This window comes from Octopus sinensis, linkage group LG8 (genome assembly GCF_006345805.1).
Source record: "Octopus sinensis linkage group LG8, ASM634580v1, whole genome shotgun sequence".
In the NCBI taxonomy this organism is placed as follows: Eukaryota; Metazoa; Mollusca; class Cephalopoda; order Octopoda; family Octopodidae; genus Octopus; species Octopus sinensis.
The window spans coordinates 53138800-53206299 of NC_043004.1; the positions used below are offsets into that span (position 1 = coordinate 53138800).

General features: G+C 36.2%; 1 long non-coding RNA gene across 1 annotated transcript; it reads right to left on the bottom strand.

Moving 5' to 3' along the window:
- Positions 1-25639: 25639 nt before the first annotated feature.
- On the bottom strand, positions 25640-34035 carry LOC118764551. Its single transcript, XR_005000369.1, has 3 exons — positions 34019-34035; positions 33825-33829; positions 25640-25778 (listed from the first exon to the last, which is right to left on the bottom strand). It is a non-coding gene; the product is annotated as an uncharacterized LOC118764551 (long non-coding RNA).
- Positions 34036-67500: the final 33465 nt, after the last annotated feature.

Sequence of the window (67500 nt, forward strand, 5' to 3'; positions counted from 1 at the left end):
AATCAGCAAGATGTTCGAAACCATCCTTAAGAAAAGTATGATGCTCCACCTCCTAAACACAGCCTCTATCTCTGATTCCCAACACGGCTTCGTGCCGAAGAGATCATGCTTGACCAACTTACTAGTAATGGAAGAATTGGTGACGCGCATCCTCGATGATAGTGATGCTGTTGACATCGTTTTATTGGACTTTGCCAAAGCTTTTGACTCGGTAAACCACCGCCTATTACTTGTCAAGCTTCGAGCATATAGTTTCCATCCGGATATTGTACGATGGGTTGGTGCCTTCCTCTCAGATCGCTCCTTCCAAGTCCAAGTTAATGGTTCGCGGTCCGACGTCTCCAGTGCGAGCAGTGGCGTGCCTCAAGGTTCAGTGTTTGGGCCCTTATTGTTCTTAGTCTTCATAAATGACTTGCCCGACGACCTCACGCAACACACCCTTCTATTTGCCGACGATATCAAACTGGTCGCTCCTCGCGGTGATATAGAGGATCTTCGTCGATGCCTCCACCAAATTTAGAAGTGGTCTAACGAATGGGACCTGTGTCTGAACGTGTCAGAGTGCTGTCATCTGCCTGTTGGCTCTCCTCCTGCAACTCAACTTGCTGGAGAGGACCGATCAGGTATCTTGGTATCTTGGTGGATTCCTCCTTTTCGCCTTCGGCCCAGTGCGTCCATGCTGCCAACAAAGCACGCGGAATTCTGTTCTTTATTCGACGGTCATTCGGAATGCTCACAGCAGCCATATTCCTACCACTCTATGTCACGCTGGTGAGACCCATATTGGAGTACGGGATTCAAGCCTCTTCTCCTTATCTCCTCAAAGACATACAGCATCTCGAAAGAGTCCAGAAGCTGGCTACCCGCATGGTTCATGGTCTCAAAAATTTGTCCTACGAAGAAAGGCTGAGGACGCTCGATCTTTATTCTCTTGAAAAACGCCGCCGCCGTGGTGATCTCATTCTCGCCCACAACATCATAAGCGGAAAGTGTAACCTCTCGAAAGGGCTGTTCTTCACTCCTGCTCCAGAGCGTCGGCTGCGGGGTCATTCCGAAAAGCTCTACCTGCGACGATTTCATCTCAATCGAAGGAGAGGAGCTTTCTCCGTCCGGGTTGCGGATCCGTGGAACAAGCTGCCAAACGAAATGGTGAAGATGCCGACGACCGCTTTGTTCAAAGCCTCCCTTGACCTCAAGTGGCCTGAACTCTTTACATGAACACCACCCTGTACTTAACTCCATGTCCCCCTACATGGCCTTGCTATTTGCTTTTGAGCCAAATTAACTAACTAACTAACTACCAATACTACGATAAATACACACACGAGCAATGCAATAAATATTTTTAAAAATAGGCCTACCTCCAGGATGGAATTAGCGTCTTAAAAACCGAATCTGCTGTCATGGGTTTATATGTGAAATCTGGCATTTGGTCATGTTGAAATGGATTACGATATTGAAAATATTGTCACATGGGTTGTGGCCTCTGACGTCCTCATATACATTGCTAGTCGTTTAGATACTAATATATATATATACGTCAAGTAACATATATACTTCAACAGAATTTGCTACGCGTGTATTTATATGTGAATAGGTGTGTACACATTCATATATTGATACATAATCATAGATATGTTGCTGTTTGAGTTATATTCATATACATGCATATAAATGCACACATATACGTGTGTGCTTATATGTACACACACACACACACACACACACACACACACACACACACACACACACATATATATATATATATATATATATAAGGATTTTAAGTATAACCAATCTAAGGTTCTTTTAATGATACCAGCATTTTCCTTTTTTTAAATAGAGAAATAGTTAACTGATCGCAGTTGGTCATCATGTTTGTCTGCATTAATTTTAGCAAGAAAATCTAATGGATTCAAAAAGTAAAGTTTATTGCTAAAATGTACTGGGATATCAACAGTTTATATTTATTGGTTGAGAGAAACAAGGAGTGTGCGGTATTGTCCTTAGAAATAGTGATTATTTTTTCAATCATGTGGACATATAATCATCCAGTATTTTAGATATCACTTGTCAAAATGACTACATTTGGCGAACTGATATTGAGATACTTTCCAGCGACGACAACTAGCGTATTTCAGTTAGGTGTGTGATGGCAGCATTGGTACGTTCACAAGGGTGACAGTGATCGTACAGCATTAACCTTAGTTTGCACTCCATTTTCAATTGACATAAAATAGCTTTAACACCGATTCCAAAATATAAGCATCAAACGCTCAAACTGATCACTTTATCACAGCACTGCCAATACAACCAATATGCTTCACAATAAAACTCCTGAGATCATGCTTCCCTTAGGTGTTCGAAAAAATTGTAGGGTTCTGTCGCTTCTAAATTCTTCTTGTAACTCACTTCTTAGCTATCCCAAGCATCTCACTATGACTTCTTCAGCATTTTGTTGTTTTTTTTATATCTATTGAAACTAAACTAGTGTCATTGTTGTTTCCGACAAACTTTAGTTTCAAACGGCTAGATCTTTGACTGGTCTTATATTTATTCTGATATCCCTGCATAGCAAAAACGTGTTTGTGTGTGTGTGTGGTGTGTGTGTGTGTGTTTCAGTGGGTGACCGTGTCTGTGTTTTCGGTGTATACCGAGGATATTAACACTTGTATTATCTGATTCGTTAAGCCTATGTGTGTATAAAATGCGAATACATGATAGTCATAAGTTCATTTCAATTTTCATAAATAACTTTCATGCGAAAACTATTGAGAATGTAATTACACGAATACGATATATGAGATATTACTTTATTGAAATATTACTATGAGTGTATCTGTATGTGTGTCTCTTTTCGTTTCGTGTGCGTAAATGCTTCTAATACATACCTATGTATAGCAATCCCCTATATACGTAGAACACAGAAACGTTTTTCACTCTCTTTCTGTTGAACAAAACCATTATTCGCGTAAAATAATCAGCTGAATGATTCATATTGATGATATTGATAATTGTAAAGTAGTATTTATAAAATATATAAGTGCCATCTGAAAATGGAAAAAAGTGCTATTTAGAAAAAAAATATTGAATTTAATAAAACGAAGCAAAAAATTGATAAATAGGACAAATAAGAATTTCAAGAATATTGAAGAAAAATAATTGAAGAGAAATTTATGAAAAATGAAATATAAAATTATTTCAATCAATTCTAATTCAGAATTGTGTGTCCCTAGATGATAAGTTAATAAAATAACATTTTTATATTTTTAATTATCTCAGAATGATTTCCATCTTAAAATCATTCATGCTCTACAACTAGCATGGTAACACCACTAACATCACAGCCACCACCGACGTCTTCTCTTCCTTCATTGCCGCTACATTTTGCAAGGACTACCTCCACCATCACTAAATATACTAACACCAGCAACCGTCATTATTATCACACGCATTTGTAATTTCCCTTCTAATACAACTACATTTCTGCCTCCGCCTACCTCCACCACCATTTCCATCACATGTCAACAACATTCAATCCATCATGGATTTTGTAAGTGTTCCTTCATTATCATGGTCATAATTATGCTTTTACTTAATGATCGGATCACCATTATCTTTTGCACCACCAACAACCCAGCAATCTCAACCATCAAAATTATCAGAATCATCACTATCGTCTCACCTCCGCCAATACAACCTGCACTGACACCACAGCAATAACACCGACACCAACATTTTCAACGCCATTATTATCATCCCCGCCAACGTCTCCATCCCGACCAGCATTATCATGTTTATCACAAGCGCCTTCAACTCAATCAGAACACACGCCACCACCATCACAACTACCACCACCACTACCACCACCACTACCACCACCTCCACCACCACCACCACCACCACTGTCATCTTCAGCATTACCATCGCCATCACTCATTCCATAAATTTACTATTAAATTCTGCTACGTCTCCAGCATTCATTATAGTGTACACACACAAACCGGAAACGTTTTTCCTCCTTACATAAGATGACCGCCATTTACTAATGTCAACACATTTCCATACTTCATATTTGTTATAACTATATTCCATTTATTCATCATATTTTTAATTGATCCTCCCTTGGAAACGTACTCAAGTTTTATACGAATTTTACGACAATCTATGCTAAGGTTTTTTCATGATGTATTTCTGTTTATGAAAACAACAACACAGTAAAATAGAGAACATACTAAAATATAATCTGAAAGAATATTTTCTTTCTTATTCTTTATACAAATAGCTTTTCTACAACTTCAATTCAATCTTCCCCTTTGAGGATTTTCTCATGTAAAAAAAAACTCATAAAACGTTAGCATTTCTTTTGTAGATGTACTTAGGTATGAATAACCAAACTGTACATAAATGCATTAAGCCACGTAGAACAAAAATTACTTTCTACTCCCGCACGTTCTCATTTCTATACACTAACATACGTGTATGCATGAAACTTGCAGAAAATATACGTAGATGAGTGTTTACGTATGTGTGTGTGAGTGTGTGTTTCTTTGTGTGTATGTGTAGGCACGCGTGCGCGCACGCCAGTGTATGTGTACATACGAGTGTGTGTATGTGTACGTCTGAATGTGCGAGGTGTGTTTCTGCGAGTGGAGGGTAAAAGAGAGGGAAATAGAGGAAAGCGTGTATGTAAGTCCTGGATATATATGAACGGGTGTATGAGATTCAAGCGCATTATAGAACCATTCACAGACTAGCGATTCAGCTCACGAATGGTTCGGTTTAGGTACGTGCTGTTGATAAGCCACAAAAGTGGAGAAATATCGGTGTCTATCACTGTTGGACGGTACTGGTGGCGAATTTCCAGGTCTATTAACATCCAGTGGTGCGATGAGTCGATCCTGTAAATCCATGATTTGAGTATGACCAGTCGATGGTATGTGTGTATGTATGTATGTGTGTATGTATATATACATATGTACAGACATACCTACATATATACATACATATATATATATATATATATATACATTATATACATATATATATATATATATATATATATATATATATATACACACATATATATATATATATATATACAATAAAGAGCCATTTTTTCCTTTATAAATTAGATGATTTTCGCTGATTTCAAATCATAGCATGTTAATTGATTTTGCTCAGCCTAACATTTTTACGATATTTTGCATCTATATATATATATCCACGTTTTTCTCTCTGTCTTTGAGACGAGAAATTAGCTAATATATATTGTTGATTGTAAACTATTTAACCCTTCACGTCTTGCTCATTTCAGCTTAGATCAGGTGAACTGTTAGAAACATCTGCATTGAATGAATGGTCTCGTTATAAATAGATATGTTGATATGTATTTACATAAATATGACATATTATTTACACCTAAAATTATCTATATACAACAATATCTGTTTGCAACTAACTGCTGTTTCGCACACAATCTATTAGCAACAAATTGACATCGATAGCTAATTTGCAGAGCCGTTAGAATATGTATTTCGTGATTTATTCCGTATCTCTGAATTCTGGCTTCAAGTTCCGCAGAGATCAACTTTACACTTCACCCTCTAGGTTCCATTGAAGTGTATCAATCCAGGTAGTGCATTGGCTGTAATTTAAAGATCGATGGATAGGCTGACTTGCACTATATGATCCAGATCGTTACGGTTGGGGTTCAAGTTGCAGTATGGTCGGATTGTGTAAAAGTTTTAATCTATCTCCCATTTTTAACTCCATCTTCAGGTACCTCGGTTGTTATTAGTGGATTCCCTTCTGATATATTCCTTCCGGTTAGGTTTGAGGAAACCTTCTTCATTCTAATCATACATGTGGTTGTATCACTAATGGTTGATACACATTATCTTCCTTACAAAAAGAGCGAAACAAACGTTAGAACTAACGACTACCGTTTCTACTCGACTTTTGTCTTACAACAGGCTAACTATTTATCAGAAGCAAACAATATCAATTTGCATGTGACTGACAGTCTTTCTACAACAAACCCTTTATCATTAGAACATTAGTCCCCAGGAGTTCTTCCTGCTCTTCCTTCCCCCGTTATTTGATATGAACTATCACAATAGCAAACCGTGCATTCACAGATTCACCGCGACATGGTATTTAAACACTCCCGTATCTAGTTTAAAATTATTGACATGAACTAAAGGAACCTTCTTTTAACAGCGATGCCTTTCACCATTGCATCGTTATTAGATTATCAGATTAACGCTAGATCTAGGCAAGGAATAACATTTCTAAGAAATCCCGTGTTTACACGAAATATTCTAATTTATGACGTAATAAAACTTATATAAGTATTCACATCCCATTATTGATATAGTCTTTGATGACCTGATGCATTATGGATCACCAGCTTATCAGAGATTAATATAAAGGATAATGAAATATTAATGAACTGATGTGTTTGACTTTGTGGTTCGGAAGTTATTGAAAGATGATGGAGTGAGTAAAGATTGAAATTATAATATTCGGGAAATTCGCCTACTGTAAGAAGGTGAAATGTTAAGTGATTGCTTTTGGTGTTTGAGGCCTAAGCCGAGAAGAGGATATATTTATATGATATGTATGGGTGAAATAGTAAATAGAATCTTTTGAAGATAACAGCTCAATATTCTCCGAATTGGTCCCTTTCTCTCCCTCCTCTCAGTATTTGTCACAATCTCTATCACTGTATTTGGATTTGCCTGTATTTGTGTGTGCGTGTGTGTATGCGTCTGATAAACGGCTGTCAACATACATAGTAAGGATCTTTTCAGTTTCGAAGCCTGAGGGCAGATTTTTCTAGTTAACTGAATAATTTGAAACTCCGTATACTGGTAGAGTGTCTGAAAAGAAAACACTAGTTCCAACTTGTTTATTTGAGAAAAAATCTATTTTATGAGTTTAAACGTAGATTAAATCTGCGAATTTTAACCAATCATGTTGTTTGTTTTCATTTGAAATAATTTACTGCATTATCTTAGTGTGACGTAGAAAGCTATTTTGTGACGTACTAACGTTCGTTTGAAAACTGTAAACAATGTGGGTAACGAACGTATATGCAACACGAAATAACTAAACTGATGTGAATATTGTTTTATTTTCTTCGCATGTATCCACATGTTCTTAATATTTTATACACGTGGACTCGAATCATTTACTTTGATAAAATTTTATTCGTGCACATCCGAATCATTTGCTTTGTAAACTAACAGGATAACTGAGTGCACAGCACTAGCACCGTAATTATATTAACATTGGTTCATTATTCTTCTGGCATAGGCCAATTCCTGTTGCTGTAGATTTCCAGCTCATAACTTGTACTCGTTTTATCGACCCATCTGTAACTGGCATATTTTGAACTTGATAAACATATATATGTAAACCTGAAAACATCTCGAGTATGTTATATATTTGTAGGGAACGGACGTGAAACCCAAGGCAATCCCATAAATCGGCCTTATCTAACTTTAATATATACTGTTCTATAACTTAGAGTGGGCTTCTTTTTTCGGATTTATGTTTACGGACGATATATATATATATATAAAGGTGAAGGTAAAGAATACGCACACCTGGTGTTTGGGGTTAGGGTTTAGGATTAGGATTTTTGTTACGCTGAAAACAGGTGGTGGGATACACACCTGTTGCATAATTCTTGTGTACTTTGCATTTGCATGCAAATTGTAATATCCTGCATTAAAATTAATTTACTCTTTATTTGGTTTTGTTTCTGTTTTTATTGTGTGCATGCCTTTTTATGGTTTATATTAGGGTTAGAGCTATGGTCTAGAATTGACAACATATAGCATACTAAATTGTAAACGGCCACGTTTACTGTATGCTAAACTGGCACTAGAGATTTAATGAAACAGTTTACCTATCAGAATTTAAGTCATGAAAGGGTTAGTTAGCATTGTCAACACACTTCACATTTCTCTATTTCTGTGGGCAATGAAATAAAACACTAGATAAGGAGTGGGTCAATATACCTGACATTATTTCCTCCTATAAAATATTTGGCTATGTACCTTTCTAAGAAATTCTTATTTGTATTAATATAAAGTGCGAGCAAGAGAACATCTGCAGGCTTTCCTAAACTGTTAATGTGAATGTAGATGATGTCTTTTTTCAACTTGTGTAAATTAATGTCTGATGAGAATGTGATTCCATGTAGAAGCTGCCATTCTGGAGATAAATGATTGGCTAAAATATTTAGTAAAGGGTTCTAGCTGTGAGACATGTTAAAGATGATGATGTGGGCTCAGTTTGATATAGTTTACAGCTTACTAATTCACAGGAATAGTAGTGGGTGTTAGGGTTTTTTTCCCATGTTTTATTTGAACAATTTGGCTGGATAAAGGGGGCTGTATCCTTGCCTTTTGCATTCCTTCTGAGACAAGAGGTGTGCCTTCAAAACTGGTAAGATTGACGTAGTTGATCTTGAATAAAATGTGTGGATGGCTGCAGAGGAAATAACATGGACAAGGGAATTTCAGAAGACTGACATTCTGGTAAGAAAGAATTTAATGCTTAGTTTGCAGGTGAATTACATGCTACGTGATCTTCGAGCCTTTTGTCGCCAGATGCTGTAACATGGTTTGTATCCAATATAGTAGTACCACCACTATTGCGATAATGGCCTGAAATATGTGGTACCAATGTGATAAAATAAGATAATGCAGCAGCAATAACAACATAACTATCTCTCAAGAACCAACACATATTCCAAATGAACAAACCAACCTACACTCTAGAACTTCACTATGAAATAACACAAACTATATACACTCTCGGTTCAGTCCATTCCTCACAAGAGGGTACCTTGGCTCTCATCACAACACTGAGAGTGTAAGGGGTTACTAACTTTGTTCTGCCGACAAATTTCCATTTATTTATTCTTAAGCTTCTCTTACTGCTAGAAACCACCTCTGCCTGGTACTGGCATTTATGTGAACAATGTAGACAATTGACAAGTATCAAATGCCACAATACATAAATTCATTATTTATTAAAATTATCTTCATTTGTAGAAGTATCATAATTACTAAATGGTAATCGATTAGCATATTCAGGGCCATTTAGTCACCTACCAATCTGGTAGACACACTAGTCAAATTGACTACATCCTCACTAGGAAACAGGAAAGACGACTACTTGTAAATGCCCAAACCTTCCCAGGTGAATAATGTACCCCACAATATAGATTAGTAGTTAGCGACTTCAGGATCAGGGCTAAATGGATGCCCAGAAGACGACCAGAATGGCGGAGAAGGGTCTGGAAGCTTAAGGATCCTGCAAAAAGAGATTGAGAGACATATTACTCAAAGCTGTGTAAGACAACTGGAGTTTTCTACAGGACAACCTTTTGAGGGCTAGTGACCAGATCTGTGGATGGTGCAAAGTCTCCTCTCAACCCAAGGTAACGTGGTGGTGGAACAATGTTGTTGACAGGGCTAGTAAAGAAAAGAAACAGGCTTTGAAGGACTGGAAGACCGGTGATAGCAGGGAATTGTATCAGACTGCCAAAAGGCAAGCTAGGAGATAGGTTTATTTGGCCAGAGGGGAAGCAGATAAGGAAAAATTTGCCAATGTTCTGTGCCGTGATGACCAAAGACTTGAAGTATTTTCCTGTTGCCAGACAGTGTGTGAGAGAGAATCACGATGTCCTAGGAGAGAAATGTGTCCTCATGGGTGACGGTTCACTTGTTTCAAACGAAGCTGCAAAGAGACAGGTTTGGAGACGCCATTATGAAAGTTTGCTAAATAAAGTGAATGAATGTGAGAAAGAGAGTCTGCCGAATGCCGGCCCAACAGAGGGACCAGCTATCTATCTAAATTGACAGTGCCTTGGTAGGTAAAGCAATTAAGGGTATGAAGACAGGGAAAGCACCCGGACAATCAGGAATCACCACAGAGATGCTCAAACTATCTAGCGGTGTCGGCTATAGCCTAGTCAACCAGGTGATACATGAAGGAGTCATACCCAATGACTGGTGTAGCAGCACCATAGTCAACTGCTAACAAAGGTAAAGGTGACGCATTAGATACAAATAATTACAGAGGTATCAAGTTGTTGGATCAGGTAATGAAGGTCACGGAGAGGGTCATAGCCCAAGTAATTAAGGAGAGAGGTAGTCTAGATGAGATGCAGTTTCGGTTCGTGCCAGGGGAAAGCACCACTGATGCTATATTTCTGATAAGACAGATGCAGGAGAAATAGCTAGTCCAAGATAAAACTCTGTACCTGGCTTTCATTGACAGGGTCCTCCGATCCCCTATCTGGTGGTCAATGAGGAGACTAGGGATGGATGAATGTTTGAGAGCTGTACTAGCCATGTACAGTAAGGTGACGGTTGGCAACGAGTACAGTGAAGAATATCGGGTAGGGGTAAGGGTCAACCTAAGATCAGTCCTCAGCCCCCTCATTCATTATAGTCCTCCAGGCAATAACAGAGGAATTCAAGACAGGCTGCTCCTCTATGCTGATGACCTTGCACTAATAGCAGAGTCACTGCCGGAACTGGAGCCAAAGTTAGGGCGTGGAAGCAAAGTCTAGAATTGAATGGCCTTAGGGCTAACCTAGCCAAAACCAAAATTTTAGTTAGTGTGCAGGCTGTCAAATCACAAACTCCTCTGTAGAAAAGGCATTGGTAGAAACTCCATACGACGCACCCGATGTAAGCTATGGACACATAAAAAGGTGCAGCAATATCAAAGGAAGGTTAACTGGGAAAATTATTTCTTGTGTGTGGCAGATGCAGTGGGGCAATAAACACTGAAGGTGTTCAGAAAACAGCTTCCATTACATGCCTGGGGAAGAAACTAGAAATAGTAAATACTTTCTACTACCTAGACGACCAAGTATGTAGTGGGAGTGATTGCTCTGTGAGTGTAGCAACTAGAGTAATAATAGCCTGGGCAAATTCAGGGAGCTCCTACCTCTGCTGGCAGCTAAATGCCCCTCACTCAGGGGAAAAGGTGGACTTTATGATGCATGTGTGTGAACTGCCATGCTATACGGTAATGAAACATGGGCCATGAATGCCGAGGACATGCGTAAGCTTGCAGTATGCTTGAGTCAAGTAAAACCAATACCGTAGCTGGGGGCCGGTGACCCGCTAGCTGGCTTTTGTGCTGATGAGACATAAAGAGCACCCACTACACTCTCAGAATAGTTGGCGTTAGGAAGGGCATTTAGATGTAGAAATTGGAGCCTGTTGCAGCAGCTGGCTCTCCAAGACTTCAGTCAAACTGTCCAACCCATGCCATCATGGAAAACGGACGTTAGTCGATGATGATGATGATGACAACAACGACGATGATTATATTAGTAATAAAGTTGGGTGCAGACAAGCGATTTGTAGTAGAGAGCAATAGCGTTTGGAGCGAGCAAAGAGTTGGCAGCCGGCGACGCGATCGATCGAAAAGCTGTCATCTCGACGGCGATATCGCCCGTGAGTGTGTGTCCGGTAGTGTACGTAACACACGGACGCATCGCGTTTATGCACGCAGCTAAGGCGGCTATTGCTCTCTAATAATCGCTTGCTTTTTATTTACTTAATGCATTCTTCACTTCGGCATACTGGGCAGAGATCGCATCGCATTCATGCACGCATTAGCTGTCTATCACCGCCTTAGCTATAATAAACAAACACAAGTTCATGTATGATATTAATCTTTCTTCTACTTCAATTATTACATGGTTTTCTCTTATAAAGATACACACATAAAGGAGAAGTAAATTATACATATAATACTTTAAATGTGGCTCTCGATAAACAATCAAAGTAATTACCTGATCAACAATGGGTTTTACTGCTAGTATATATGTATACTAGCAGTATACAGGTGACCAAATCTGATTTTCTACCTTGCAGTTAAACAGATTCACTGTTTTAAAAATATCACTCAAGTATATATTTTTTTTAAAACTCAGAAAGTCTTTCCAAAATGTTCTTAGCTGTATCAGTTTGTCTTGGAGTTGTAATGAGTCATCTGACTCTTGCACATGAAAAAGTGGATTAATGGCTCCCACAAATTCACTAGTCTTTCAAGGCTCATGCCTTTTGACCCATCTTACTTCTGTGTGAAGCAATAGGGTTTTAAAATCTTCATCTTCACAGAATTGCATAACAAATCTATTATTCACAGAGTTTGATTTGACAATGTTATTTGTATGTATGGAAGTGTTGAGTGCATTTTCCATGTGTCCTCAAATATTCTTAGCAACCATATGCTGTCTGTGGATAATGCAACGTATATTTAAAATGTGAGGAGCAACTGATTTCTATCAGCAACTGATAGAAACAAAGCCTTTCACTTGCAGCTCCATTTGATGCAGTGTGGACCAAATTAGTCGATGGAATATTTTTATCATTAAAATACTGCATTAATTCATTGAATATATCTTCTCCATTAGTTGTTTAAAAAAAAAACTTGGTTATGAATTGTGCTATCATCAACCTGGATAGAAAAATTGGTCGTTTGGAGAATTTCCACAATCTTCTTTCTCCTCAACAAAATTAGACATTTCATCCTGTCTTCTTGTAATTGTATTATTTGAAAGTGGAATTGTACTCAGAGTAGGCTCAGCATCTTTTCCCAGAACCTCATTTGCACAAGCTATCATTGCAGGCCTGACAAGATTCTCACCTTAAATCTGAGGTGCTGCAACCTTGGCAATAATTTCAGAAACCAAATAACTTGGTTTGGGTATCTTTACTTTTTCAATATTTATCTTCTTTACAAAGTCAGGTAGTTTGATTAGCTGTATTTTCTTTTTATTCTCAAAATATTCCCGACCTTTACCAATAGATGATGGATGCTTTAATTTCTGGTGCTGCTCCAGCTTAACTTTCTTCATGGAATAATTTGTCATGATGGCATTACATTCAAGATACATAGGTTTTGAGTCTACAGATACAAAACCAAACACGATAAAATCTTCTTTGCATTTCTTCAGTTTTGCCTTTTTAGCAGTTGGTTCAGATATTATTACAACTGATCATAAAAAATAAAAATAATAAATATTTTATTTCTATAAATTTAAAGTATCAAATTTATTATTAAACAATATTATGTAGTGATCTATTAAAAATATCGAATTTATTATGAAACTGTTGTGATTATAAAATTTAAATTATGTAATTCTTGATTGTAATATATTGTTGATTATATATTATACATTATTGATTCTTATGGAATAATTATTGAATTTTGTTTTCTTATTATTATTCTGTCTTCATATAAATTATTATTAACTAACAGTGTCTTTATTATCGAACAATATTGTGTAGATCTGAAATGGCTTCAATTTTTTATGGCTACGAATTCTCTGGGGACCACTGGTAGGTTCCAGGGACCACATTGGGAATCACTGCTTTAAACAATACTGGATGAAATGAATATTGAAATTATTTATAAATTTTGTTAGTACATGAAACGAAACATGTTATAATTTACAAGTTCCAGTAGAATATGTGACAAAGATAATATTCATAGCTGAACTTATCCCCTTTAATTTTCTTGTACCAGAAACTTCCAACCCCAGTCAATATTAACGCCAGATAACTTACACAGGACATTTTCATAATAAAGAAGAACAAATTAAAAGGCTTTGATCTTTTTCTTTTAAACAAAAGAATTTTGATAAAAATATATATAAAGGATAGCTTTGTGGTTGAAAAATTTGCTTCACACCCATGGGTTTCTGGGTTCAATTCTGCTGTGTGGTATATTGGGTAAGTGTTTTTTACTGTAGTCTTAGGTTGATCGATGTCATGTGAGTCAAATTGGGAGAATGATTCTATGAAGAAGCCCGCAAGATGTGTTTTTGTGTATGTGTGTGTGTTCATTTACATGTTTACTGCTCTAGTATACTAGGCTATCAAAGGTTACTTTCAATGAACAGGCATCGTTAAAATGGGACCCTGCCCTATGTTTGAAATTATCTCTAATATTGATAGGGTCAATGAAAGACACCCAAAGACAGTGCCTGAGCATGGTCATAGCACACTGACTGAAATTAATAAAAGAAGAAACAATTCTAGGTTTCAAAACATTTTTTAATGATAAACATCCAAATGTAAAGACAGTGTTAAATGACTTTTCCCGGTGTAAATGTATGCATACATGCATAAATGAAATTTCCTTCTAAGTAGAAGTTCACCCGAAACAAAAGTCATGGAAATTATTAGGATGAATATTCTTTGGGTGGGAGATCAGAATAAATAAAAGAATGCAAGTGAATGTGTCATGTAAAGTGGGATGGGTGGGTTGGTGAGGTGCACAGCTGCCTTCAGAGACAACAGTAAAAAAACTTTGGTTTCATAATGGTTGAATCATTCGCCCAAAACAATGAGATTTTTGTTTCTTTTTTAAGACATGTGGACATGTAGTGGGGGAATATTTATATTAATAGGAATCATTAACAAGAAAATAATTATACATACATGTATATATATATATATATATATCAGCCTAACCCACAACCCACCCTTGCTTTCCCCACTCTCACCTGTCCCTCCACACCACACCACCATGCACACACTAGCACCGACAACTTCCCAGCACCCACACCATCATCCACACACCCATATATGCTCTCATATACACACGCACGTGCACCTTCATTTTGGGATCACCACTACTTTATTATCTTCCCTTCTTCCTAGCTCTCCTGTGTGACCCCTTTGTCCGGCATTCACCATGATAGGTCGCTAGCCACTACACTGTATTTTCTCTCCGTTTCTTTCACTTTTTCACTTCCCGAGCATTAAACTAATACATCTGTTGTCTACACCACCTGAGTTCGTCTTTTGTTTTTTTGTGAATTCTCCTTATATATATATATATATATATATATATATATATATATATATATATATTATATATATATATATACATACACATATGTATATATTGTGTGTACAGTTAGATGCACAACTGCTACTGTTGAGTTTCAAAATCCATTCATAATATCAGCATCCAATCTGCTTCCAGTAAAGTGGTGTGGTTACTATTATACTTAGTAGTGTTACTGAACATATATAAAATAATGCAATAAAGTGTTGTCTTGATGATATACTGTGGTGTTCAGTAACCAATTGCACTTGGAACATTTAGTGCAAAGGTTAAAAATTTGAAAATAACCACAACTGAAATGTATGGAGAAAACAAACTTGCATTTAATCATTTCTTCAGCATATATACAGGGTGTGATGGGTAAATTGTCACCATTTCTTAGTTTTAATTTTACACATGTGCATTGTTTGTTTTTGATTTTGTTAATTACACAGTATACTAGGGTCAGTTGAGCACCATCTGTGCGAAAAACAGTACCATGACACAATTTACTCTGCCAGAAATTTGGAAATGAGATGCATTACTAGTTAGCATTCGTGCCGGACGCTCCAATAAAAACAGATGGTGAATGCACAGAATCACTGACTTGCCATGTCCCCAAAATATGTACCGAGAGTGATAAAAATCAAACATCCAGCCAACATCATGGTGTTTGGAGTGATCACTAGCAATGGCAATGTTATGCTTCCATTCATATTCCCACATGGTCTCAGACTGAACACAGAGGCTTACATCAAATGCCTGGAGGAGGTATATATATCGTTTTTAGAAAAACATAAGTCCAGCGAAGCACACTCTAAGAAGTAGAGTGGTCTATATTTTTCCTGGTGAAGGCCGATTTTTGGGGTTATCCTGGGTTTCCTGTCCATAAAGGGTTTAATTTTATGGCATATCGTCAGACTCCAAAACCTGATGACCTATGACCTCTTTAAAATATGGAAGGGAAAGTCTGAATTATCTCCTTTCGCCAATAGCTTCCAACCATAATGCCATCATTCAGCTGAGGGTAAATAATAGGGGATTATCTCCCTCTCCTGTTAGCTATCACCTTCTAGCAGTTCCCAAAAGGCCAGTAGCAATCTCCTAAAGTGCAAGCATGGCCCAAGAATCTCCATTCTGGAGTTAAGTATAGCCCTTGGTTTGAATGAGTCCCTTAGGATTCCCATGCATTCAGCTATGCATAGCTTGCAGCGTTTCATCCCATTTATGTAGAGGTCTGAGTTTTTGAGGATTTTCCATAAGATGGAGTGTGGAACTCTGTCGTCTTCTAGTTGCCATATGTGGCTGGCCAGCGATGTTATGTATATATATATATATATATATATATATATATATATATATATATATATATATATATATATATATATATATATCTGGCTGGGTGGATCCTAAGAACATTCAGAACCAGAGATAAGGAAACTATGATGGTCCTCTGGCGGACATTCGTCCTCAGTCGCCTGGATTACTGCTCACAGCTATGGTCACCCACCAGTGTAAAATTAACAGTGGACCTTGAAGCAATCCAGAGAAGATTCACAAAGAAGATAATCTCTTTGCAACAGCTCAGCTACTGGGAAAGGTTGAAACAGCTAAGACTCTACTCCCTGGAGAGAAGACGGAAGAGGTATGCAATAATATATGTCTGGAAGATCCTGGAAGGAATTGTACCAAATTTTGGCATTGTGAGCTACACCAATGCTAGAACGGGACGACACTGCATAGTGCCAAAGATCCCAGCAATGCCATCACGCTTCAGGACCAGCTTCTGCTACAGCCTGGGTTTCAAGGGCCCACAGCTTTTTAATATTCTGCCAAAGAGTCTGAGGAACTTGCACAAAGTAGATGTAGCGGTTTTTAAATCAAAGCTGGACATATTCCTGTCAAGAGTCCCAGATGAACCTGCCTCACAGCAAGAGGTGCAAATGAGAGTAGCTATATCAAACTCCATTCTTCACCAAGTGCCACATATTAGACGAGGTTCGTCGTAATAACAGTGTAGCACAAAACGGCGGTGCATCAGCATGGCCGCAGCTCTGAGCTGAAACTAGAAAAAAAAAAATATATATATATACATATATATTTCAATCATATATACATATATCATATGTATATATACATATAAATATCATCAAATACATGTATGTATTTGAATATGTCTTCTTTGATTTACATGTTTTTCGAGTCAAGTATGTTTTAAATGAAAAAATGATTGAAGTATTCTTTCACAACCAGATGCCTTTCATGTCATTAACACTTGTCTGTGTTTTAAATAAGGAATCTCTTAATTACACATGTCTTGAAAGGCTTGAAGTAAGCAGACAATTTGTCAACCAGAGAAATGACAACAGCAAACATTGTAGCTTGCAACTTTTATAGAGCACAAACATAAACAGATATACACACATATTATATAGATAGATTTCTTACAGGTTCCATCTATCAAATTCACTCACAAGGATTTGGTCAATCTTGGCGAAGTTACCATGCACTGGGACTGAACTCAAAACCATATAATTAAGAAGGGAACTACGTGCCTGTGCCTTCTATCAGTCTTTCTGTACATATGTATGCGTGGATATATATATATATATTATATATATATATATATATATATATATATATATATATATATATATATATATATACACTTATATAGCATGTAGATAGGGTTGTAATCGAAGCCGTGTCCTCGTGAAGCACGCCTGTATATTCCAGTATGCCAACATTGTATGTAGATGTTATAATTGTGTGAGGTATGTATAAGAGTAGAAAAATATTGGAAAATAATATTTGCAGAGTAATTACGCATCAAAACAGTAGACTGGAAAATATTTTTAGTATTATTTATTCACCATTGCACATGTTTCATTTGCTAGTACGAGTTAGAATATTATACATGTAAGAGAAAATTATAAAATATCTCTTATTAAAAACTCCTCAGACAGCGAATCAATTATCAGGTTGAATAAAAAATAAGCAACGTTTTGAACCATGAAGAATTTGTACCAGATTTTTGCAGGGTTTTGAATTTTTGTTAAACATTTTTTTGCAGTTGTCTGATAATACAGATATAAACTTACCCAAATGCATCAATAAATCAACATTTATATTTTTTTCCCCATTCTTACAATCATCTGAAATGGAACTGTGAAAGTGCGATATTTGAGCAGTGTTGCAATTCAACTTCAAAAAAGGATGTAAAGCAGCTAAAACTGTTCATGATATCAATGAAACATTTGGTGGGGAAATGACCAGTGAGAGGTCAGCTTGAAAATGGTTTAAATGATTTTGCAGAGTGTGAGCATTATGGACGCCCATCTGTCATCGATGACAGTCAAGTAGAGACTGTCATTGAGAAAGTTCCATATAAAACCACTTGAGAACTGGCAAAAGAACTTCAAGTTAGTCAGAAAACTGCCTGCAACCATTTTCATGCAATCAGAAAATCAAAAAAGCTCGACAAATTTGAATGAAAATCAGAAAATGCTTATTGCTTCTTCTCCGCAACCAGACCAATCCATTTCTTGACCATATTGTAACTTGGATTCTGTACAATAAAAAACGTTCTTTGCAGTGGTTGGAGCAAAATGAAGCACCGAAAACCTTCCCTAAACCCAAGCTCTTCAAAAAGAAGGTTATGGTGACTGCTTGGTGGTGTACTTTTGGAATCATCCATTATAACTTTTTAAAATCTGGAAAAACATTACTGCAGAAACATATTGTCATGAAATTGCCAAAATGAAAGAAAAACCGCTACTCCTCTGTCCCAGACTGGTCAACAGAAGAGGGCCAATCATCCTTCATAACAATGCTCGACCATAAATTTCACTAATGATGCTCCAAAAGTTGAAGGAACTTGGCTATGAATTTCTTCCCCACCCAGCTTATTTCCCAGACCTTTCTCCTACCGAACATCACTTTTTCAAGCACCTTGATGGTTTCCTGAAAGAGAAGGAGTTAAAAAATCAAACTGGTGCTGAAACTGTGTTCAAAGAGTTCATCAGCTCCAGAACTCCAGATTTTTATATTACTAGAATAAACGAACTTGTACCTCATTGGCACAAATGTGTTGATTGTAATGGTACTTACTTTAATGAATAAAATTTCCACATTGCTGAAATATATTGTGATGAATTTCATGTTTCAAAATGTTGCTTACTTTTTACTCAGCATGATAATACTCTCTGATTTTCTGTCTGAAGACTTTCTAACAGAAGATATCTTACATGTTTCTCTGTTAAATACAATTTTGTAACCCCTATTAGTAAATGAAACATGTGTAATGGTGAATAAATAATACCAAAAATTTTTTCTTATCTCCTGTTTTGATATATGTATATGTTATATTATATACAAGATATACTATATTATCATTAATTGATGGATGCAAAGAAATAAGAAACTTGAAGTAGTCAACTCCAAAATATAGTTGGGGTAGGTAGAGTGGGGAAGTAAATGTCAATAAGAACTAACTCAGTCTTGCCAAACAGATGCCAGGACCAAAAAGTGATGATGATGATCATGATATATATATAAATATATACACACACACACACGTATATATACATGTGTGTGTGTGTGTATATATATATATATATATATATATATATATATATATATATGATAATATGGCGTAAAAGAAAGAAAATGGTAAATCTAGTTGAGTTCCTCGTGAAGATAACATGGATGCCGCTCGAGCTCAACAGATTGGCTGTTATGAAAACCTCCTAGAGGAATGTGAAGACACAGGCTGGAAAGCAGAGCATTTTTCAATCAAAGTTGGATGTAGAGGGTTTGTTGGACACAGTGTGAAGTGACTATTGCCATCATTGACTTAATTCATCGTAACGCAAATACCACTAGGAGTAATATCCAAACTACACTGGAAAAGGCAAACCACTGGATTTGGTTAGAAAGCAACAATGAGCAATAGCTAGAAGAATATTGAGTGAAACCTGATGACCAGTTGATCTAGCAAGCAGGGTCTCATTTCAGTGAGGGGTGCCCAATGATGCTGTCAAGAGATAGGTCCCGAAATGGCAGGCAATCTCTCCTAATGGCCCCATAAACTTGCTAGCATCTGGTATGCAGAGCTTTCAACAGGTAACACTTGCATCTGCATGTTGTTTGCAAAAAAATATTAAAAAATATATATTCGACCCTGTGCTTGAGGAAACCTATTGAGTCAAGTACATCAACATCAAAAATCAATGGAAATTGTAGTTGTGATCCCTGTGCCGGTGGCATGTCAAAAGCACCGTCCGGATGTGGCCAATGCCAGCGCCGCCTTCACTGGCTTCCATGATGGTGGCATGTAAAAAGCACCAATCCAATCGTGGCCATTGCCAGCCTCGCCTGGCACCTGTGCCAGTGGCACGTGAAAAGTACCCACTACACTCACGGAGTGGTTGGCATTATGAAGGGCATCCAGCTGTAGAAACACTGCCAGATCAGACTGGAGCCTGGTGCAGCTTTCTGGCTTCCCAGATCCCGGTTGAACCGTCCAACCCATGCTAGCATGGAAAACGGACATTAAACGATGATGATGATATTCATGATCCGCATTATCATCACTTTTCTATGCTGGCATTAGTTGGGCAGAACTGAGCCAGTACCTCCACCTCCACTCCCAACTGAGTTGCAGGACTACATTTTGTTTATACTTTCTCTTTGCAACATAAGTTTCTGTGTCTGGATTTAACACCAACCACCTTACAAAACATGTATTTGTGTGTGTGAGGGTGTAGTTAGTATAACAAATAGGAGAAAAACTATTCAATAATATAGTAGGGGGTAACATATTTTAGTTGATCCACTAGCATCATAGACAATGTCTTTGTGTTTGTCCCTATCCCAAATTAACAATTGGTGTTGTTTTGTTTATGTCCTTGCAGTTTCACGGTTTAGCAAACGACACTGATAAATAACAAACTTTAAAATATGTAGTGGGCGCAATTAGTTTCACTAAACCTTTCAAGGTGGTGCCACAGTTCAATAACTGAAACAAGTAAACGAGGTAATGTATGAATGTGTATATATAAGAACTACACACACAAACCTATCTGTAGATAGAATAACAAAAAGAGAGGAGAGACACAGGCAGTAATAGAGAAGTTAGTTATATTAGTCAGCAATTGTTAGACTTTTTGAGAAAATCTAAAATATATAAGTTTAGTTGTATATCTGTATCCAACAATGTATATTATTCTCAGACTTGCACATTATTTGAAATACAAAAAGGTCACAAATTTCCAGAACTTTCACATATATTGCTCAGATGAAACTTGGCTGAGTGATCCAAGTGTCTTATGTTCAGTAATCTTCCATTTATTAGACAAGACAAACATGTAAGCACTGAGGTGCGACTGGCACCTTTATTTATGATACTGAGAATGATGGATTTTAGTTCAAATAAGAATGCAATTATTTTGTTTAACATTGTTACAGTAGTTTGTTTTAAAATTTAAAAGTGATGTAATTCAATTTAAAAGATCTCTGATATCACTGTTAAAAACCAGTGTTCAATTCTTTTTTCATCTTAGTTCCTTAACATTCAGATTGTTTATTCACATTGCTTTGAATTAATCATGCATTACCTGTAGCCTTGAGATTTCATTGATCTGATTGCTTATTTTTAGATTGACTTTCTAGAGGCCAGGCCTGACCGGTTTGAACATAAAACAGGTAGAATATTTGGGCCAGATATGGCCGGTTTAAATGCTAAAAGGAGAAACATATCAATTAAAATCTTCCTCGCTACATGGAGAGGAAGCCACTCTGTCATGTGTTAACATCATCAGATGATCTAGTTCCTATTCCCAATGTTTCAATTATGTGAAGTGTCATCATGTAGTCATCATCATTTAACATCCATGTTTCATGCTGGCATGGGTTGGACAGTTTGACGACGAAGAATTAATTGTTATGTCCAAATATACAATGAAACATCAATGCTTCTTTGCATATATATAAGCAGATAAAAAAAATCATAGTGACTGCCTGCAAGCGAGTATGACTTAGTAATGTATACCATGCTTTCACTCATTATTTTAAGTGTCTACATAGTTACAAGCAGATAGACACTCTATTGACCTTCTCACCTTTATCTCATAATTTTGTTGATCCAAACACCTGATTAATAATTAAAGAAAGTAGTTATTTTACTAAGACTGTTCAAATTGATTATGTGTATTTCATTGGGGAACGTGACTATAAAAGAATTTAGCATCAAATTTGATTCCAACTTACATTTTCCACAGCTATTCTAACAACAGTGTAATAATACTTATGTAACCTCTCAGAGGAAACATGACTCCTCCTTCACTCCTCTCCACCATTCATTTATGGTTTGAGAATAATTCTATAATTGTTGTAAACTGGAATGGAACTTATTCTCTTTCTACTCACATCCATTCTCCATTTAATGCTACTTGGTTTGCATCTTTTAGAGAGATAGATTAGATAAAATGGACTCAAAGACCAACTAGAAAGTGAAAGTAGTATCTAACTTAGGATGTCTCATTGATAGTGGTGGCAATGGTGTTGGAGGTGGTAGATGTGGTTATCATGGCAGTGGTGGTGGTGGTGGTGGTGGTGTAGTGGTGACAGTGGATGTGTATGATGGCAGCAATTATAGTGTTGGTGTTTTTGCAGAGGTGGTGGTGGTGGTGGTGGCGGCAGTGGATGATGATGATAATGATGATGATAGAAGTAGTGGCATTGATTATGTTAGGATGTTTCAGTGTTGGTTGTGAAGATGATTCTGATATTGATAGTCTTTGCATTGAGGTGGTGGCAGAGTCAGAGTAAATAATAAGAGCCCAGTTAACACAAGATTCTTAAATTTCAGAGATCATAAGATAGAGAGCAAGAAGTTAAAAGTTCCAATACTGGCCCAACTCCTACACCCCAGATTCTTCAACTATTTTATAAGAAAGGGTTAATGGCAGGTTGTATAACAAAAAATACATAAATAAATTACTGTTTTATTCTTTGGCAACACGTGTTTCATGAGGTACATCTTCGGGTTCCTAAACTACACCTTGTTTCCCTGGAACCCCTCTCAAGATGCCACCCCAATCATCAACCCCTTATAACTTTATCAACGTCCAATACAATAAACTATATTTTAATTTTTAAATCCCATAAATATGTGCAAAATAAGTATGGGCAATCTTTCGTTTGTAGTAGACCTTTCCGTCGATTTCCGTAAAAAACATTAATTTTTTTAGATATGGGCTTGCGGTAAGTTTTGAGAGCGAAAGAGACAAAGAGAAAGCGATTGTATGAGGAGGGAAGTTCTTTTGAAGTTACCGTTCATGGGGAGCATTGATGTACATGTGTGTGTGTGTGTGCGTGTGTGTGTGTGTGTGTGTGTTTGATGGGGTGTGGGAGACAGAAAGTATGTTGTGTAAGTGAAGTACTTCTGTTAGTATGTGTGAAGAGACAGAGAGAGTAATGTGTGAAAGAGAGAGATAACTGAAATTTTTTACTCGGTGTATGTGTATATGTATGTATGCATGCATGTATGTGTGTATGTGTGTGTATATGTATCTATGTATGTGTGTGTGTATGTATGTGTATGTATGTGTGTGTATGTATGTGTGTGTGTATGTATGTATGGCCGATTCAGTGTTTACATTATTTCGAGTTAAAACGAAAGATTACCCGGCCATACATACATACATACACACATACATACATACACACATACATACATACACACATACATACATATACACACATACGAAAATGTATGTGTGTATGTGTGTGTATGTATCTATGTATGTGTGTGTGTATGTGTATGCATGTGTGTGTATGGATGTGTGTGTATGTATGTATGGCCGATTCAGTGTTTACATTATTTCGAGTTAAAACGAAAGATTACCCGGCCATACATACATGCATACACACACACACATACATACACACACATACGGAAATGTATGTGTGTATGTGTGTGTATGTATCTATGTATGTGTGTGTGTATGTATGTGTATGTATGTGTGTGTATGTATGTGTGTGTGTATGTATGTATGGCCGATTCAGTGTTTACATTATTTCGAGTTAAAACGAAAGATTACCCGGCCATACATACATACACACACACACACACAGACATACGCACACATACGAAAATGTATGTGTGTATGTGTGTGTATGTGTGTGTGTATGTATGTGTATGTATGTGTGTGTATGTATGTGTGTGTGTGTATGTATGTATGGCCGATTCAGTGTTTACATTATTTCGAGTTAAAACGAAAGATTACCCGGCCATACATACATACACACACACATACATACACACACATACGAAAATGTATGTGTGTATGTGTGTGTATGTGTGTGTGTATGTATGTGTATGTATGTGTGTGTATGTATGTGTGTGTGTGTATGTATGGCCGATTCAGTGTTTACATAATTTCGAGTCGTTTAAATTTCACGTATGTTATGTTAACTACGTCAGCAAAATAGCCGTTTACGGAGTAAATAATATGAAGCCGAAAGACCGAATAGCATTGGTTAAAATTCTAATTATTAAACAACGTTAAACTTTGAAATTACAATTCCGTTTTCATTCTGGTTTACTATTATGTTTCCTTTTGTCACATTCTACCAGTATACGAAGTTTCAAATTGTTTGGTTCAGTAGGAAAAATTTGAAAAAACGGGCTTTGAAAGTGAAAAGATCCCATAGTAACATATACTCAAACTAATGCATATGGACTTCCACAGACATACAGATGCAAAGAAGTATAAAATAATAGTGTCTACTCAAAAGCATATATACACAACTATCTGCATATATATATATATATATATATATATAATATATATATATATATATATATATATATATATATATATATATTTATATACATACATATATATGAGTATATATACACATATATGTGTGCACTTATATGTGTGTGCGCGTGCGCCGTGTGTGCATGTGTGTATGTGTGTGTGCACGTGCGCATGCATATGTTTGTGTGTAGGTGTCCATGCTTGTGTGCGTGCGTATGTGTGTATATGTGTGCGTGCGTATGTGTGTATATGTGTGCGTGCCTATGTGTGTGTGTGTTACAATACAATCTCTTTCTAATAAAAAAAAACTTGCTCTTTGTTTTCGCCAACAAACGAGATGTGTAGGCTGTTTTTCTGTTTTCTATGTCTGACAACAACAATGGTTTAACACTCAGCACGCTACATCATATACCTCACGATATCAGACAATACAACACCACGCTGCAGTTGACTTCTTTTTCTCAATAACTTAGAACAACTACGGTGTTACGACATCATACTAACCACATTGGTATAACCGCACAATGCTACACAATAGCATAGCAGTATATGAAAGCCCATTAAAGTACAGAATGTCGAAGTACGCTATACGAGAACATATTAGAGTATATCGTATCACACAGCACGTGCATCAAATCAAAATGCATTTTGTTAGAAAGTATGTCAGTGTATCATAACACATCACAGTATTTCCGTACCATATCTCGTCAGATTATACGAGATTGTATGTAAAGACGCATGGCCCAATGGTTAAAGCGTCAGGCTCACAATCATGAGGTAGTGAGTTTGATACCTAGAACGGGTTGGATGTTGTTTTCTGGAGCAGGACTTTTTATTTCACGTTGTTCCAGTTCACTCAGCTGTAGAAATGAGTTGCGGCGTCACTGGTGCCAATCTGTATCGGCCCCTTTGCCTTTTCCTTGGATAACATCGATGTCGTGGTGATGGGAGATGGTATGCATGGGCGACTGCTGGTCTTCCATAAACAACCTTGCCCGGACTTGTGCCTTGGAGGGGAACTTTCTAAGTGTAATCCCATGGTAATTCATGAACGAAAGGGGTCTTTACCTTTCACCCTATTTTTAAAACACCAGAATGTATTGTATCACGATACAATATATCACTGTACTACACTAATGTGCGACAGGCCTCTGCAAAATGTTGTAAGCTGGGGTGTACCACTATATACAACACCGCATCCCACTATTGTATATTGCAGAACAATGCACTACTGTAAATTATCCTTTAGTGTACTGTGTATATTACAGCAAACAACCTGCACCTTTTAGCACCATTATATATAGCACTACGAAAAACCACATCATGTCATACTATATCAAACACCTTTCAACCATTCCTGCGTGTCGTTATATCATAGTATATTGCATTGAAATGCATAACGCTTCACCACATTCCAAGAAGCCACTAAAAATTATTGAAATCGATCTTGGTTTGTATTTCCAACTCTAAATATTCAGTTCTTTGATAAACTGAATTAGCAATGTAAATGAATAATCGTGTAAGTGGCTTTTGTATTTCCTAGACATGTGTACATTTCACATAGTTCTCTAGCTGAATCAGCGTGAAGCCTTAGTGTGCAAAAATCAGTACCTTTGGAATTATAAGTTTGTTCTACCAGACGAATTTCCAAGCAGTTTCCGTCTACCCAGTTTAACTCACAAAGTGGAAAATTAACCCAAGACGATAGAAAAAGACACATTCCCAAACCGAAACCTTGTTATTGCAAGTGAGTTTCTTACACATTCAGCCATATTGCGTCTGCTGCATGCCATTTGCACATTTCTATGTCATATTATCTCAAACCACTACAGCGTAATAGGCCACTCCACACTAAACCACATCACATCCCACTACTTCTTGAAACTCTATTGCGCAGCAACCAAGTCAATATAGAAATATTCACTATGCAATCACTAATACCACCCAAAGAAAATACGAACATTAATTGTACAAAACATACAATTGTTACTCACTCCTGCCCTTAGATTGTCCCATCATAACAGAAAAGTAGATCTAGAAATCTCAGAACTACTGGGACATGACAGAACTACAAATACAGAGGTTAACTACTGTGGGCCAAAAGAAATAATTGCATGTGTTAATATAAGCAGTTAGTTGTAACAATTAAACAAAGAAATCGCCTGTTTCATCGCTTTCTCTGTACATACATACATGCATGCATACTTACATGCGTGCATACATACATATATACACACATACATACGTACATATATATAACGAACTAACTGTTACTTTCTCAGATGCAGCACGGATTTTCGTCAGTGAACAGGTCGCGGTCATAAACGACGAAAATATTTTGACAAATTAAACTTAAATGTTGAAGTGAATCGAACGGCTTTTGTCTGTTTCTTAAAGGGCTTAACAAACACCCTCCACTCTGTAAAACATTCATAGTCTAATCTCCCTCAAGTAGTAAAAAATACTAGCTGACAAATAAATGCAGCATTGGATGAATTAAAATAGGTACATTGCTTTAAAAACAAACGAACGGTATTTGGGTTCACGCTTAGGAATCGTTTGATCATAGGTATGCTAACAAGAAATCCAATTGCAACTAAACAACTACGAGTACTAACACTAATATTTCCTGAATCTGGAAATAAAATCCGCACTATTCGATAGACCAGTTCATATGCACAAGTGATGCAGCATTAATCATTCAACGCCTCATCACTCTATGCGACGCTTCTAATACAGATATTCTTTTGTACAAATGACCAGGCACGGTTGAGCGCAACAACCTCTGTAATCATAACCATACAATAGACTATACATGTCGGCTGTTTCAGGAACTAAATACCTTCCAGACACATTATACTAACAAATTTCCGTGTGAAGAAAGCTTTCAACTCACCAACACGCTGCACACAGAAAAGATAATACTATCAGAACATTAATGTGCAAAATGAAACTTTGGCTATTAAACAGCCGGTCAAATCCTCTAACCTATGTATTATGCAGTAACAAAACACTTCCAATAGTCATTCTTTCTCCAAAGGGTAACACAATGATCAGTTCACTGACCTGGTCATTTCAAACATATGTATAAATCACAAAACAAATTCTCGAAGTTTGCGTATAAACTCTATGTTCTTAACTTTATATCCCATCCAGCAGTGATCTGTCAACACAGATTTATAACTACATCACCTGCACAGCATGAAAAAAGGATTAAATATCACTTAACAATTCCAGCGTTTCTTTTGTTATCACTAACATCAAAGAATATGAAATACAACTTACACACACACAACAGCATAAACATTCGACACAAATATAGACACGGAAAACGCAATTGGTAAGAGTTGCATTAACATCTCCAAATCTTTCGCAGCCTACATAGTAAACAAAATGAAGAAACTGAAACAAGGCCCGAATATAATTTGTGCTCACACATGTACTACACTCTCTCAATACAAAGAAACAGCAATTGTTTATGAGCAATAGATTTGTTGCATCGTAAGTATTCTTTCGAAACCTGACCACAACACACTACAAAGTGTGAAAAACTGAGCGTATTTCATAGGTAATATACAAAACGTAAACGCGGTCGAAGATTCTAAAAACAAATACCATATTCACCTTTAAAATAGTACAGCGTATATCCGAAGCAAACTGTACCACTAGAAGTTTCTGCCACATAAAAGTTTTACCTCCAAATAATTAGCGTCTATACAAGTCCTTTGAACAAAACAAAATACTACTCGCTAAAACCGCGATCTCTAATATTCATTCATACTATACAAGGAGAACTATGACAGATAAACAAAAGCTACTTCATTAAAAAATTCATTAGTTTAAAACACTGCGATAGAAAACACATCAGTAATAATATATTAAGAGGAACTATAGTTGTCGAACTAGACACTACAAAAATAAATAGCGCATATTGGTGTGTTAACTATTGTTCTCAGCTAGTGAAGAAAGTATCTTACATTTGAACAATACATGTATTAGTAGTCATGTTTAATCATTCGAGCAGTTAATAGCTATCATGTGTCTGCTCAGATGGTCCCATCTACTTCTTTCTCAGATTATCAGGGGTTGATAATTCAGTTAAGTTGGTCTAACCTTGCTACTGGTTCCCTTAGAGCGGTAGTATAACCCTGCTCTATTGGTTACATTTATTGATTCAGCCGATTAACAGGGCTTCGAGGGTCTGCTCAATTGTGAACATCATGTCATTTGGGCCTTTATCATAGTTCCATGAATATCCTCATTTGGTTGCTACTAGACATCAGAATCATAACCAGGATGTCATAAATTTGTTCTATCAGTCATCATAGGTCTGTTTAATCTAAGTTGCGCGGCAGCACACCAACAACAGCTACTACATCAACAATAGCAGTGACAATCATCAGCAAAGACACACCACGAATACCATTCGCCATACAAAAAATAGGAATCAAATATTCTTCAAATCAAAGCCTTGAACAGGAGACGATGGATGATGTGTCTTTCGATTTTTCTGCGCATACGAAAAAGACTGGATAATAGCGACTGGGAATTAGTACAGCATCCGCTTGCTCAACACAAGCTACATTGAAGTTAAATAAACGTTTATATGTCGCAGCACAATATTAGCTATCTACACATCACAATACCACATAAACAAATTATGAATTATATCATAAAACAGCACATCGGTATACCGCGCTCAACTATACCACGGATAGGCACACTACAATGTACCACAATACAACAAATTACAGAACTACACTACACCAAAACAATACAGCGTGATATATAGAACTGCACTGCAATACGCTATGCTATAAAATGTAATTTCACACGACACCGCGGAACATAGCTACAACAACGACAATGTAAAAAAAAAACGGACCTTGTTAACGCTTACAATAAATAACATCACAATATAACAATGTATAACTGGAAGACGAACCAAACTAATGGAGTGAGCTAGAACAACAACAGCAACAATAAACTATAGAACCAACGTAAAAATACACCATGACAATATGAACAATAATACTAGGACAACGGTAAAAGTTAAAAAATTAATAGAAAAAGCAACAACAACATCCACATCAATACAAAATGTTATTAATTCAACAAATACCTTTATATCTCTTTTAGCATACTAATTTTACCAGTATTACCATTAACCACATTTCAGCTACTTCTACTCCAGCTACAAAACTACTATTCATTTCATTCATGTGCAAACAACAATTTGTCTAGAAAATGCGTGAGGGAGAGACAGAAATGTATAAGGAAAAGACATGAAGAAGAGAGAATGCTAGAGTGGTTGTTGGAGTACAATAAGCAATACGTTTTGAATCCATCCTATGATTATGTTGACAAGAGAAAATCACTCTTCCAAATTAGAGATTCATAAAGTTTATACAGGTTTCTTTTGTCACCATCTAATTGCAATTAGCTCCAAATTGTTTCCCTCTATTCAAGCTATTTGCTTTAACCACGAGTTAGCCCTGTACCGTACATTAGGTCTGCATAGTTTAGTATCTGAAGAAACCCTCTCTTTATCCCTACCAACTTCCTTCCTCCATCTTTTCCTCTCTTCCTCTTTCGCTGGCCTTCCTAATGGACAGTCTGTGAAGTATTTTAATGTTTGTTGTTGGAACCAACTAAATAAATAAATCAACCACTAAATAGAATATGAAACTATAAAGTAAAACAGCCAGAAAACACGTTTTAAAATGAAATAAAGGCTGGCTAAAATCGATAGATACTACAGATCGATACCATAAATCGTTTTGTAATCAGATGCTATATTTCATTAGCTTCGCTTTGATTAGTTATTTGAAGGGTGGTGGGAGATATGGTGAACTAAGTAACTGAACAAAATTCCTGGTTCCATTTTCAAAAGGTATGATAATCTGTAACCATGGGCAAGAGGGTAATTGGTGCAGAATCAGATCACTTCTCTGTATTTGTCATTAGGTGAATATCATTAAAGACTTATAGATAGATATGAAGATATACATATTTAATTATATAAGAAGACAAGCTATAGGTAAAGAAGTTATAAAGTATATTGGAATATATGAAGTGTTGTTGTAATTTATAAAAGAAATGGTAATATAAGTGGTATAAATATATTGACTTCAATGATACAGGAAGGTGCGTGGCTTAGTGGTTAGGGTATTCGGTTCACTATCGTGAGGTCATGAGCTCAATTCTCGGTGATGCGTTGTGTCCTTGAGCAACACACTTTATTTTGAGTTCCTCCAGTCCACTCAGCTAGCATAAATGAGTAGAACCTGTATGTCAAAGGGCCAGCTTTATCGCATTCTGTATCACGCTGTGTCTCTTTGAGAACTACGTTAAGTGTACACATTTCTGGGGTGTGCTCAGCCTCTTGCATGTTAATTTCACGAGCAGGCTATTCCGTTAATCGAATCAGCTGGAACCCTCATCGTCGTAACCGACGAGTAAGTAAAAGGCCAAAAACAGAGTACAGTAAATAGTACCTTCTTCTGGATCAAAGCCCCACTCACCCCTGAGTGAAAATGATTTCAGTAACTACGAAGACATATCCACAGGATCTCTAGCGTAGCTAGAGGGGGTAGAATGGGGCGATCCGCCCCGGACGGCACTTTTATGGGAGCGGCACCACTTTTGTGTCTGTTGTTGGCAATATTTATATTTTGTGGGGGCCTGCGGTGGCATAATGAAGTCTCACCCTTGGCAGTACACACTCTAACTACGCAAGTGCACAGAGCGTACCAAATCCTTGCTTGAGGACAGACAGTGCTGCCTTGCATGAATCTAGAAGATCATCTCTAGTCAACGCCTTGTCCTAATGAATAAATAGATGTTTCAGTTACCACATGGGGCTGAATCAGTAAGGGGCCGGAATATATGATACGTATGTGTCTGCAAATATAAGATTTAAATCATCGTTCCTTGCTGACAAGATAGTCCAAATTCGCGTTCACTTCCGGCGGCGCTTCCTCAGCATCTTCAAATTTTACAGCAATAGTCCACGTTCTAAAACAGAATAGAAAAGGCGAGAACACCCTTGACCGCCTAGCAATTAACTCGAAACATAGTTTGAGTGAAATATTTCGATTTCGCAGACACTCACTTAATCAATATCGTCCACAGAAGGGACAGATTCTTGCAAAAAATTATTGTATCATAATTCCATCGGAGGATTTCCGCATATTGTAGGTATGAGACAAATATATTCTTTTCTACTCTAGCCATAAGGCCCGAAATTTGGGGGGAGGAAGGCCAGTCGATTTGATCGACCCCAGTACGCAACTGGTACTTAAATTATCGACCCTGTAAGGATGAAAAGTCGACCGCGGCGGAATTTGAACTCAGGACGTAAAGACAGACGAAATATCTATTTCTTTACTACCCACAAGGGACTAAACACAGAGGGGACAAACAAGGACAGATGAGCGGATTAAGTCGATTACATCGACCCCAGTATGTAACTGGTGCTTAAATTATCGACCCGGAAAGGATGAAAGGCAAAGTCGACATCGGCGGAATTTGAACTCAGAAGGCAACGGCGGACGAAATACCACAAAGCATTTCGCCCGGCAACTCCTCCTCATTATCATCATATATCCATATATCGTCGCTGTCGACGTTGTCGACGCCTTGGCAGTTTTATGTGTCTGAAATTTTTGGCCTTGATGTTGATATCTAATTAATGTCTTTCCATTTTCCATTCAAACAGATTTATGACAAGAACAGGGCAACTAAAAAGGAAAATCGTGTCTTTTAAGATTATATTTTCTGATGAAATGTGTGTGTGTGTGTGTGTGTCTGTGTGTGTACATAAACTCAAATATACATACACAAACGAGTATCTTTGTATGTTTGTGTAGAAGAGAGAGAGAGCGACAGACAGACTGGGAGAATAACGGACGGAGTGTACAGATAGAAACGCAGAGTAAAATACACAGGGATTAGACCTTATACATGGAAGATAATGAAACCATTACTCTTAATACTTTTATGAATTTAGACTTAGATAATTTAAAATTAAATGAAAATAATCTGTGTATGTGTATGCTTATATATATATATATATTCATATGTATATATGTATATAAGTAAATGTATATAGGAGTATATATACATTTGTATATATATACATGTATGTATATACATATATTTACACACACAAACGCACGCACACACACCCATATATATATAAATATATATATATGTATATATATATATATATATATATATATATTATATATATATATATATATATATATATATATATACATAAGTTCAGTAAAATTTAGATTCAGATGAATATGGTACTTAAGTTAAATCCACCAGAATTTAGTATGGTATTATCCATATAATTCAAAATGGAGTGATTAAAATCAACTAAATTGTGTCGCATTAAACGATCGTACGGAATTACATCTGGATATGCTTGTTGCTTATTTTGATATATGTGTGTGTGTATGTGCATGCGTGTATATATGTGTGTGCCATTGAAAATGTCCAAGATGCACCTTAGATACCCCTTTCATAATCTCTCATCTTCATCAATTATTTAGTGCCATCTGCATCATGTTGCCTGCTCCGATTTATAGTTTACCTCAGCCTACCATACTTTTCTTATGATATTTTTCATTAGATTTAATAGATTTTTTTTTTAACTGACTGACCTCCCTCTGCTAGTTATAATGCCATAAACCACGTAGCCACTCCTTATACCATTAGTTGTAAAAACCGAGTAACGATATATTGCAAGCGTTTTTACTTACGGCAACTCTCTTCTAATATGTATTATACTCTGCCATGAGCATTTTCACTTCTAATAGGCAACCACCGTTATTCCATCAAATAGTTTGCTACTTGTTAGGCGACGAGCTGATAGAATCAGTAGCACTCTGGGCAAAATTCTTAGCGGCTCTTCGTCTGTCTTTATATTCTTTCGTTCAAATTCCGCCTAGGTCGATGTAGTCTTTCATTCTTTCAAGGCCGATAAAATAAGTAGTAGTTGAGCAATGGCGTCAAATTTCCTACCCCAAATTTACTGGTCTTTGAAAACAATATTTTGCTCTGAGTCAAGCAGAAATTTTTTTAAGTTTATATTTTGCACACCTTTTCTAAGTTCGTGTTCATGCATGTGAGTGGCCGTTGTTCAACTCCCTTATTAACCATCTAAAAATGTTTCTTATGTGTGTTATATTTAGGGTTTCCTTTTGAGATTATACAAACAAATTATTCAAAATGAAATATGGTATTCGATCTCATCTTCAGAACCAGACTCTGCACAATTTTGACACTTTGCACACTACTTGTTAACAGAGTGTCACCAAAAGAAGATAGAATGCCCAACCATCGTTACTGCATAGCAATGTATTTCCTATAGAGAACCAACACAACAATCGAACGCAACAACATTCGCCACCATTTCACAACAACCACCTCCACTCATTCACAATGCCCGACTTCAAACAGTGTATGCCACCCTACACTCTTCCCAGATATTTGAATGATCACAATCCTCCTAAACCACCCCACAGGACACACAAACAATTCATCCCCATTAACCCCACTTATCCAAATTATTATAAACGGCACATACAACTATCACATGATATTTTAATTAATTAATTTTTTTCATAAACATTTATTTTTTGTTTAGATTTTCTTGAATGAAATTCAGCAATTTGGCAGACATTCTAAAAATCTTAAGTTCAATGCTGGTGGTTGAAAAAAAATGTAGCGAAGACGGAGGTGGTGGCTATGTATTGGAAATAGAACACTGAAAACAAACACGTACTCATAGACAAATATAGACGCACACAGACGTACACACAAACCTTCAATCAGACTCTCACTTAGTCATACAAACACACATACATAGATATATATTCATATGTATATATATATGCATAAATATATTTGGTCATGCATATATATATGTGTGTGTGTGTGTGTGTGTGTGTGTGTGTGTGTGTGTGTGTATACATGCTATATATAAAGTAATTTAACAAAAAGGAATTGCGCCATAGTGTCTGATGGAAATACCCGGCACCTCCATTTTCAAGACCTCAGAAAAGCAGTAACTGAGAGACAATACCCAACCTGACTTATTGACGATGGGATTAAGTGTTTAAGCTTGCCAGAAATTAGCCATCAAAACACTAAGGGAAACAAAATGCAACACCACTCCACATTTCAAAACACTACAATATATATCAACTCACAAACCTGGAAACAATGAGGTATACAACACTATTGTACGAAATTTACCTCTGCTCACTAGGGATCCAAAAATGCACAGCATTCTGAAAACACATAAATTCATCAAATACAAAAAGCAACGCAAATCGCTGAAAAGTCTTCTGAAAAATGCGAAGTTTTACAAAACAACCACGAAACCAATGGTTAAAAATGTGGGTGTCCACTCTCTGCAAGATGCCTCGAGCTGCAGGAAGGCTCGGAATTCTTATTCGAACAAGGAGAAAGGTTTACAATTAAAACCAACTTCACATACACCTACTAGAATCTAATTTATGTTATAACTTGCTTCAGGTTGTGGACATAACTATAGAGGGCAGACAAGTATGGCATTTAGAAGGAGAACTACACTGCATAAGGAAAAGATCCGTTTACCAAAGTACAGATTCCTTTGAGTGAACACATACACAGATGTGCAAGTAATATCCAACCAATTTTCACAGTTTTCTCTATCTACCAGTGCAAATAAACATGCCCCGTGCTGCAAGAAGGTTCGAAATTCCTATTTAAACAAGTTCACAATTAAAACCAACTTCACTTATGCAACCGAGAATCTAATTTATAACATGCTTCAGGTTGTGGGCTTAACTATATAGGGCAGACAAGTATGGCATCGAGAAAGGGAACCACAACACAAGGAATCGTCCCGTTTACTACTGTACAGACAGATTCCTTTGAGTGAACACATAGAGAGATGTGCAACAAATATCTAAACTACACAGTTTTCACCCAGCTACCAGTGCAAATAAACAATTTCTATGCAACAAAATTTAAATAAAGTAATAATTCCTTCTTTTTCTCTATACAACCATGATTTTTGATGAACTTAAAATAATTATAGATATCTTTTCCTACCTATTTTCAACACTTTCATGTGAGCTGTTTAAACAAAAAGCTCCACTTAACATTTTCTTATCATTGTCAAAGATATTATTTTCTAAGACTTTTTTATCATTATCAAACACTGTATAACTGTATTTTAATACAATTATGATAACCGTTTTTGAACACAACAAATCTTATACAAGCTATACATTTTACTTTTCTTAATCTCTTTGTAAAAAAGTGAAATCGGTCAAGTCAATAAAGATCTCTAAAAGACCTCTACATTTTCAAATCCTCTTTCCTATATATGTGTGTGTGTGTGTATACATATATATAATATTATTATAATATGTATATAATATATATATATATAAGTGTATATATATATATATATATATATATGCACGCAAGGTCACACTTGCGCAAGGTGCCTTGCAGCGGGATGGAACCCGGAACCATGTGTTTAGGAGGCAAGATTCTTACACCACAACCCCACCTGTGCCTATGTTTATACATGCACACATACACATATATATCATAAATACATACAGTCACAGAGACGCACACAATACACCCATGAGCGCGCGCATATACATATATAGATATATATATATAATATATTATATATATATATATATTAATCAATATAGGGTGGCAAGGAAAATTTTGTAGAATTTTATTGCCACCAGCGGCCCAGCGGGAAAAAAATTAAATAGTCATAGACCATTTTTAAGTTCAACATTAACAATTAAGGAACGGCCATAATAGGCCATTCTTGTAATTACAGGGTAAATGTTTTTTTAATTTTCTCCTGTTTACGGAATTAATCTTTATTTGCGGTAGAAGCTTTGGCTGTTATTTCTAGGGGTGAATGGCCTATTATGGCCGTTCCTTAATTGTTAATGTTGAACTTAAAAATGGTCTATGACTATTTAATTTTTTCCGCTGGGCCGCTGGTGGCAATAAAATTCTACAAAATTTTCCTTGCCACCCTATATTGATTAATTATGAATTTGTTGGTTAATTCCGTAATGGAATCGACGGCTGATATTTGTTTGCTGCCGATAAATTTGGCGCGAGTGCGACGATTTGAAAATTTTAGGTCAGATATTGACTTGGCAAGATTGGGTATGCCTCGTGTATATATCTGTTCCGACTTGAGCTATTTCTTGCTGAAGAATCCGAGGGCTTATGGAAGATTGGCTTGATTTAATTTAATCAGGTTAGTTTACCATTAAACAGCGGATGAAACGGTATACCGTACAAGAAATTACAGGGTAAATGTTTTTTTAATTTTCTCCTGTTTACGGAATTAATCTTTATTTGCGGTAGAAGCTTTGGCTGTTATTTCTAGTGGGTGAATGGCCTATTATGGCCGTTCCTTAATTGTTAATGTTGAACTTAAAAATGGTCTATGACTATTTAATTTTTTTCCCGCTGGGCCGCTGGTGGCAATAAAATTCTACAAAATTTTCCTTGCCACCCTATATTGATTATTATGAATTTTTTGGTTAATTCCGTAATGGAATCGACGGCTGATATTTGTTGCTGCCGATAAATTTGGCGCGAGTGCGACGATTTGAAAATTTTAGGTCAGATATTGACTTGGCAAGATTGGGTATGCCTCGTGTATATATCTGTTCCGACTTGAGCTATTTCTTGCTGAAGAATCCGAGGGCTTATGGAAGATTGGCTTGATTTAATTTAATCAGGTTAGTTTACCATTAAACAGCGATGATGAAACGGTATACCGTACAAGAAATTACAGGGTAAATGTTTTTTTAATTTTCTCCTGTTTACGGAAATCTCTTATTTGCGGTAGAAGCTTTGGCTGTTATTTCTAGTGGGTGAATGGCCTATTATGGCCGTTCCTTAATTGTTAATGTTGAACTTAAAAATGGTCTATGACTATTTAATTTTTTTCCCGCTGGGCCGCTGGTGGCAATAAAATTCTACAAAATTTTCTTGCCACCCTATATTGATTAATATATATTTTTTGGTTAATTCCGTAATGGAATCGACGGCTGATATTTGTTTGCTGCCGATAAATTTGGCGCGAGTGCGACGATTTGAAAATTTTAGGTCAGATATTGACTTGGCAAGATTGGGTATGCCTCGTGTATATATCTGTTCCGACTTGAGCTATTTCTTGCTGAAGAATCCGAGGGCTTATGGAAGATTGGCTTGATTTAATTTAATCAGGTTAGTTTACCATTAAACAGCGGATGAAACGGTATACCGTACAAGAAATTACAGGGTAAATGTTTTTTTAATTTTCTCCTGTTTACGGAATTAATCTTTATTTGCGGTAGAAGCTTTGGCTGTTATTTCTAGTGGGTGAATGGCCTATTATGGCCGTTCCTTAATTGTTAATATATATATATATATATATATATATATATAAACAACTTATAAATAAGGGCAAATAAAAAATTTTCTGATGCCAAATATGCCGAAACTAGACACATTGTCCATAACCATATAATTTATCACAATATGCACGCTACTCGAATAAGGTCGATAGAAATTTCTAAAAATTTCGTTATTACCATATCAGACCGATTTCAGGGTTAGTTCATAAGAACCCTTCCTCCGTCAGTGATAAATGCGTCTAGCTTCGGCATATTTGGCATTAGAAATGTTTTCGTTTGCCCTTATTTATAAGTTGTTTATAAATTTAACCTTAAAGGTATTTTAAGGTATTTTTTTAATATGCTGGCCATTGATAAAATTTTTTCGAAACAATTTTATCCTACATTAGATGTATATATATATATATATATATATATATTATATATATATATATATAATATATATATATATATATATATATATATATATAGATAGATAGATAGATAGATAGATAGATAGATAGATAGATAGATAGATAGATAGGTAGGTAGGTAGGTAGATAGATAGATAGATAGATAGATAGATAGATAGATAGATAGATAGATAGATAGATAGATAGATAGATAGATAGATAGATAGATAGATAGATTGATTGATAGATAGATAGATAAGAAAATGTATGTAATAGCTAGGAGAAACTCGTCGTTTTTGCTGGTATGCCTTTACTTTAATTAGATAACAAGGAAGGAGGAAGCAGAAATGAGGGTAGCATTTACGAATATAAATAGATGCATCAGTTAGTTTGCGAAAATATTTGATACACATATGATTGTAATATAAACAATGGTGGTAAGTCTTACATTCGATTTTGTTCTTGCGCTGATAAATTCGCTGGGTAGAGGTTTGATTCTAGTAGACTGGTTAGTTTTGTTGGGTAATTAGGGCGGGATGAGTATCATTTAGGTGTGGGGTTCCTAGTTCGATTAAGCACATTTTTACCGTACGTGCGTATGCAATTTTTTTTATATTCTGCAGTGGATTATCACCGGCGGTGGTGGTGAAGGGCTAGCTCCAAAGGGGAGATAACTCCTACCAAATTTGTATCGGACTAGATGGGGTGGTTAAAAAATGTATTATGACTAATAATTATCTTATTTCCAGAGATTAGGAAGTTCTTAGTGCTAGAAGGTGTCCTATGTATGTGCAAAGTGTATTATTATGGAATGTGGGGTCGAGTGGGTTTGTGGGGTGACTTCTTGTGTGTAAATGTTGTGTGATATCCTCCCCTTTGCAAATATAAGGACACAGAAAATGTGTCAAAGCCGACAGGAGACGTCGATATTTCCTTGGGTAAATGGCGGTGGTGAAATACCATCACGGGACTGTCACATTGAGTTGACAGTATACGACCACTATATCGCTTCACCACTCCTTATGTCTCTCTGAGACATTTAGAAATTCAATAATTCTAATTTCGGTGATCAGTAAATAAATTTTACTGATAATATGATATATTTGCAGAGAGATTGCGGTCATCTCAGCGAGCGAGGCAGGCTACACTGAACTGACGACGAGCAATACACTCAGAAACATATGTCTTCAGGTGCCTTGTCCCTGCTTACGTGGGTGATCCCTTTTGCAAATATAAGGACACAGAAAATGTGTCAAAGCCGACAGGAGACGTCGATGTTTCCTAGGGCTAAATGGCAGTGGTGTAATTCCCTCACGGCACTGTCACATTGAGTTGACAGTATACGACCACTATAATGTTTAATTTGTTTCCCAGTTAATTAGACATATATAGATGAGTATTCAAGTTTGGAATTATGAAAGGCATAGAGACTTACATGAAAACAAAAGTGGCTTGTCTACCGGTATTTTGAAAGTATACAAAGGCCCACATGCAGACAAAATTGCTGTTCTCACGTTTTCTTGTACAGAAGTGGTTGTTTAGCCGTAAATATAACTAGGCGTTCGGATAGACAATAATTACAGCATCTATTTGTGGTGTTGTAGGAGGTAGTTGTTTTTTTTTTACTATACGCCAGTTTAAACTATAATCTATGTTCTTATCCTTAAGTTCCCAAATGTATGTACTTAGCCCTCTTGAGTTAGCCTTATTTCTATTTCTGAAGCTCGATTGGTGTTCATTATATCTGAGAATCATTTGGTTCTTAATGCGTCTAGCTTCGTCTGGTTATTTGTGTGGACGTCACATTGGTAAACTACGTTATTTGTCTTGCATCTATTTGAGAAGTGGCACTTTGTTCTATCCCTACCACCGCATAAATAAATAAATATTTATATATATATATATGGGGGGGGGGCAGCCATCACCATCATATATACATATATATATATATATATATATATAATGCAATATATATATATATATGATAAAAGAAGGAAAGTGCACACACTTTACATTGTTTTAATATTTTTTAATGAAACAGCATTGTGGTTGTCAACCGGTTTCGCTTTCATTAATCATGACATTGAAATTTATTGTAATTTCGTACTTTCTTAAGAAGATTTTAGACCATGTTATCGTATGAAATCAACAAACTTCCATAAAAGAGCATGGTCTACAATCTTCTTAAGAAAATACGAAATTACAATTAATTTTAATGTCCTCATTAGCGGAGGTGAAACCGTTCGACAACCACAATACTCTTTCATTTAAAATATATTAAAACAATGTATGACTTTTTCTTCTTTTATTGTATATATATTTTTTCTGCATTACAACACAATACAAATGTATTTAAGGATATATATATATATATGTGTGTGGTGTGTGTGTGTGTGTGTGTGTGTGTACACTCACACACACGCACACAAATATATATTTTTAGATGCCGTGTCGAACATGTTTTGTTCATTCTTGTAAGTCTTGTTTTAACTTTATCTATTGTTTCGGTAAATTCTCGTTTACAAAGATCTGTCTGATGTATTATTCTTTCCTTGCCCAACCTTCTGTCCATCTACCATTACATTTGTTTCCTTTTGTTTTTCCTTCCGCATAATCGCTGTCTTTGTTTGATATCCATTTTTATTACGACATACGTTTTTACTTTGTTCTGTTACAACATTAATTATTCTTAAAATTCATTGTTGTCGTCTCCTTATAAATGTCTATTGCAAGCACAACTTATTTATGTCCTAGCCTTCGACTGGCAGTCCTTTGGTCACATCTAACTCTCTGAATATAAATTCAGTGTAGATATTAAACAGCTAAGGTGTCAATATACATCCTTGCGTTACTCCTATTTTTATCTTTGCGAGTTCCCATAATTCCTGGCTTATATTAATAGCTACATTTTGGTTCCAGTGTAATACACAAATGTTTCTTATATCGGTTCCTTCAAAGTGGGCTATTTCTCAAGAGGAGACCAGCTCACTGTAGTTCACAAGGTCGAATAGCTTGTTATAATGACGGTCCCTCAATACAAAAAAATCTATGTCAACATGCAAGTTCACATTGATTCCCAACCACATGGTGCCAGGTTCAGTACCACAGTGTTTCTTGTACTATAGCGACCAAAGTATTTCAATGGATCTGGTAGACAGAAAATGGAAGCAGTCGTCATATATAAAAATATGTGTGTTTGTGTCTGTGGCAACGGTTGACAAACGGTGTTGGTTACTTTACATCCCCAGTGAAGTAAAATCGTTGAGACGGGATGGCTTTTTACCAATAACAACACAAGATGGGTATTTTTGCCCTCAAACATTTTCGTAAGAACTGATATTAGCGTCTCGCTTTTGGGGTTTAAATAAAGACCTCTCGTGCAGGGATGTACTCAGTATAATACCGCTCTCTGATTTACGGTGTGCACAAATCACCAGCTGATTCTTTACCATTCGGCCTTCATTTTCAACTGCAGATGTTATTTGAATGTTTACTTGCGTAGTACTTGCCTTTGTTATCGGAAGTCTAATTATTGAATCTACTTCCATGTCAAAATTGCGCTTTTGACCGAGATGTTATGACTTGTTTAAATTCTGCTTCATATACCATACTCCTTCAGTTCTATATTTAAGAGATAAGGAATTATGTACATTATTTACATTTTTTATAATTGACGGATATTTGCCATCTTGTTTCTTGTTAACACAACGTTTCGGCTGATATACCTTCCAGCCTTCATCAGGTGTCTTGGGGAAATTTCGGACTTGGGCTCTCATTCCTAAGGTATTTTTCGATGTTGTTGTTGTTTTTGTTATTATTATTATTATTATTATTATTATTATTATTATTATTATTATTATTATTATTATTATTATTATTCAGGTCACTGCCTAGATTCGAACACGGAATCTTGGAACTAGTAATGCCTGCCATATGCCTGTAGGCATATGCCGTAGTGTTCAAGATTCCGAGTTCGATTCTAGGTAGTGACCTGAATAATAATAATAATAATAATAATAATAATAATAATAATAATAATAATAATAATAATAATAATAATAATAATAATAATAATGATAATAATAATAATAATAATAATAATAATAATAATAATAATAATAATAATAACATCTAGAATACCTTCGAAACAAGAACCCAGGTTCGAAATTTCCCTAAGACACCTGATGAATGCTGGAGAATATATCGACCGAAACGTTGTGTTAACAACTGACAAGATGAAAACAAATATCCGTCAAATGTAAATAATGACCATACTCTGAATATACTTGGTGGTCATGCCTATATTGCAGAATATACTTGGTGGTCATGCCTTCTTCCTATAAAACAGAGGGCTTCATCTTTTGAGATCGTCTTATACGGAAATATTGCTCTCACGTTTGACTACAAATAAATGTTATCCTTATGATTAAGCCCGTTACAATTGTTTTCTATATGCATGCCTTCAATGGAAGTATTTTGTTTACTACACATTACGTGGCACTTGTTTGGGAATCAATGTGAACTTGCGCATTGACATAGATTTTATTGTATTTAGGTACCATCTTTATACGGATACTTTTTTATGGAATCTAGGTTAGGTGCATGGGAATATTCTCTTTGGAGTACAAATACTGTTCTTTTAATATGAATACATAAATTCATAAATGCATGAATTCACTATTGCCAGGTGAAAAAGAGCTTCCCTCTATATAAAGAAGAAATGTCACAGTTCCAGTACCTGCCCATATTAAACAAATGCACTTGAAGTTTTTTCACCACCAATCTGACTGTGACATCAAATTCGTCGTCCGATCAATAATTAAATATCTCTTACAAAATTTCCTGAATTTCATTACGATATATTTTACATCCACCTATACTCTCTATTGCCCAAATCTGAATTAAAAGCAATACGCAGTTTCCATAATCCATTTTTCTTTGTACAATATAGATGTAATTTGATGTCTTACAATATAGAAAAGTTTCAATAATTTTTTATAAGGCATAGGAGTGGCTGTGTGGTAAGTAGCTTGCTTACGAACTACATGGTTCCGGATCCAGTCCCACTGCGTTACACCTTGGGTAAGTGTCTTCTACAATAGCCTCGGGCCAACCAAAGCCTTGTGAGTGGATTTCGTTGACAGAAACTGAAAGAAGCCCGTCGTATATATGTATATGTATATATATATGTGTGTGTGTGTGTGTGTATATGTTTGTGTGTCTGTATTTGTCCCCCCCCCAATGCTGATGCTGATGTATTTACGTCTCCGTAACATTAGCGGTTAGGCAAAAGAGACCGATAGAATAAGTACTAGGCTTACAAAAAATAAGTTCTGGGGTCGATTTGCTCGACTAACGGCGGTGCTCCAGCATGGCCACAGTCAAATGACTGAAGCAATTAAAAGAGTAAAGAGGAATGAGTAATGATTTTCCTTTCCATTTTGATATTTTTTCATCACATTCTTATACAAATGATTTTAATCACGTATTCGGTAATGCTCATAAATAAATATTTCCAGTTGAGAAGAGAAAGCGTATTACACGTAATGGAACTTGCGAAAAAAAACCAACAATTGTTTACGTTCAACAATGCCCCATAATTAGTCAATGAATGTTTTATACAGAAAAATACATCTTCGTGTTCCAAAGAACTTAGGTACAGTTCATTGTAGCAAATTCAGCAAACCTGATGAAGTATGTCTGTAAATAAGGAAGGTCGTGTAAATCCCATTCAACTAAATGCGACATAAACCAGGAGATTATCTTAAACTTGGTGTAGCCTACTTCGGATGTACTTTCGTAATACGCGTGCGTGAGTGCATGTGCAAGTGTATGTGTGTATGTGCGTCAACGCACCTGTGTACCTGCATGAGTCAATAAGTGCATGTATGTTTAAGCAAGCGCATACATTCACATACAGAGAGATGTAATAAGTATACATATGCGCAAACACAAACACACACATTCACACACATATATGTATATTTGTGCCACTTTGTCTATTTCCCTTACATTGCTTCTCTTATTTCCTTTCTCTCTCTCTCTCTCTCACTCTCCCTTTCTATCTTACCTTCCTCCCACTATCACGTGACGCGGGATGGCTTAAGGCGGTGTCATTGCACTCGACCGAACTGCTCACGATTTTCTCAGCCCCTAGCTCTCCCCGCTCGCCACTGTCTCTATATTCCTTTAGAACAGTTTTTCATTTCTTCACGTTAGACATTTTTGTCTTGTCTTGCAGCTCTAAGACTTCGTTTTTGCTGTATATGTATTATTATCATTTTAATTAATTTCTTCGTGTAGCCCTAACCCTTTATTCTGTTTATTGTTTTGTGCAACGTCCGTCTCGAGTCTGTCTAGTTTGGTTTTGTTTTTGTCTGTATTCCCGGCAAGTTTATTACCGGTGTCTCCAGAATTATCGATAATGGCCGAAATTGCGCTTGAATCTCTGGCCGATAACTGAAGAGGAGTTGGTGACTTGGGTTTTACGTTCGTCTGTGTATTTAGTATATGTTTGTATACCTATTTACTGCACGTTTTTTTAATAACACACACACACACACAAACACACACACACACACATATATATATTTATATGTATGTGTATATGCCATATTTTCCGATTGTCTTTTTATTTAATCCTGAAAATATATTTGTATGTATATATGTCTGTATGTATTTATTCATTCTCGAACAAATATTTGCATATGTAGATAGATACATATATACTCAGATACACACGTGCAAGGTAATTTTTATACATAAATAAATGTTATAGTACATAAAATAACTAAATAACAGAATCAACATTATCACCGCTTTTCCTGAATTTCTAAATGCCTGGTGTCTTAACTGAAATTCAAATTCATTGAAAATGTAAAATCTAAAGATTACCGAAAAAGATAATCTCTGTGTCTTTATTACTCATACCCTAATATACTAAATCTTTGTTCGTATAGACGTTACGTAATTTCGATGACGTCATTCTACCGCAATCTCTATAAGGAAATACAATACGCGAAATTGCCAATAAGGATGTGATTTCTCTATTGCTTGTGAGCGAATGTGTATTTCTCTGCATGTGAGTATATATTTACTAAATATTTCAGACATACTATATAGCTTTAAACGGTTTTAAAATTATATGATGCACAACTGTGTATCCATATATACCTTTCTTTCTATCTATCTATCTATCTATCTATCTATCTATCTATCTATCTATCTATCTATCTATCTATCTATCTATCTATCTATCTATCTATCTATCTATCTATTTATCTATCTATCTATTTATCAACCTATCTATCTCCTAACTACTATCTCTCTCTCTCTTTCTCTCTCTCTCTCTCTATATATATATATATATATTTATACACACACACACACACATATATATATATATGTATATATATATATATATATATATATATATATATATATATACCGATGTATATACTTATATATATATATATAAATAAATTTATCTATTTGCATGTGCATATATTTATTTAAATATACATATATATATATATTTGTATTTATGCAGATATATATGAGTGGTAAACGAGATTTAACTAAAGTAATGTAATTATTAAAAAATAGCTAGGAAATTTAGAAGTAGAAATAGCAATAAAAGTTAGAGCTAACCAATAGTAAGTGGATTAAGTTTAGTAAGTTTAGTGAGTAGAAAACGAGATAAAACTAAAGTAATGTGATTATATGAAAAATAGCTGTTAGTCGAGGACTCGAACCTGAGTATGTGGCTTTGCATGTTTGGGAGAATTTATAAAATTGGAATAAAATAAAATAAAATATAATATATTGAGTGCTGAAGGTAAATAGGCCAGATGGCGCTGCGTGCATACAATTTCCTATGGTGACTGTATCGAATGGTTTTGCGTATAAAGTTCCAATCAGAATCGACGTAAAAAATTTTCTGGGAGTACGTAAATATCGTGTTCTGAGAATGGCCGGTATGGGACTATGTAATTGTGTGTTTGTTCATGTTTTATATGTGTTGTATAGGACATCCTGACGAGGGGAGTGCCAATTTTAAGTACTATTTTAAGTACTGATATGTCTAGTATTGATTGGCACATCCCCGAAACATCCCCGTAGATGATGGACTTCTGTAGATCTTATATTTTTGTAAGATTGTATGTGTATTATATTTTATGTACTATTCGCCGGAATTTTACTCGTGTCTTTTTTTATTTTATTATCACTATATTTATTCCTCTTATTCTAACAGTTTTAAGCGTGTTGTATGCAAAATTTATACTCATATCTATATTTATTTTTATATTTATATTTGTATTTATATTTTTATTTGTATATGATACTTATATATTACTGAATTTTTAAATTTCTAATATGTCGGACTGTATAGATATAAACTAGTATATAAGATTTGCATGTGTTTGGTCTATCTTTGAATTTTGTGGTGTTTCCGTGGTCGTTGCTCCTATTTCCTCCCCTTGGATAAAAAAAGTATATATGTGTATATATATATATATGCATACATAATTATATATATATATACATATGTGTATACATATCTGTGCATATTGGGTCGTCCCATAAAACATGAAGTTTTTTATATTTTATTTTCCAAAATAGATAAGCAAAGTTCTTTTTAATCTAAAGTATACTCTACTTCACTTTCTCCAACTGGTCTTTCATCTATCCGATAGACTTGCAAGAGTCCCCTCTTCCAAACTTCATTTGTCCGTGACGAAAAATACTCCTCCATTACTGTTCTGACCTCGTATACAGAATTCGTATTTTGTCCGTCTAAATGATTCTGAAGACTGGAGAATAAATGATAATCATATGGGGCATTGTCCGGCGAATATGGTAGGCGGGGCATCGTTTTCCATTCAAACTGCTCCGGCCTTTGAAATGTCATCTTCGCTGTATGTGGCCGAGCATTATCCTGATGGAAGAACACCTTTCGTCTTGAAACCGAAGATGGTCATTTTTCTTCTAGTGCTCATTTACGCCGCCCAAGCTGCTTGCAGTAGATCTTTCTTATCGTTGTGTTTGAGTTTAATAGTTCAAAGTGGACTGAACCTTTCATTTCCCAGCAAAAATATAACAACACATTACGTGGATGAAGACATTGTTTAACATGAGGTACCGGTGTTTATCATTTCCCTCCCTACTGTCTGCAGCGCTTGACATTTTTATAGAAAATCCATTTCTCGCCACCAGTCACAGTTCGGTTTAAAAATAGGTTCATTCGTGAGACGTGCAAGCAAAGTAGGGCACACATTCACTCTCTGTGCGTGATTTGACTCAGACAGTTAGAGAAGAAACCATCGACCGAATTTGCTGAATTTTCCGATGACATACCAATGTCGATGATTGGTTTACTGTTCAAATCCAAACTTTTCTACTAGTTCCTCAACAGTTACAATGGAATTTTGTTCCACCAGGATTTGTAGGACGTCCTCGTCGATCTCTACAGCTTTTCCAGCACGAGGCTCGTCTTCAACTCTGTTGTTTCTGGCTCGAAATATCTGGAAGCACCATTGACACTGGCGTACGCTTAATATCCGATCTCTGTATACTGCAGTAATATTTCTCGCACTTTCTGTTGTCTTTATTGAACTCACAAAATCAAATATGATGAATATGTTCCTTTGTCACATCTATTATGTTGAAAAATAACTTAAAATCGAACTGAACTCTTCAAAAGTTGCACTAAGAATAAGGTCAAGGTAAAATTACTACCGGCTTTTATAGCAAGTTGATGCAAGTAGTTTATCCCGTCCTCCTCCGACGTTTAGTTCATGCAATTGAAAAAATGGTATTATCTATGGGATGGCAGAGTGAATTACATCAAACAGAGTGAACTGCATGAATTGATGCTGGTTTTCTCACACTGTGCCCAAATAACCCTACTATGCTGGGTAGTCTACGAAAAAAAAAGCAAACAATGCGCATACGCAGCATAAAAAGACAGTGGCAACAATTTACTCATCGCATCCCTATATATATAAGTGTGTGTGTGTGTGCATATTTCTCTTTCTCTCTTTTACTTGTTTCAGTCATTTGACTGCGGCCATGCTGGAGCACCGCCTTTAGTCGAGCAAATCGACCCCAGGACCTATTCATTGTAAGCCTAGTACTTATTCTATCGGTCTTTTTTTTTACCGAACCGCTAAGTTGCGGGGAGATAAACACACCAGCATCGGTTGTCAAGCGATGTTGGGGGACAAACACAGACACACAAACATATACACACACAAACATATATATATATGCATATATACGACGGGCTTCTTCAATTCCCGTCTACCAAATCCACTCACAAGGCTTTCGTCGGCCCGAGGCTATAATAGAAGACACTTGCCCAAGGTGCCACTCCTGCTTATAATTATATATGAGTGTGCATGTGTGTATAGTATATTAATCAAGGCTACAGCTGACTGTATATGTCTGTATTTGTGTGTCTGTATGTGTGTGTTCGTGTGTGCATTTCTGTGTGTGTGTGTGTGCGTGTGTGGTATGTTTACGTGTGTGTGTGTGTGTGTGAGTGAGAGAATATTCTTATTTGCTATTATCCAATTACTGTGTACACTTTCTCAAACTTCGTCTTTTTAATTCTCCAATTACTGAGGGAATAAAGATGTCGGTTTTTATAAGCCCCCTCGCAAGCATTTCTAGCGAATAGTATGGTATGTATAGAATAGTTAGTATACTAGTAGAATGAAAACAACACTGGACATCGTAGTCTTTTCCTATTCATTTTCCAGGAAATAATGGGACGATTGGCTTCTTTGAAGCGCATATTTCTTCTTTTTTATGTAATAGCGTCTTGCAAAATTATTAATTTGTATTCAAGCTGCTTGCAGAATACCGTATATACTGCAAATCATATTGTGAATCAAGCCATAGGGAAGTAACCAACTGAGGGAATTTTGCGTATAAGAAAAACATCGTACATTAATGATGCTATAGTAAGATGAAATATCAGTCATAACGAAAAAGTTGAATTCTCATGAATGAAGAAATAATAAAAAGAAATGACAGGCGGTAGTCAATGTGTACTTACACACACACACACGCACACACACACACACATATATATATATATATATATATATATATATATATATATATATATATATTTAAATATATATATAAGTCTGATGAACTCGCACAAAGTAGATGTAGCGGTTTTAAATCAAAGTTGGACATCTTCCTGTCAAGAGTCCCAGATGAACCTACCTCACGGCAAGCGGTGCAAATGAGAGTAGCTGTATCAAACTCCATTCTTCACCAAGTGCCACATATTAGACGAGGTTCGTCGTAATAACAGTGTAGCACAAAACGGCGGTGCATCAGCATGGCCGCAGCTCTGAGCTAAAACTAGGAAAAATATATATATATATATATATATATCACGTGATTACGTGACCGACCATTCCATCAGATGTAGTTACATATCGCTTGTCACAATGCGTTCGCATTGTTTTAGCCTTCGAAAGACGCCACCCCGCTGGCTAAGCGAGCAGGCCAAGAAAGAATGGGAGAAAGAGTGGTGAAAGAGTACAGCAGGGATAACCACGCACTGGCGGAGCCTCGTGGAGCATTTTGAGGTGTTTTCGCTCAATAAACACTCACAACGCCCGGTCTGGGAATCGAAACCGGGATCCTACGACCGCGAGTCCACTGCCCTAACCACTATGCCATTGCGCCTCCATACATATATATATATATATATATATATATATATATATATATATATATATATATATATATATAATATATATATATATATATATATATATATATATATATATATATATATATATATATATATATATATATATATATATATATATATATATATATATATATAGAGAGAGAGAGAGAGAGAGAGAGAGAGAGAGAGAGACACACACACTTAATTGGGAGAATATTAAAAAGCTGTGGGCCCTTGAAACTCAGGCTGTTGCAGAAGCTGGTCCTGAAGCGTGATGGCATTGCTGGGATCTTTGGCACTATGCAGTGTCGTCCCGTTCTAGCAATGGTGTAGCTTACAATGCCAAAATTTGGCACAATTCCTTCCAGGATCTTCCAGACATATATTACTGCATACCTCTCCCGTCTTCTCTCCAGGGAGTAGAGTCTTAGCTGTTTCAACCTTTCCCAGTAGCTGAGCTGTTGCAAAGAGACGATCTTCTTTGTGAATCTTCTCTGGATTGCTTCAAGGTCCGCTGTTAATTTTACACTGGTAGGTGACCATAGCTGTGAGCAGTAATCCAGGCGACTGAGGACGAATGTCCGCCAGAGGACCATCATGGTTTCCTTATCTCTGGTTCTGAATGTTCTTAGGATCCATCCAGCCAGTCGTCTGCACTTTGTCGCCATCCTGATAATGTGCACTTGGAAAGAGGTATCATCACTCATGTCGATACCCAGGTCCCTCACAGACTTAGGCTCTGGGATTGAAATTCCCTGTGGACCGGTGTATCCTGTAAGTTTAATATTCAGTTTTGGATGCTGGTAGCGCAGGGCCTGGAATTTTTCAGCATTAAACTGCATATTATTATCCTCAGCCCATCTGTAGATACAGTCCAACTCCTGCTGCCGGTGTGCAACATCGCTGGGGTTCTGTATTTTCTGCGAGACTTTCGTATCGTCTGCATAGCTGGCCAGAGTGGCTATCCGGGCATTTGAGGACATATCTGAGAGGGCCACTATAAAAAAGCAGTGATCCCAAGACAGTGGCCTGTGGAACACCGCTCACTATTGTGTGTTCATAGAGGTGGCTCCATTAACCACTACTGCCTGACTCCTATCTTTCAGGAAGTCATGCAACCACACTCCAAGTTTTCCAGCTATGCCGAGGTCACGTAGTTTGTGGCATATCATACCATGATCCATCTTGTCAAAAGCTTTTGCAAAATCAAGGTAGATTACGTCCACATTTGATTTGTTGAGTAACTGCCTCAACAGCCAGTCATAATGCTGTAAGAACTGTGTCAGGCAGCTCCTACCTGGTCGAAAACCATGCTGGGTATTACTCAGCAAGTTATTTTCCTCAAGGAATGCGATTAGTTTCTTTCTGACTATCCGTTCCATGACTTTGCTGATGTGTGAAATCAGAGAGATAGGCCTATAGTTTTGGGGATCTGCTCTACTTCCCCCTTTATGTATTGGGCATATTATACCCTCCTTCAGCTTGCTCGGCAGTTTGCCATTCGCAAGAAAGCTCTGGAAGAGAATATTGAGGGGTTTTGCCAGGGCATGCTTACACGCTTTGAGGAGGATGGCTGGGAAACCATCTGGACCAGCAGCTGAGTTTGTGTCCACTTCATCTATGGCTAGTAGGACATCTTTTTCGCTAATGTCAATACATTCTATTGTAACCGCCTCGCTGGTTATAGGTGAGGCGGCAAAGAAGTCCACTGGTTCGTTCACTTGTCTGTGTTCCAACGGGGTGGTAAAGACACTTTTGAACTGGTCATTCAGCATCTCTCTGATCATAGTTGGACTATCTGTGAGGGAGCCATCTTTTTGGAGGGGGGGTCCTATCTTGTAGTGCACTGAGACTGTTTCTTTTGCGTAATGAAAGAAGGCCTTTGGGTTTGATTTAATGTTTTTTATAACCCAGGCTTCTTTGACTGCTTTCTCCTTCACATTGGATTGTTGCAGCCTTTTTTCGATCTCCATCAGTGTTGTTTTTAGGCGGGACGTTTCGCTACTTTTGGGATGTTGGTTGAGACGATTTGCAACCTTCGTCCGTTGTCTCATGAGTATGTTCCTGTCTCTTGGAATCTTGCTCCTATTTGTTTTGGCCTTGTGCTCTGGGACATATTTCTGGCATACGGCTTGCACAGAAGACATGAAACATTCTAGTTTCATGTCAATATCTGGTGTGAAGAGACATTCCGGCCAGTCCTCTCTGAGGATCTCTTTTTGGATCGATTTCCAATCTGCTTTGTGGAAGTTCAGATTGGAGAGATTTCGGGTGCTTCCTTTAGGCTGTATGTCTCTGGTTACTTTCGGCCCAAACATAGACAGCTCTATTATGTTGTGATCCGAAACTGATGTCGGTGTCACTTTCACATCATGAATGATGTCCATATTGTTCGTGAAGCAGAGATCCAGAATGTTATTCGCCCTAGTTGGCTTGAGTACAACTTGCTCCATGAATAAGGCATTGGTGAGGTTGAGCAGGGACTCCACCTGTACTTGCTTGCAATGATTCATTCCCGAGAGTATGTGACCTTCGGGCCATTTGACGTTGGGGAAGTTGAAATCACCCATAAGAAATATGGTCACGTGGTGTTCCAGTTTCATGAGGATTTCTTTAATTCTTGTGAGGCAATCTTCAAACTTGCCTATGTGATATATATATATAAATATATATATATAAATATATGAAAGAATACAGTTGAACGACGAATTAACAAAATTCCTTTATTTTCGACATATATTCCGAAGGCTGCATATTCCTAATTGCGAAGGAATAAGGAGTATATTATGCCGCTTTCTCATCAGGAAAAGCAAGGAACTTATGTCAACATCAAGATGCACAAAAAAATTTTAGATGACTGCTTACACGGAGCCCATAGTGATAATGAGTGTCTCTTTAAAAAATTCCTTTATAAGGAGTGACGTCAAAATGGTTGGATGTAGAAGATTCTAGAATTTTCTAAAGGTTCAAGTGTTCAAACGAAGTAGGAGAAGAGAGGCATAAGAATAGGAAGGTGAAAGGGTGCAGTTCAAATGAATGGTGAATTTTCTTTTGTGAATGAGTGTCTGTCTGTGTGACTGTATATAACGGCATTAATGTGAGTGTGTGTGTGTGTGTATGTGTGTGCGTGATTGTGTTTGTGGATGGGTGGGTGTCAGAAAACAGACAGTGGTGAGGTGAACGGTTTGTGTCTGTGTGTTTGATTGTGCTTACTATAGATAGAGGGAAAGAGAGAGAGAAAGAGAGAGAAAGAGGAGGGCAAGGTATAGGGACAAAGGTAAAACATACCTCACTGGATTGGGTAGTAGTTTTTTGAAAGTATAAAAATAATTTTTTGACTATGGGGGTGAAATATATAAAAAAAGAGTTATATTAATTAAAATTCAAGGGGCTATCTATATTAATCATTATTCATATGATTGAAAGGTGTGTTTTTGCCAGTGCATGCATCTGTAGGACCTCTCGACGATTGTATTTATTAAAGGGACTTTGGCGAACGAAATATGAAAAAGTTCGGAATTACAGACGCCACAATGTTTTCTGCCCTTGTCAAACGGGAAGGACACCGACAATATGGACCATTCCAGTTTGAAAGTTGTATTTAATTTTTAGTATAATATTTATCATAATATATTTTAATTCTTTTTATATGATTTATTATAGATATATTTCACTATTAATTGAATTATTCAATAGAGGTTTTTGTCTCTTAATTATATACATACGTAATATATTGTGAAATTTGATTTACTATTGCTAAATTGAATTTTTCCCTGTAAGTTTGGAATTTTATATGCCCCACTATTGAATATATATATATATATATATATATATATATATATTTCTATATATATACATGTATGTATGTAAGTATGTATGTATATATATATATATATATATATATATATATATATATATATATAATATATATATATATATGAATGTAAAATCCATAAAAGTGTACGTGAATGCATGAACATGAGTGATTGCATGTGGTGTGTTCGGAGGCGTGATATATTTGTTCGATATCTCAGCGCCAAAATATGCTTACAGTTAGGTGTGTGGAAAAATTACAGATGATAACAACATAAGCAAAAAAATAATCATTCATACATATGATTTGAATGATATTTGTTTGTTAATTGCAGGAGTTTCAGAAACTGTTCCATTCGGTTTGGGTCCATTCAGTTAGGCTCTAATTAATTATATTTTTTAATGATAATTTGACATGGGAAGAAACGACATGCAACGAAGAATATTCTTTAAGGTGAACTACAGAGGTTAATAAAACTCCTTGGTGATTCTAATGGAGATACATTTAGAATAATATTATGGAAGGGAAAATTAAATCGAGGATATTTTATTATCTTTGCGGTGGGGAGCTGGTAAAAGTCGTTAGCGAGCAACTTGAAATACTTAGCTGCCATTCTTGTGGCTTTACGTTCTGAGTGCACATCCCGCTGGGGTGAACTTTTTCTCCTTTCGGGTCGACTGAAGGAAGTACTCGACAAATACTGGTATTTATGAAATTATCTAACAGCCTCCCTCAAAATTGCTGCCATTTTGTCAGAGTTGACAGAATCTACTGAGCAATATAAAGTACCTTGCAGTATTTCTATTGACTCTTGAAGTAGTATCTTTATGTACTACAGCGGTCGGCTTTGCCCTTCATATATTTGGGTCGATTAAACAAGTACCAGTCAAACACACGGGTCGATGAAATACTTTGCTGCATTTTGTCCGTCTCAAAGTTATGAGCTCATAATCACGCGAGGTCGACTTTTCCTTTTGTCCTTGTGTCGATAAAATGAGTACCAGTCAAGTACTGTGGTCGATGTAAACGGCTTATCCCGTCTCCCGGAATTGCTGGCCTTGTCTCAAAATTTGAAACCAATATTTAAATCATCATAATTATCATCATCATAATCATCATAATTATCATCCTCATAATTATCATCATCATAATCATCATCATTATTACTACCTTTATCATCATTATTGATATTAGAGCTCGTTAGACCAACTTAAACTGTTATGCAACATAAGGTCAATGATATTCCAACAATGATCCTCTAATATTACTCAAATATTGGGTCATCCAAGCAATATTATTTACTGTAGACCTTCCTTTAATAATGTAGGATGTAATTTTACCGAAATTTGGCTTCTGCTGGAGATTCTCTACCTGTTGTTTATGAAAACATTATTCTTTGATCTTGTTCTTAGTTTTGAAATTTGTTATTGTTTAATTTCATATCGTCCCGATGAAGCGCGTTCCACTTGTGACAAGCCTATTAATTTTCTCTCATTACATTCGTTTGTAATGTAGATTTGATTACACTTCGGTTGTTATTTTTACAGGATAGAAAGTCCACACAAAGGTCCTTCATTGGTTTCCAATATAATTATTGTACTGTAAGCACGTACCGAAAAACAAGATAATTGTATATTTATTAGAAGATTCTCGATGAAAGGTTAATAGATTGTGACTCACCTGTTGATCAGTTTAATTGTTGGAGTTTGTTTAATTAGTATTTACAAGGTGTAGGAGAGTGTATGAGAGTTATTATGTGTCTATGCATACATGTCAGAAGTTTAAAATTGTGCTCTTTCTCATGTGGTGCGTGCGGGGGTGCGTGCGTGTGTGTGTGTATACGTTTTAGAATATGTCTGCCAATGTAATCTGATGTTTGTGTTTCTGTTTTGTCTCTGTACGCCTATTGGTGTGTTTCTTCGTATATCTGAATGCTTTTGTGTGAACACTTCCATATGTTGGTGACTAAGAGTGTATGTATATGCGTGTGTCTGTGTGACTAACAGTGTATGTATATGCGTGTGTCTGTGTGTGCGTGTGTCTGTGTGGTACATTTTTCCCGCTTTCGTGAGTCATACTCAATTCATGATCGTTTTAAAACATTGTGTTAAGTAATTTAGTGTGAACATATCTATGAAAGGGACGTGGTACATATAATGGAGAAGATGCAGAATGGTGGATATTAAAGAAGAATGAGGAAAGTGTGTGTTAGATGCACATTCTATATTTGCACAAGTCGAAGTGATGAATCTTCATGTGACATAAGTTACACACGATGTTTAAATAACGGAAGTTACACATGAGGTTTACATAACGGAAGTTAAACAGAGAAACACAATGGCACGTAAATAGTAAATTCACAACGATTGAAAAATAATGAGAAAGCTATTTTGATTGAATTCGTGACGAAATATGGATTTGTAATTTCCTCCTCCTGAAATATTCAATAGAAAATTTACTATCATTCACTCTTTAATTCTATTCAACCTCTCTCGCCATCTCTTTCACTCTCTCTCTCTCTCTCTCTCTCTTGTGTCTATACGTGAGTATGTGAGTGTGAATGCACGCGCATACGTATGACTATATACACACGTGTGTGCATATACATTTGTATGCGTATGCATGTGTGTATATAATATATTTATATATATATACATATATGTATACACACATATGTATATATATATACATATATATGTATACACATATATACATGCATATATATGTATACATACATACATTCATATATATATATACATATATATATATGTATATATATATATATATATTATATATATATATATATATATATATATATATATATAGGTACGTATATATATATATATACATATATATAGGTACGTATGTATTTATGCATACACGCACACACACCACACATATATATATATATATATATATATATATATATATGTGTGTGTGTGTGTGTGTGTGTCCCTCCCTTTATCTATTTACAAATATTTATGCCTATAAATCCTCCTCTCTTTCTCTCCATATATATATATATATATATCTCCCCTTCCCCTCACCCACCGAAGTATTGCCGAATCTCTCACGCTAGAACTATTTTATATTACACTTCTGTATAAATATCCTTAACATCTGAGACGGAGAAGTAGCCGCGATACACTTACACTTAACGTCAACTACAACGTAGTGTCTATTCACTCTTTTAACTATTTGTCATCGTTTGTAAAGTATATTTAGAAATCCATCTATTCTACAACAGTATAGTGCTACTGTTTCGTAGATCCACGTGAAATATACATATATGCTATTAAAGATTACATATGAATAATTCAAGATCTTAAATACTAGTTTTTAAATTACATCATTTTTTTTTTCGTAATAAAGTGCAAGATCTAGAAATGGAGCTTCTCGGAAGGTTCACCGGAGTAACGTCACTTGACGTGTTGCATAGCTTATACACGCGGTCGAGGGATCGCGGGTTCGAATCTCAGACCGAGCGATATGTGTGTTTATGCGCGAAACACCTAAGCACCATGCAGCTTCGGCAGAAGATAATGGCGAAACTTCTGCTGACTCTTTCGCCACAACTTTCTCTCACTCTTTCCTGCTGCATCTTGCAGGTCACCTGCGACGGACCGGCGTTCCGTCCAGGTGGGGAACCTATACGCCAAGAAACCGGGAAACCGGCCCTTATGAGCCAGGCATGACTCGAGAAGGAACAACCAACATAGGTTATACAATAGGGAGTGTCTCCAGGTCAAGCCGCCACTTCTCAGCAACTAGATGCCGCACCTCTGATGCATTGAACCTATGATTAGAATGCTGCAGGAAACAATACGAAGAAGGGTGCTTGAACGCGAGGCATTTGACTGGAAGCCTGGAGCTAGATCAAGAACGTGCTTGTTGGATAATGCGCGTTGTCTCATTGGGTCACTCATAGAAATCCATTTAGAAACTCTAATGACGATTACCTCTGGTTGGATTTAATAGATGCAATGCCTGTAAACTATACACCAACGACACTCTCATGAATAGTGGGTTGAGAAGATAACTGGCTGAATGTATATTTTCACTTAATTCAATACAGATCATCACCGGAAGGAGTTCGCTCTACAATGAAGATTATTCCAGCCGCCAATGTATACATTGTATAATAGATAGCTGTTTTCACTGGAGAAAAAACTAGTTCACTGTAGTGCGCGACACGTTCGGACAGTATCATTGCCTCGGACCAACTAAAACCTTTTGAGTGCATTTGAAAGATGGAAGCATTTGAAAGACACACACACACATACATGCACATACATGTATACATACACACACATGTATACACACACACACATACACCCGCGCACATATGCGTGCACGCGTGTGTTTCTTAACGTTTGTGCCTCATGCCGCTTGTCAAACTTAGCGGTTGAGCAACAAAAAAAAGTATGGAATAAGTAATTACAAAACAGTACTGAAGTCGATTTATTTCAAGACCTTCGAAGACGGTGCCCCAGCTACTGTCGAATGAGAGGAACCAATAAAAGAAAAATACCAATACAAATTAACATTATAATTTGTTTTTAAAGGCGACAGTAGTTCAGATTATAATAGTTATATCCCATTCAAATTTCAAGATCCATAATTTTGTACGGGTTGTGTATACAAAATTTTCCCCTGTAATATATTATGATTTATTTCAATTATTGATGGCTAAGTCTCAGTAGGAAAGGCTGAACCTCTGGCTTTATAACTGCCCACAAGCTCAATTGGAAATAGATCAGAAATTACTGTGATGCGAGTAGACCAGATGAGATGTACGAAAATTAGTAACAGAATGTGATCCATAAATTTAATCAATATTTACGCAGTAGCGTAAAATGGGTTGGTTTTTGTGACTACATTAGGAAAGCAGGATAAATTCTATCAACAGCGTTTACGGCTATTAACTAACTCTCTCACACATGTGGTCAGACATACTCTGTTTTAGAAGACCCAAATTCCTACATTGCACTAAATACCATGTAGTTGCCAAATATACTGAAGTATACATTAACTTCACCCAGCTAATTTTATTTACTTATAACAATATGTTTCAAGTTATGTTGCTACACTATGAGTCACAAGTGTTCGTCATATATCATAGTAGTTTATCCTGTCAATTACATTGGTCTACAGGGCTTTTGGTGTTTAGGGAATAGACATAATTCCTATACAAAATCGGTCTCCTGAATGCAAATATAACTTTCTTTTTGACCTATCGGATCTAATGTTTAAGTTATTGATCATCCCTATAGTCACTATGTATGTGTGCACGTCCAGTACGCAGTGTGCGTTATTTTATTCTAATTCTATTATTTTCTTATTCCATACTTTTTAGATGTAGTAAATTAAGCAATAGAAAATGAGCAAGATATCCTCTTCAAGAAAGTGTGCGTTAGTTCCCCAAATATGTTTTGTTATATTTGTGGAGGATAGACTTTAACTTAATATCGAAAAAACATCGCTCAGTTTGTTGAAAGAGCATCTATAGCATATTTTGAGGTCAAGCTGGGATAAATATTGGGCACCGCATAGTGTCTGCAAACAATGTACAGAATACTTGCGACAATAGACTAAAGGGACAAATAAAAGCATGAGGTTTGGTATACCAATGGTATGGTGGGAGCCATATAACCACATGGACGATTTCTATTTTTCTAACCTAAATTTGAAGGGTATTAACCGGGAAAATCAACAAACATTTGTCAATCCTAATCTTGCCTCTGCTATTAGACCGGCTCTACACAGTGAAGTGCTTCATCTTCCTGTCTTCCTCAGGTAACTTTACCCTCAACCATAGAAGATTCATCACCTGAAGATGACACTAGAGATTAAAACTTTTCAGTTGAGACTCTATCTCAGCTATTCTCTGTGGTAAAGCTGAATAATCTAGTTCGTGATTTGAACCTCCTAAAAAATCCTGCAGAACTGTTGGCTTCCCGACTGAAGGAGAAGAATCTTCTAGAGAATCGTGTCCGCATGAAGAGTTTCTTTCTTTCTCCACTAAAAGGGAAAGCTGGTTTACTGCAGAGATATCAGTGAGCTTCTTAATAAATTGGCATTGAGGAATACAAACCAGAAAAATGGCGTCTTTTCATAGACAGCTCTAAGTGTAGTTTAAAATGTGTAAAGTTGCACAACGGAAATGTGTATGGTTCTGTTCCACTCGACCACTCATCAACTCTGAAGGAAAAATACGAAGAAATTTTAAGTTGGCTTTAGGGAAGATATTGTATCATGATCATAAATGGGTCATCTGCGTTAACTGCAAGGCGGTGAATTTTCTTATGGGACAGCAATCTGTTTATACCAAATACCCAGGCTTTCTTTGCATGTGAAACAGGAGAGACCGAATAAACCACTATGTTAAGAATGACTGACTGCCTCGAACAAATGTGGCTCCATGTAAAGCTGCCAATATATTGGAAGAACCTTTAGTTGAGCGAGGTAAGATCCTTTTCCCCCTTTCCACATCAAAGTCGGATTCATCAAGCAATTCGTCAAAGCTCTTGTCAAAAAGTGGGGACGCTTCAAGCATATATGTAGTGTATTTCCAGACTTGAGGATTGATAAACTTAAAGCAGGGAAGTTTGATGGACCACAGATCTGTAAGCTCTTGAAGGACATCAAATTTCGTGAAAACGATGAGTGGACATGAAGCATCAGCTTGGCTATCCTTTGCAGAAGTAGTGCAAATTTTCCCTAGGAAACACAAAAGTGAAAACATTAAAGACTTTGTTACCAACTTGATATGAAATTATCGTGATACTGGCGCGAATATGAGCATCAAAATGGAATAGAGTTTTAGTCATCTTGATCGTTTTCCTGAAAATCTCAGAGGTGTTAGCGATGAACAAGGCGAACGATTCCATCAGGACATCAAGGAAATGGAAACTCGATACCAGGAACTACCAGACGCTATGGGGATGCTAGACTATTGCTGGTGTTTAAAACGAGATATTCTGTTGCTCAACATTGACGGTGCACACAGAAGCGTGAATTTTTTCCTTGAATTTTCTGCAAAAAATCTTTGCCGATGTGCATTTTCAATTTTTAATTTGAATTCGTACTTTATTTTGTCTAGTATTACGCTCTCTTTATTGGTTCATATTATATCCTTCTTGTATGAATAAAATACTTACTCTGTCAGGTCTAGTAAAAATATCTAGACCTGATAGAGCAAAACTGTAGTTATTTTTGAATTTAGTAGGCAAAATCACTTAAGAATTCGCTGAAATATTTTAGGCACCAGACAAAAAAGAAAAATTGCTGCCTAGTGTTATATATCTGCACCTGCAAGTCGTTGCCGTTATGTTAAACTGTCGTATATCGAAATGTGGTCAAATGCGTTTTTTCAATAATTCATTTTACTTGCAATAGCTGGTTCTTTTGATCAAAATATCGTATCTCCAGCTGCTTCAGATGTCAAGATATGAAAATTGTCGAAGTCTAGTACAACGGTTTAGCATTTTTCAAAAGTGTAGTAAGTACCACATACGACAGAATTGCTAAAATATTTCTGACTGAAAATCTCATACATGCATGGAATTACGATTTTATGCACCTAACAAAGTATTATTGTTGAGCTGAAACTGTTGCTAACGTAAAAAGAAATGGAATGATGAAACAATATTTTCGTTTGCTGAAAAACAACGTTTTGGACAGTTTTGTACAATAATAACGAAATCAACTGTTCCTTGGGTTAGAAATATCCACGTAAATACTCATACGTAAACGAACACACTTGCATACACTCACTCAAATATACACACACTCATCAATATTTTCAAGGCCGGTTTCTCGAGTCACCAGCCAGTCACAAAGATATTCCTTTTTGCCAGATAAGTGAACTGGAGTAACGTGGAATGAAGCGTTTTGTTCGAGAAAAACAGCGTATCGACCGTTCTAGAATCTTACCATCATGAGTACAACACTGGAAACAGAAAGTCACGCGCTTACGCTCACGCGCACACACACGCATATAATACACACATATGCGCGCGTGCACACAGAAATACGCGCTCACGCACACACACACTCCCACACACACGCATACATATATATTTGATAAAGTTTGAAATCTGTAGTAAGGTATAGATCGCCATGTTGATTCGCTAGCCTCTACACGCATTTTTTTCTCTCCTCGTTTCTCTCCGTGTTTCTTTTCTGTATCTTTCTGTTGAAGAGCGTAGGCTCGAAACGTAAAAGACTTGTTTTATTTATATTCCTGAGCGCCATACTGATACAATTGTTTGTTTGTATTCCACCTGCCTTCGTCTTTTGTTTATTTTCATAAAGCTTCCCGTTATATGGTAAACTTCGTCAGCTGCTTATTTTACGCCATTATTAAATGTTGACAATATTTTTTTGTTAGAAAGCTGACACATCTATTTCTTTATTCTCACATTTTGCGCTTTATAAAGTATTTATAAATTGTTTTTTGCTATTTTTGTTTAGAGATGGATAAGTCGGAAATTCATGCCGTTTTAAAATGAGTTTTTCTTGGAAATACAGCATCACAGATAGCTCGGAATATTAATGGAGTATTTTATTCTTATGTTATTACACATCAGATAGTATCAAGTTGGTTTGCAAAATTTCGCTCTGGTAACTTTGACCTCGCAAATGAGCAACGCGGTCGACCAGAAACAAGGATGGATAATGAGAAACTGAAAGCCACCGTCAAGTCAGATCCATCTCAAAGTGCCCGTGAATTATCGCTGTTGCTTAGTGTTAGCAAGCAAACAATATTGATTCACCTAATTTAAATCGGTAAAATGAAAAATTTGGATAGGTGAGTTCTACATGAACTCAATGAAAATCAGACAATGTTTGGCAGCCTGCATTATGCTACTTTCTCCTCACACAAATGAATCATTTTTGAAATGTAACATGTGATGAGAAATGTATCCAATACAACAACCGTAAATGTTCAGCTCAATGGTTGGACAAAAACGAGGCACCAAAAAGCAAAATTCCTTAAAAGAAGCTGATGGAGTATGTGTGTGCAGGTCTGGCGCTGGTGTGATCCATTATGATTTCATTAAACCTTGCTCATCAATCACGGCCGAAGTATACTATAGCCAACTGGATCAAATGATGCAGAAGCTTTAAAAAATAACCTAGACTAGTCAGCAAATCCACTTCTATTTTATTGCAAGACTACGCCAGACCACACATCGCAAAAATGACATTGGTGAAACTGCATGTGTTGGAGTTGAAAGTTCTCCATCATCCATAATGCTCACCTGATCTTGCTCCCACTGACTACCACTTCTTCCAGAATTTGTATAACTTTTTGATAGGAAAAAAATTTAATTTCAACGATACTGTAAAACAGGCCTTTCAAGATTTTATTGACTCTAGACTGCGGGGCATTTACAGTTCCGGGGTGAGAAAGCTACCGCTGAAATGGCAAAAGTCTATTGACAATATGGGTGCATATTTTGGTGAATAAAACTATTCCTTGTATTTATAAAGCATTGGCAAACATTTTTCTTTTCTACAAAATTCATACTTGATGACCTAATAATAACCTGTGAGTGGTTTTATATTTGGGTTTGTGAATATACATGTATATGAAGTACATTTTGAATTCGTGATATATTTCCCATGATAATTTGAATGAATAGTAAGTCCATCTGACTATTTTCTGTATCACTAATTTAATATATCTTAACTAACTCTTACATGAATATTCACTGCACATAATTCTAAAGTTTATCTACATATATTTATATCCTATCACTGTAACACCTATGATATTCTTACTAATCATCAACTGGCCATAACTTAGACATAAGCAACATAAGAGCGTTACCATTGGCTCAGTTTCCGCTCTGATATTTCAATACTATTACTGGACATAGCTTACGATTATCTGGACATTCACTGGACGCATTCCTGCCATGAAAAATACCTACATTAAGTACGCTACAATAACATCCAACTCTGTAGTCTTGTGATGATTGGGATTACTATATCTTAGTTAATGACAAATGGTTCAAAATCGTTATATAATTCGTACGCTTAGTAGTAAAATGAAATCTTTTCATCGTAGAATTTCCTTGGCCAATTTAGAATAGAAATAGAACTTCATTCGATACGTTGAAAACTAAGCAAATTTCCTGTTTAAATTTTCATTACAAAAAGTCTGCTACCAAATATGGTGATCGGAAGCAATGCGTTAATTATTGTGAAAATCTCTATACATTACTTAACATTTATATATTCTAGAAAAATATTTGAAGAGAATTTACGTATATCTGATTATGTGACATATAATTATGTGCTGTACTTGACGATTATAGCGGAGGGACATGACCTACTTGTTAGAGCAGCGGACATTGCTGTCGATGGATCGCAGATTCGAATCTCAAACACGGCGATGTGTGTGTGTTTATGAACGAAACACCTAAGTTTTACGCGGCTCCGGCAGAAGGTAATGGCGAACTTCTGCTGACTCTTTCGTCACAGCTTTCTCTCAGTCTTACCTCCTGCATCTAGCAGCTCACCAGCTACGGACCGGCGTCCCGTCCAGGTGGAGAACCTATATGCCAATGAAACCGAGAAGCGGGCCCTTATGAGCCAAGCAGGGCTCAAGAAGGAACAAACAACAACAACTTGACGATTATATGCCGAAGTTACCTCTTTATACACGGGCTCACATTAACAGTTTCTGTATGAAGTAGACAAGTCCATGCAGTATATCTGAAGATTAGATTATTTTGAGTAATGAAGTTTCGTTTTTACATAAAATTTAAGTTGGCTGACTATACACACACACACACACGCATATATATATATATATATATATATATATATATATATATATATATATATAAGTAACGTGTTGTATGCTAACAAAATTTGATCATGTTATTTATTTTCTTAACATATCAGTTGGAACTTCTAGAGATTGTGCTGTGTCAAGTACGTTGCCTAATTGCATACATGTTGTGTAACTTTATATTTTCTATGGCTATCATGATATTTTATATTTTATATTACTATTATGGTATTCTCTATTTTCTATTGATTACCTATATGAGACTCTGACCAGTTTTCTATTCCAGGTTCATGAGTTTACTTGCTTGTATGAAACGAGGTTTGGTACTTTCTTTAAAACCCTAATTACTGAACCCTTGCAACACAGAATATAAGGAAACAACATTAATAGCACGAGTATTTGAACGTAAACATAAACGAAAACTTGGCTGCAAACCAGTACACACTTCCACATTTACACACATGCACATACATAGTAGACTTAAATCAAAAGACATTTGTTTCTATTTGGGAAAAGACAAGCGGAAAGATTCAAAACTATTTTGCACATTGAAAAATCACCGGTCGTCAACATATCAAATGGATTGTGGTAAAAAATAATTAAGCGGAATAATGTTTAAATATTTTCGAGTGACAATGAAATTTTGCCAGTTAAATCAGAGCAACATTGCAAGAAAATAATTACAGAATTTGAATGTATCTCACATATTTAAACATTTAAATAAGACAAGCACCAGCATACAAGGGACTGAAGAGAAAATATTAAGAAGAGATTATATTAACATTTGATCAAAAGTTTTGTGCAATGATGTATTCGGAAATAGATATCTGGAAGATCGCTACAAAAAGGGAAAGTGTTCTAAAGCCTTTCAAAACCGTTGAATGCAAATTGGAACGCGATATTAATCCCCTAATGTTTGTCCATTCAATTGTTTGAAATGTAAATACATGAACGCTTTCCATATAGCCAAATGCCAGAATATGATTGGATGATCAACAATGCAATTGTTCCATCTGATGTAAACAACTGACTGAAATATAAATTAATTTCCCTTATTTGTAAAATTCAACAAATTTATCTAAATTTACAAAGTAAATTGATGCTATGTATATGGAGTGAGCTGAGAAACCTGTACATTTATTATAAAGAATCATATCAATATAAAACTTCGAAATTACCATTCTTTTCCTTATACCACATGCATAACAAAAATATACAACTGAAACATACAGGAATGAGGAATTAATGTTTTTGTATCAAGCGATGCCAAAAATGGGAATATCTTTATACAAATGACAGTACTATTATCCTTAGGTCTACCATACATTCCAAAATTCGTTTCCTACCATCAGCACGTAAATTCCATTGAATGGCCTCTTTTTACATGTGTCACATTAATTCTCTAACAATACTTATTTTTGAGAGAGGGAGTATATGCAGTGCCATTAAGACTTCATAGAGTCTCCGTGGCTGGGTGGAAGGCAGGTTAATGTACTTTGAAGTGTATAGGCAATGCAGGAACTGGAGTTCATTAAATGCAGCCAGGTTAAGAGGTGATAGTGTTGGAAAACAAAATAAGGATTAATCGTAATATTCACGTATGCCTAAACAGAACAACTGTTTGTCTGTTGCTAGAGCGGTTTAGTTAGTCCATCCCACTAGACCAGCAATTTATTTATCGACTTCAGAAAGAGAAATGATACACCTGGTCTCGGTTTTTAAAATTAGAATACACGTTATGAGAAATAAATATCACACAATCCATTTCATCCGATGCTCTGAAAACAAAGCAAATTCCCCGGATAAATATACAACACAAAAACTTTTATTTTTAAGAGGTTTGTCACCAAAATAGGATGATTCAGTACGAAAATCCGTATACCATAGATAAGATTCATCTATTCTAGAAAAATGTTTTACGATAAGATGTGTTTCATCATATGATTTCAAGGTCTGTGCTTTAGTTGACGATTATATACACGAGTACACGTTAACTGTGTCTCTATTGAGAAGACAAGTCCATACATATGCATAATATGTGAAGAATTTATAATTTTGAGCTATGAAGTTTCGTCTGTACATAAAATTTAAGATAGGTGACAATATGAGCATTTATGTTGACTTAATTTACGTTGGGTATACTAACAGAATTTTATTGTGTTATTTATTTCTTTAGCAATTCAGTTGGAAATTCTAGAGACTGTGACGTGTCAAGTTCGTTGCTTAATTGTATAACCGTTGTATAATTCAATTTTTGTAGCACATTTACTATAGTTCATATTGTCATTATTTCTTAAATTGAACAGTATCGCGGAAAACTTTGAACAGAGTTCAATATTTCCACTACATATATATATATATATATATATATATTATATATATATATATATATATAATATATATATATATATACTGAGAGATAGCAACATATATCGACATCACGGAAACTACTACATATCAACATTCTCTTTCGCTCACTCACTATTATTCTGTCGTTAATTGTTGGAGATTCAGAAAATATGCCGTGCAAAATCCACTCAGAAAAACTGAGCAGTGTTTCGTTAGTTTAAGATAGTCGTGATAAAAAGAAATATATTCAGTTTG